Source organism: Drosophila mojavensis, unplaced genomic scaffold, assembly GCF_018153725.1.
Source record: "Drosophila mojavensis isolate 15081-1352.22 unplaced genomic scaffold, ASM1815372v1 contig_136, whole genome shotgun sequence".
Lineage (NCBI taxonomy): Eukaryota > Metazoa > Arthropoda > Insecta > Diptera > Drosophilidae > Drosophila > Drosophila mojavensis.
This window is the reverse complement of record NW_025318667.1, coordinates 4,873,163-4,945,251: the sequence shown is the minus strand read 5'-3', so window position 1 is coordinate 4,945,251 and position 72,089 is coordinate 4,873,163. Positions and strand designations below refer to the sequence as shown.

The 72,089-nt window shown below is 41.2% G+C and overlaps 2 protein-coding genes and 1 long non-coding RNA gene across 4 annotated transcripts; 2 read left to right on the top strand and 1 right to left on the bottom strand.

The window, feature by feature from the left end:
• The first annotated feature begins 24,195 nt into the window (after window positions 1-24,195).
• Window positions 24,196-43,982, top strand: LOC116804636. Of its 2 annotated transcripts, XR_006357744.1 has the most exons (4): window positions 24,196-24,276; window positions 25,257-25,526; window positions 26,780-26,899; window positions 43,943-43,972. It is a non-coding gene; the product is annotated as an uncharacterized LOC116804636 (long non-coding RNA). The 2 variants fall into 2 exon arrangements; XR_004364639.2 differs by lacking the exon at window positions 26,780-26,899 and having other exon boundaries at window positions 43,943-43,982.
• LOC6585924 (putative uncharacterized protein DDB_G0274435) lies at window positions 28,153-29,077 on the bottom strand. Its single transcript, XM_002011512.4, has 2 exons — window positions 28,847-29,077; window positions 28,153-28,738 (listed from the first exon to the last, which is right to left on the bottom strand). The coding sequence occupies exons 1-2, from the start codon at window positions 29,001-29,003 to the stop codon at window positions 28,212-28,214; spliced, it is 684 nt and encodes a 227-aa protein (XP_002011548.1). The 5' UTR covers window positions 29,004-29,077; the 3' UTR covers window positions 28,153-28,211.
• A 108-nt stretch (window positions 43,983-44,090) lies between the features above and the next one.
• Window positions 44,091-65,997, top strand: LOC6585923 (chondroadherin). The gene is made up of 3 exons (XM_002011511.4): window positions 44,091-44,476; window positions 48,078-49,352; window positions 65,797-65,997. Exons 1-2 carry the CDS (start codon window positions 44,357-44,359, stop codon window positions 49,224-49,226), a joined length of 1,269 nt encoding a protein of 422 aa, XP_002011547.1. The 5' UTR covers window positions 44,091-44,356; the 3' UTR covers window positions 49,227-49,352; window positions 65,797-65,997.
• Window positions 65,998-72,089: the final 6,092 nt, after the last annotated feature.

The window sequence follows — 72,089 nt, the reverse complement described above, 5'->3', positions numbered from 1 at the left end:
TGAAGCATAGGTACTAACGGCAACAATGCTTATTGTACTACATACATATATAGAAAGTAAGAGAGAAAGAGAAAGAAAATAAGTAAGTAAGTAAGATTATAATAGGTAAGTAAATACATACAGTCTAATCTCGATAATTTGTACTCCACTAAAAAGAAAATCGCGATAAATCGAAAAAAAAAATTCTATTCCCTTGAAAATATTCATTTTCGATAATTCTCGATAGTTTGAATTACAGTGTGAATCCTTGCCCTTTCGAGTTCTTGGGACTCGACTGTATATATGTATATATAAATATGTGTATGTACATATATACAGTTGTGTTCATAAAAATAGCAGCACTATCGAACTTTGACTTCAAAGTTGATAAATCGTATTAAAAAGATTTTAACTGCAGTTTAAGTGTCGTAACTCTCTAGGATCTATCCTAGATTCTAGATTCTGAATTCACTTCTAATTTCTTTAAATTTTCTTTTTCCCGTTTGCCTCAATTACAGTTTGATAGTGACTATATATTTGCTTTACAGTTGTAGATGCATTGTTAGAATTTCTGGTCAAAAGTCTATTGAAATTTTATCCTCCTTTATTTAAATCCAAATTCTTATCTAAATTAAAATCCAAGCTCAAGATCGATAGTCACACTGTTCATCATTATTTATTACAGTCCAGGTAGTTGATTCTTTAAAAGTAGGGTATTTATGTGCGTATATATCCGCTTAGAGTACAAACAGTTTTCTTTTTACAGTTGCCTACATATGAAGCTGAAGCCCTCACAATTTTCAGTCAATCAATCAATTGGAGTTGATAAGTAAATACATATATTTAGATCCAAGCAAGTTTATATAGATATTTGTTGATTATGTATGTAACGTATTTATCTGTGCATATATGTATATGTATATGTATATATAGCTATTACTCTAATCTTTACAGTGTATTTTACAGTCGTTTCGATTCGCTTGCAATGCTTTAGTTTCGCTTTTTTTTTGTTCGCCTGCATTGTTGTTGTTGGCCTTTTTCCACTGACTGGCATTTATATGTTTGAACAGCGATTGCTATGTGTGTGTGTGTGTGTGTGTGTGTGTGTGTGTGTGGACAGCAATTTAAAGGTTATCGCTGGCAGCCTTGACGATCTTATGCCTGACTAAACAGCTAGCCTCTAGCTGAGCCAACAGTTTGACTGGGGGCTCATCATTATCACACACAAATACACACACACACACACACACACACACACACATACAGCCTCACACATGGGGCAGCATAAGTCGCACTGTGATTGATGATATACGTATGAAGTCTGCTGTAGTGAATATAGCAATGCGGCCAGCCTGCAGTTTAGGTCGTCGGGCACGCTCTGGTCACACCTTTGACCCCTTCTCCTGGTCACACTTTGTCAATGTGTGTGTGTGTGTGTGTGTGTGTGTGTGAGGCGCCGCGAGCCTATGCAACACTTAAAGTTGAGCTGTGCATTAAACACGCAAATCAAACAATTGAAGTGAGCAATCGAGCAGCAGAGCGTCAGTACAGTGAAAACTCGCCAAGATAAACGTGATTATAGATGACTTAACTGTTGACCTATATGTTATTGTAAGTTCTGAATGTGAAGGAAGTTAATGAATATACAAATAGATATAGAGCGCGAGCTGATTGATTGATTGATTGCCTGATTGATGATTGATGCAGAGCGATAGAAATATGGTTTATTGGAATGAAATGTATATATATATAAATATATGGAATATGTATATATACAAATTAATAACTTTAAGCAAAGAATTGATTGATAGTTGATTGCTTGATTGACGACTGATGCAGAGCGATAGAAATATGGTTAAGTGAAATGAAATGGGGCTGAATGAAACTAAAAATGGAAAAACATAGTTTTTAGCATACAGACAACACTTGATTGATTGCCGGATTGATGATTGATGTGGAGCGATAGAAATATGGTTAAGTGAAATGAAATGAGCTTCTACTTTTGTGTTATACAAAGTAAACAAAACAATTGAAGCAAACATAAAAGACTTGATAGTTGATTGATTGACTGATTGATGATTTCAGCGAAGCCTCAACAATAGGGATGACTATACGTATACATCATGCATAAAATAAAATAGCAGATAAGGAACTACTATAAATAATAGTTAAGAACACAGTAGATTGAAAGCTACTTAAGTTATATAATTTCTGAAATCATATCGAATCTATACCTAGAGAATATCATCTCGAGCAATGGCAGTGCTTGAAGCATTCGCTCTTGAATGAGCTGGTTCAATAGGTGAAATGTTCAGTGTTTGCCTCGAGCGCTTGGAAAGTGACGGCTGATGGGTGTTTGGGGCGTGTTGGCTGAGCAAAATAATCGAGGAGTGTCAAAGCGCCTGAGCGCGTGTAATGAGATAACAAAGTGTAATGAGATAACAAATTGCTCTTTGCCATTCAATATTACAGAGTTTTGCTTCAATTAAGTAATTATTTGTAGGCTTTAGATGAATTAAGGCCCAATGATCGTGTTTAATGCATAATTGCACAGCTGAATGTTATGGGTTAACAGTTAGAGTCATGTTAATAATGTTGTTACCATAATAAGCAGCTGTTCACTGTTGAAGTAATGTTAATAGAGCTGTGAACAGAATATGAAGCTGTTAACTGTTGGAATTATGATAATAAAGCTTTTAACAGAACATACAGCACTTAACTGTAAGAGCTATGCTAATAGAGCTGTCCACACAACTTGCAGCTGTTAACTGTTACAGTAATGTTATTAGAGTTCTTAATAGAACACTCAGCTGTTAGCTCTTGTATCAATATTAGTATAACTGTTAACAGAACGTGCAGTTGTTAACTGTTAGAGTTATGTTAATAGAGCTGTCCACAAATTTTCAGCTATTAGCTGCTACATGAATGTGTTAGAGTTCTTAACAGAACATTAAGCTGTTAACTGTTGTGTCAATGTTAGTATATCTGTCAACAGAACGTTCAGTTGTTAACTGTTAGAGCTATGTTAATAGAGTTGTTAATATAACTAGCAGCTGTTAACTGTTAGAGCAATGTTAAGAGCGCTGTGAACAGAACATGCATCAGTTAAAAGTTGGAGTACTGTTAATATAGCTTTTAACAGGGCTGTTAACAGATCATACCGCTGTTAATAGTTAGAGTACTGTTAATAGAGCTCTTAACAGAATAGAGCTCTTAACAGTACTGTTAAAAGAGCTGTTAACAGATAATGCAACTGTTAACTCTTTTTCACATCGCAGTCCTACTCTCGGTCGCTGTTAATTATACTGACCACAAGTGAATACAGCTCTCGCTTTTCTGCAGATCACACAATGGATCTGTTGAGTTGGCTGGGGACAGAGCTCAAGGCTTTTATTTGTTTCGCGGTGCTTCTTGGCTCCAGTTAAACATTTATGTGTGTGCCCAGGCAAACAACAGCTACAGCACAAAGCAGACACTCGGACAGCCAGACAGCCAGAGAGCTGGACGGATGGACGGACAGCTGGTGGGCGATGGAAGCAAACAGGCTACAAAAACATTGGCAGCCAACGGCTGGCTGCCGACTGCAGCTGTAACTGTGACTGTAGCTGTAATTGTAGCTGTAATTGTAACTGTATACACATGGTAAGGCATACACACCCACACACACACACACATACATACAGAGCGTTGTCAGACCTTGTTCCATTTGGCAATTGTGGTTGATGCATAGAGATGAGCGTTGAGTTCGTTCAGTTTTTCAAGTAAGAATTGCCATATTGCCCAAATGGCATCAATCAATCAATCAGACAATCATCAACTTGGGTTGAATCAATAAAGATTTGTCATTGATTGAATACTTCTTTGTGTTTTAACTATGCGGTTTATCGGCTCTCTATCAATCAGCTTGTTAATGGGTGAGGCAGTCGAATAATCAGTCAGCCAATTTTTTTTGGGCAGAAGGTTTATTAATCAAACAATTTGTCAGCCAGTCAATGAGTCTGTCAATCAGCCAGTTAATCAGTCAGGCAATCAATCAGTCAGTTTCTTTATCTGTCATTTCGGCAATCGCTTGATACACTCAGTAATTTAATCCCTCAATCAATCAGCCCATCAGTCCGTCAGTATATTAATCGCCTATCAATCATATAGTCAAGCAATCAATTAGGAATTCAATCAATCAGCCAATTAGCTAATCAATCAGTCAGTCAGTCATAGAGCTGGCTATTTAGTCTCAATCAATCATTGCATCAGTCAATTAATCGCATATTAATCAGATGGTCAGCCAATTGTTTTAAAAAATTCATAAGTCAATCAATCAGTCAATAATCAATCAGTCTGTTAGTCATGGAGGCAGTCAATCAATCAGTCTATCAGTCTATGAATCGCTTATCAATCAGATGGTCAGTCAATTATTCTGATTGACTAATGAGTCATCAATTCAATCAACCGGTAAGCAATCAGTCAGTCAGTCATAGAGTCAGTCAATCAATCAGACAGTTAATCGCTTAGCAACCAGTCGATTAGTTCAATCAGTTCAGAAGTCAATCAGCTAATGATCAATCAGTCAGTCAGTCATAGAGTTGGCTATTTAGTCAGTCAATCAATCATTGCATCAGAAAACTAATCGATTATCAAGCATATGGTCAGTCTATTAGTTTAATGGATTACTCAGTCGGTCAGTCAATAATCAATCAGTCAGTCACATATTTTGCTAGTTCTGCCTACAGAAAGTACTGTTTCGTGTCACGCAACTAAACACGATTTGTGCTCAGCTCTAAGTGTTGACTGATGCGCTGAGGCTGAGGCTGAGGCTGATGCCGATGCTTATGCCGAGGCCGAAGCTGATGCTGAAGCTGAATCTGGAGCTGAGGCTGAGGCTGAGGCTGAGTCAGAGGTTGAGGCAGGAGCACGAGCGCATTGACAACGACAAGGAGTGCGACAACAACAATTCGAACAACAACAACAACAACAACAGCGATGAGAACAACGACAACGAGAACGACAACGACATTTACTGTTTACCTTGATTATTTCATCAAAGTTTGAAAATATTTACATTGGCATTCCCGAGCTCGGAACGTGATGTAGATATTTATATGTACATGTCCGACCCCTCCACTGTCTCCCCATCACCCCATCTCTGTCTCGCTCTATCGCAATACAAACTGTAAACTGAGCTGCAACTCCCAGTGCCCATCGACTGCTCCACTCGGTTTGTCTCTCTGTGCCTTTTTGTGGAGCTGGAATAAGTTTATTTTGATACACAAAATTAATACGTTGTTGGCATCGGCATCAACTCATGCGTTGACAACGGCAGCAGCGCTGGCTTGCCTTATAGCTAAGCTACACACACATACACACACACACACACACACACACACGGACGCCAATACATAAGCCCTTCGTTGCTGACAGTCAGTCAAAGTCTCAGACTTTGTCTTCAGCTCATGGCACAGCCTCCTTTCGGCAACGGCGTCTGCTGTTCCCCTCTCTCTCTCTCACGCTCGCTCTCTCTCTCTCTCTCTCTCTGCTCTCTCTCACTCTATCTCTGCCCAGGTTCAGGACCTGTCAGCGTCGCCGTCGACACTTGCCACTTGTAAACGACATTTTATTAGTAAAGTTTATTTAAATTTGTTGTGTGTGTGTGTGTCTGGCTCAGCCTCTCTTACAGCTCTACCCCCTCTTCTCTTCACTCTCTACTCTCACTCACCCTCTCCCTTTCTATTATATCTGTTTGTATTTCTGCTTGTGCTGCCATTTTGTGCTCACATTTCACATTCAGCCCAATTCTCTTAGAGCTCAAACACCATCGCCATCGCCCTCACCTCACCTCACCACCCTCACCCATACCTAGCCCACCCATACAGCCCTACACAACTTCGTGGATTTCGCATTCGTATTCAAAAGATCAACATATTGCGTTACGTGGCGTATTTTAAATTCAAAATTGACTTTCAAGCACTTACAGAAACGACGACTACGACGACGCTGACCTTATCGCATAGCCAAAAAAAAAAACACAGCCGGGGCGTGGCCAGGCATTAGAGGCAGAGAGAGAGAGAGAGAGAGAGAGAGAGAGAGAGGCAAAGAGGGAGTCGCTGACAATGCATTGTGATGTCTGCAGTCAGAGATCAGCCGTTGAAGCCTTAAAGCGCCGCACAACATGGCGTATGCGTAATCTGGCAGCATGCGCACCCGCACAGCAGATACCCTGTACAAAATGCATTTTTATGATACAGCCTGATGCTCGCTTAAATTTGTCTAAGCTGATTCACTTTTTATACCCTGAACCCAATTTCGATGGGAAATCAGGGTATAATGGTTTTGTTGAAATGTATGTAACAGGCAGAAGGAGGCGTGGCAGACCCCACAAAGTATATATATTCTTGATCAGGACGACGAGCTGAGTTGATTTAGCCCTGTCCGTCTGTCTGTCTGTCCATCTGTCAGTATGTTTGACCGCCTCGATTTCAGAAGATATAAGAGCTAGAGACCTCAATTTTTTTTAAATGTCCGTGTATACCACGCGGATATCGAGTTTTGCTTTAAAAATCGATAGCTTGCCCCGTTATTTTGTTATCGATTAAAAACATTATCGAAAACCAGTAATAAAATTATATCTGCTACATCTCTAAGGCTAGAGTCGCCAAATTTTTATTTGTAGATTCATATGCACTTTATAGAATTTCGATTTATGTCCAAATTTACCCCCCACCCCTATATTCACCCCCTCACCGACTTAAGAGCTTTCTTACTTGTTGTTTGTAATTTCGATGAAGCGATGAAGTTGCAGCTGTGGCAATATAACTGTAAATGGATATATGTATATCCACATATGTATGTGCATGTATATACCCTATAATTTCAAAGACGTAGATTGCCTCGACAAGCAGGCCAGCTGGTACAACATGAGCCCTGAGTTACGCCAGCCCCAGCATGTGCCACGCCCACTGCATATGCTCTACTCACTGCTTGAGCGAGTATGAGGAACAACAGCAAAAAAACATAATTAAATGAAACTCTAATTGAGATTAAAGTAAAAAAAAGGGATTAAAGTGGTTAAAAAGGGGCAAGTAACGGGGGAAAAGCTTGTTAATGAACTGAGCGACTAAGACCTTAAGCTGCTGCAAATGTGGCAGGAGGCGAGACGTGGCTCACTTTGATAAGCCAAAATTTGAGGCCAAAACTAATTTTGCTTCTATATGCTTCTATGCTATATGCAGATATAATTATGTATAGATGTATTCATATGATTTTTCTATATCCATCCTGATGCGTATATCTACATCTAGCCATCCGCATCTATAGCATTTGCTACGCTTTAAGCAGTTGCATCTATCAAACGCCTGAGCGAAGCTGCAAAATATTTTTTTCCTATTTTGCTTTTTGTTTCGTGCCCAAAGCGTTTTTCTGACAGTTGCAAGTTGCAACTTGCCGCGTCCAAAGCCAACAAAAACTAAGACAGACAGAGAGAGTGAGAGAGAGAGAGAGAGAGAGAGAGAGGGGGGAGGCAGGGACAGCGCTAGTTTAGCTGGCAAATCTGAAAGCTTATGCTCAACAGCAGAGCTCAAGAAGTGGCCCAGATCCAAACAGCTAAGAACTGCCAAGGCAAATCAAAGAGAGACAGACACGCAGAGAGCGAGAAAGAGAGAGCGAGAGAGAGAGAGAGAGAGATTGAGATAGTCTCGGCTGTCTTGGCTGCAATTGGAATAAATACATAACTGAATATGACACGTTCTGCTGCAAAGTAGAAAACAACAATAAGACAAAGTGTCATAAAAGTTGTATACAAAACTTCAAAGTAGCTGCAACAGCAACAGCAACAACAACAACAACAGCAACAACAACAGCAACAACAACAACAGCAACACAGGCCACAACAATTACCAACTGTAAACACAGCAGACAACAACAACAGCAACAGGAGTAATAGCAAATGGATAAATCTTTAGCTCAGCATTTGGCAAGCAGTGGATACCCTGTAAAAAAGCGCAATGTGCAAAAATATGTTTGAATTGCTTCCCACTGCAGGGTATCTACTACTGTATGCCATATAAATCACATCAAAGACAATTATTTTTTGAAAATTAAGCACGACTAGTATATACCCTGTAAAGATGCAGCTTGCAAACATTTCGAAATCATAAAAAAGTCCCTTGCATGGAATACTCGAAGAGTAACTAGACACCTTGAGCAAGCCAAGATCTGATGATAAACAGCTTTTTACAGGGTAGCTGCTAGCATATACTATAGAGTATATACACATTTATTCAATAAGTTGACTGAAGCTGCGCTTCTTTTCAAACACATATGCGTTGTAAATGACGCATTGCCTACCCACTTCACGCATTTTACAGGGTATCCAACAACAAGAATCAACTGGAAGTCGTGCACTAAGCTTTCTGGAAAATGACATAGGCAACCGAAACTATTGCAACTTTGCTTCAGCTTTCGCATCAAGTTCGTTTCTGCTCTCTTTCTCTCTCCCTCTCTCCCTCTCTCTGTCCCCATCTCTCTCGCTCGCCCTGGCTTTTGCCTCATTGTTTTTTCTTCTTGTTGCTGCAGTTACAAAAATAATAAGAAAGTGAACTTAAAATGATTACACGATAAACTTTTTGGCCCTGCAATTTGTGGCACTACGAACAACAACAACAACAATAATAATAACAACAACAAGCTTAACTTTAACTTGAACAACGACAACAACAACAGTAACTGTTGCCTGGCTTTTCAAACATTACATTTTAAAGCTGCTTCGTTTAGTCGAGAGCCCAGTCGAAAGTGCATTGCAATTGATGGACCACCTCCTCTCCCTCCCTCTCCCTCTCTCTCTTCCTCTTCCAGCAGGCCCTGCCCCCTCAGCCCACACCTCTGTATAGCTTAAGCTTATGCAACTGCCATATCGAATTGCCTGACCCATGGCTAAGGCACAGCTCGCATTGTTGAGCTCGCACACTGTTCACATATATGACTGGCAGATACCCTGTAATTAAGCTATATACAGTATATATCACATACTATTTGCTTAGCTATTTTGCTTAGCTTTTCCAAACACTCACCTCTCATACAGTTATACCTTACAGGGTATACATTAGCTGGAATTGGTAAGCTAACTAAAGGCTTGCATTATGCATTCACACAAATGTTTTGCCTCAGATTCATAAATATTTTTGCCAACTGACTGCATGGCAAATTCTTCTTGCAAATATCTTTGCGAATGGCCAAAGCAAAGACTCGAAATGATTTTACCTGCACAGCAGGTGTTGATCAATAGCTCAGGCTACCTTTCACACAAATTAGTTTATACATATCTTATAAATGAATGCATCCGAGTATGTACAATACACTATTGAAAATAGTTTTCATCAACTTTTGCTATTGTTGGGCTGTTCGACGGCTGAGTAAAAATTTCTTGTATTGTTGAGAGAATTGTCTTTAATTTATTAATCTTAATAAAAAATATATATATATATTACCAATAGCTAATATATGCTATATATATATTTACCTCATATATATATACGGATAACAAACTCAACAAATTCACAGTATAAATAGATGTATTACATTATTGAAGTGTATTAAAAATAGAAATGTAAAATTTCTCAGAGTATCAAAATATCGCAAAAGATCTCATATGGAAAATTCAACTTGTTGCTTAAAGCAAGAGTTTTTTCTATTTTTTGGAAAAGTTGAAAATAAAAGAAAGAAGATTACATAATATATTGAATATGCATGATATCTCGAAACTTAAAATATCGGCCGAATGAACTCTAGAAAGTCAAGAGAAAGCGAGAAAGAGGGGGAAACCGAGAGAGAGAGATAAAAAGTGAGCGGTAGAGATAAATAGAGATAGAGATAGAGAGAGAGAGATAGAGATAGAGATAGAGATAGAGATAGAGATAGAGATAGAGATAGAGATAGAGATAGAGATAGAGATAGAGATAGAGATTGAGATAGAGATAGAGATAGAGATAGAGATAGAGATAGAGATAGAGATAGAGATAGAGATAGAGATAGAGATAGAGATAGAGATAGAGATAGAGATAGAGATAGAGATAGAGATAGAGATAGAGATAGAGATAGAGATAGAGATAGAGATAGAGATAGAGATAGATAGAGAGAGAGATAGAGAGAGATTGAGAGAGAGAGAGAGAGAGAGATAGAGAGAGAGACGGAGAGATAGAGAGAGAGAGAGGGAGAGAGAGGGGAGAGATAGAGAGAGAGAGGGAGAGATAGAGATAGAGATAGAGATAGAGATAGAGATAGAGATAGAGATAGAGATAGAGATAGAGATAGAGATAGAGATAGAGATAGAGATAGAGATAGAGATAGAGATAGAGATAGAGATAGAGATAGAGATAGAGATAGAGATAGAGATAGAGATAGAGATAGAGAGAGAGAGATAGAGAGAGAGAGAGAGAGAGAGAGAGAGAGATAGAGATAGAGAGAGAGAGAGAGAGAGAGAGAGAGAGAGAGAGAGAGAGAGAGATAGAGATAGAGAGAGAGAGAGAGAGAGAGAGAGAGAGAGAGAGAGAAAGAGAAAGAGAATCTTATAGTTAAGTTAAAGTTAAGAACTCTAGAAAGTAAAGAGAAAACGAGATAACGAAATGGAGAGGGAAATATTGAGAGTCAGAGGCAGAGAGAAAAAGTGAGTGAAGATGTGGGAGTGAGAATTTTATAGTTAAGTTAAAGTTAAGAAGCCTAGAAAGTCAAGAGAAAACGACATAGCGAAAAAGAGAAGGACATCTTGAGAGTAAAAGAGAGATAACAAGTGAGAGAAAAATAAAGTCAGAGAGAGAGAGAGAGAGAGAGAGAGAGAGAGAGAGAGTTAGAGAGAATCTTAAAATTAAATTAATTAAATGAAACCAAGCGATAGAATGATATGATATGTGTAAATAGAGTTGTGAATCATCAAGATGACGAGCTGAGGACATTTTATGGCTGCGAGCGTTGAGCAAGAAAGAAATTAAATATTGTCAACAATACTTTACTCTTGCTGTTGTGCTTAGGGAGAAGTTTCTTGGAGCACAACCGTTGGGTATTGCGTATGTGTGTGTGTGTGTGTGTCGCTTTTGTTGTGCTCTTAAACAAAAATCAACAGAAGCGGCAGCGCTTAGCATTAGGCAATGTCAGGGGAATGCTAAAGAGAAGTTTCCACTGAGGGCGGGGCAGGAGATGGAGATTGTGGCAGGGCGCTTGGGGCTGTGGGGCAGAGGGGCAGAGGGGCGGTGCAGGTGTCAGAGAGTCGCGTGTTTGTGCATCATTTGATTAACGTAATCGAATGACACGCCATATGCCAGTCATTCAGTCAGTCACTCAGTCTAAAACTCTCACACAAAAGGAGTGAGTGTGTGGGCGTGTGTGTAGGTGTGAGTGTGTGTGTGCGTGTGTGTGTTAAAGTGCGTGTGCCTGATAAACAATTGAGACATACATATGCACAAGTGGGCCTAGGCACGGGGCATGGGGCATATGGTGTAGGGCGTGGGGCGTGGGGCGTGGGCGGAAGGGCCTGTGACACATGTCGCAAAATCAATTTTCACCTTTTCACTTGATCAATTTCTTAACAGCAATGAAAAGTTTTTTCCTTTTTCTTGGCCCTACGAGCAGCAGGCTAGGTCGGGGAAGGGGGGAAGGGGCGCAGGCACAGGCACAGGCACAGATAACATCATTTGCATTTGCACGCACACACACACACACAGACACAGAGTTGAGCAGCGCCTGAATGACGAGGCACACGCAGAGAGCAGGCAGAGAATGGGGCAAGGGACGGGGGGGCTGAGGCGGTGTGTGGGCGTGCGGATGGTAGTTGGTTACAAGTAGACGCGCACGCACGCATTTGCCATGGCACGAGCCGTTAACAGTTAGTTGGTGGCTCTGCCGCTGCCGCTGCCGCCGCTGCTGCTGCTGATGCTGCTGCAGCTTTCTCACTTTACGTCTCGTTGCGTCCCATTTAAAATGATGTTGAAAAGAAAGCAAGAAGTCAGCCTGAGAGAATGTGTGGGAGAGTGAGGACAGACAGAGACAGGGACACACACACACACACACGGACATGGCCACGGATACGGATGCGGATATGGACATGGATAGCAACACACACACACACGCACACAGCGTGTGAGCGAGAGAGAGAGAGGGGGGCAGAGTATGAGATGGAGAGACTGGGTGACGCTGCATAAAGGCCGGAAGCAGCAAATTTTCATTTTATTTATTTTGTAAAGTGCTCGGGCAAAACGCCCACAATGCTGCCACTGCTGCCACACCCACATTTGGCTGGCTGCCCATCAGAGCACAGTGGGATATGAAAAGGAAAGACTGCTGAACAAATGGGATGAAAAAGAGAGGGAAATAGAGTAAGAGGAAGAAAAGGATAGAGAGAAAGACAGACAGAAGAAAGTGAAATTTATAGATATATAGAGAGATTGAGAGGGAGAGAGATTGAGAGAGAGAGAGATTGAGAGAGAGAGAATGAGAGAGAGAGACAGACAGAGAGGAAGAGTGGGACAGAAAGAGAGCGAACGTGAGAGAGAGAGAGAGAGAGAGAGAGACAGAGAGGAAGAGAGAGAGTCAGAGAGATCAAGAGAGATCAAGAGAGAGTAAGTGAGAGTAAGAGAGAGTGAGAGAGATTAAGAGAGAGTAAGTGAGAGTAAGAGAGAGTAATAGAGAGTAAGAGTAAGAGAGAGTAAGAAGGAGAGGCAGGAATGAGAGAAAGATAATGTGATGGCGAGAGAGATAAATAACAGATGGAAAGGAGAGAGAAGTAAAGAGATGGCGATAGATATTAGAACAAGATTGGGAGAACAAGACAGGTATAGAGTAAAAGTGGGAGAGAGAGGCACAGAGAGAGAGAGAAATACAAACAAAGAAAGAGTAAGAGAAAATGGAATGGAAAGATAAGTAAGACAAAATTGGATGGAAAGATGATAAAGGGATAAATTGAATAACTAACACAGATAGCTAGAATATCTGAGATAATATAAACAGAAGACATTGGAGTGAGGGTAGGCATGAAAATAGAGGGAAAGGACAGAGACGAAGAGAAAGAATGGAATCTCCAGGATTGTTATTATTAACTTACCATTTACTATTATTTTTATTTAACATTCATATTCGCACATGAATTCCACCCGTAGCATTGCAATGCAGTGCCAATGCATGGGCACAAAGTAATTAACATAATAGATTTTACTCGCACAATTTATGCACTATCATATGGATTCGTTCCACTGTGCTGGCGCCTGGCAGTTGCTGCCAGCTGTCGACTGCCGTCTGTCGACTGTCGGCTGTCGTCTGTGCTCTGTCGGCTGGCTTGCTGAACGTGTCATGGTCGTGTCACGCGCTGCAAGTGTGTGTCGTAGTTGTTGTTGTTTTTGCAGCAGTAACAGTAGCAATGGCAGTGGCAGTGGCAGTGGCCGTGGCAATGCCTGTGGCAGTTGCCAGTTGCCACAGCCATAGTCATAGCCATAGCCATAGCTGTAGCTATAGCTGTAGCTGTAGCTGTAGCAGTAACTGTATCTGTCGCATCGCAGTTTGCTTCATTGGCTCAACATAATTGTTTCCTCTGCTCGTTGCCTGTTGCAATTTACATGCCAAGCAAGTCAAGCGGACGTCGGAGTAGTTGAGTGTCCTGGCTGCCACTGCCGCTGCCACTGCCGCTGATACCGAAGCTGATGCGACTTCCTGTTGCTGGCCTTAATCTTGGCTGGAACGTGCGTTCCACGCGGTGACAAGCGATAATGACAATGTGTTCGGCCAGCTACTAATTGATTGAGCATCCGCTGTCAATGCCACTGATTGACTGATTGATTGACCGACGGACGCAATGATTGACTGCAGCAGCATGAAATGTGCAATATCTCCGGCATATCATGTCGTGAACATAGCAACGAAAATTAGTCCATTCACTCCTTAAACTGCAATAGCTTGGCATACACACACACACACACACACACACATACACGCACGCACTTCCACATGCAGACTGAGTTAAGCGCCTTTGATGGCGCCACAAAAGCAAATTTACACAACAACAACAAAAACAACAACATCATGAACAACAACAACAACTGTGATGCTGGGTTTTAATGTGCTCGTTGCATACTTCGCGGCGCCCGCTTTGTAATGAACTGTAAAACAATTAAATGGCATTCTATGACACTGTGCAGCATGTCGAACGCCATGGCAGCCATATTGCCACCTCTGTATATACACAATATGTAATTTTCGCACACTTTCATATGTGCATATGTTTGCGTTTGTGTGTATATGCATGCATGGCGGCTCGTTGTCTATTAGAGTCTCCCTTAGTCTCCAATCAGCAGTCATTCCCATTGGGTACTTAATGCTGCCACGCAAATTGGATCGTTGCTCTACTGGCTGCGTTTCGCTTCTAGAAATACAAAATGGCGGCAGGTTAATAGAGCTCTCCAGCTCACTCTTCTTGTAACGCCTGATAATGTCTCCAAGACTTCAATTTGCTCTTTGTTCTTTTACTCTCATAGTTTCATATAAACTCTCCAAAGCTATTTCGATCAACGCACGTATTGCTGATTGGTTGGTTTCGATTCTTTACTTGCTCTATTTATACATCTCTACACTTTGCTAAAGTCTCCAAAGTGCATGCCACCCTTTCTCTCCCATAATACATAACTGTTGTGATCGCTGTTGCTCAAAAGTTTAAGCTGGAAATCGCTTCATCTCTTTTACTCTCGTAGCTGCTGCTGTTGTCGTATCCAATATGCATTTCTCTCAGAAACTCTGCAAAGCTATTGGTTGGTTTTCATTTACGGCAATTGGTATATGCGGCATATTAAAGACCTAATGTTAAATGCTCTTATCTTATTATATGCATTTATATTGAAATGAGCTTAGCGACGCTTAAGATTTTATAAATGTTAATGTGAGCTGTGAGTGCAAACTGTTAAATGCAATATGGCAAAGCTTGCCTGTGCTTGATGTGCACCTTAATTGAGTGCAAATTGCGTCTCTTTGCGGTCGGAGATGTCAATTTAAATGGTATTTAATATTAAATAGACATATTTATATGTAAATGCGGCTACAGCTCGTACGCAAAGAGTTCAAATTGAGTAAGTACGAGGTGACTAGCGTTTGGTTTGCCGTTATTAAAAACACACACACACACACACACACAGAACATAGAGAGACACAATTGAAGCCAACGAGCCGCTGGCTGTGTTTGGTTTGGCTGCCAAGATATCAAACGATGTGGGGGCATAACAAAAATGCCAGTTCGGGGCATTATTTGTCGGAGTCGGAAGTGGAATTGAAATTGGAGTCAACTGGCAAACACACTCACGTTCTCCAACGCATATACACATGCATACATACATATACACCTATATCTATATATATGTATATATCATGGATCTATGCATGCGACAGTCTGTCCGTCTGCCAGTCACTCAGCCCGCGACAGAATGGAACAAAATGAAGATGGAAATGTGAAAATGGGAATGAGTTTGGCTGAGTTGTAGACGATTTCAACGATATTCGCCATTACAAATTCAATTACATGCTTAGCTACACTTTAGAGAAATTGAATTTTTATGTGCATTTATATTTAGTATAGTATTTTTGCAACACACGCCTTCCATATCCACTTACCCTTTACGAATAACTGTTTGCCGTCCTCCCACCACATACACACACACACACACATACACACGTTGCCCGTCACTTAACCCCTTAGCAGCACACGTACTTCAAGCACACATTTTGGCTGGCAATTTTAGTATATTTTGGGGGGCTGTCAGCCATTCTCATAGTCGCAGCGCCAGGCGACAGCATAATCTACAGCAGCTAAGGAGTCGAGGCACTAGCTGGAACTGCAATTGCAGCTCCAACTGCAACTGGAACCAGTTGACTGGCAATTGAACTAGCCGAAGGCTAAACGAGCTGACTGCCTGCCTGCCTGACTGCCTGCTTGCTTGCCGAGCAGTTCTCGTGCATTTGCAGCTGACAATTCAATTCGCAAAGTGTTTTTTGGGTTGGGCCATCTTAATTATGGGCAACCACAGCGCATGCAGGTTTAAGTATCAACGCAAACAGAGTGACACCAAGGCCCACGTTGTTGCAGCCACTGCAACATGTGTGTGTCTGCCTCACACATACAGGCAACCAGCCAGCCAGCCAGGTGGCAAAGGCAGCTGTGCTGGCTGCTGTCTCTTGACAAACTAAATTAGATTTCGGTTTTGTGTATGTCAGCGCGAGCATGTCAGACATTTGCCATTAACGTAGCGCTCCAAAATACAAAAACAAAACAAAAAATAATAATAAAGAAGTCCTTACACAAGCACCAGCTCATACATCTACCCTTCTCCCACCACCATCCCATCCAGGAGGCCTGCCTTTTGGCTTCCCCCTGAGACCAGTGGAGCTCAGCTCAGCTTGCTCAAGGCTTATGGCACTCAAATGTCTCAGCGCGTCTTTAATTTAAAGACGAAAGCCTGCAACGGCAAGCAACGGCAATTGCATCTTGCATCTTGCATCGCGCAGCTTCCGACTTGACCTTCTACCCAAACCCTTGCAAGAGTTGTCTTTACACTGTTTCCTTTTCGAAGCGAAACAATGCCCCAAAATTATTGCCAGCTCTGGCAGCTTTAATTAATTCTCCACTGTGAGGCATTCCGAAAGCTGTGAGACACGCAAATATCTTGCATATCTATGCCAGCATAGGGCGTGCTTGACGTGCAGATACCCTAGGAAAAGCCCAAATTTCTATTTCTATTTCTATTTATATCTTTATCTATATCTATATCTATATCTATATCTATATCTATATCTATATCTATATCTATATCTATATCTATATCTATATCTATATCTATATCTATATCTATATCTATATCTATATCTATATCTATATCTATATCTATATCTATATCTATATCTATATCTATATCTATATCTATATCTATATCTATATCTATATCTATATCTATATCTATATCTATATCTATATCTATATCTATATCTATATCTATATCTATATCTATATCTATATCTATATCTATATCTATATCTATATCTATATCTATATCTATATCTATATCTATATCTATATCTATATCTATATCTATATCTATATCTATATCTATATCTATATCTATATCTATATCTATATCTATATCTATATCTATATCTATATCTATATCTATATCTATATCTATATCTATATCTACATCTATATCTATATCTATATCTATCTACCCTATGATTTACCATATGATAGGAAAGGGTATATCTGACGTTTTATATAGGGCATAATAATTTGCGCTCTTTTCTCACCACGCACTCGTTCTCTCTCTCTATCTCTCTGTTCCCCTTTCTCTGTCTCCTGTCCATTTGAAATTCCGAGCATTGTCTGCATGTCCGTTCGTCCTTCAACGCCGTATCAATTTGTAGCAGTTACTTTAAACAATTACCGAAACACACGAACGATTGCTGCAGTTGTTGCACCAGCCACGCCTACCAGCCCCACCTCCTAGCCGCTTGTCCACAAGCTGTCTTTTGCCTTTGAATTTTGTTTTTTCACTTTACATTTTCATTTACTTTTTCATATGGTTTTCTTTTTTATCCTTTCTTCAAATAAAATTGTATAATATGTGTGTGTGTATGTGTATGTGTGTTGCTTGTGTGTTAATCTGTATAATTTATGCGACAATTGATGCAAAAAATGAATTTGCTGGTCAAAAAGAATGAAAGATGCGCATTGCACCGCCTCCTCTTGCACCTCTCCCAACTCCAATCTACCCTCTACCATCTCCCATCTTCCTCTGGCTCTACCCATCTCCTTCTGCCTCCTTCCTTCTCCGACTGCCTACTGCCTACAGCTGTGTGCTGCGGGCACCGCTTGCTCTATCCCCGCCTTTCACAGAGCATCATCGTCTGTCTGAGCCTCCATTTTGGGCATCTCCCCGCGTCCCCTTGGCCTTCGATGTGGCATACAAATTGCACTCATTTTAGTTTCTCACGTTTGTTGCATGTTGTACATGACTGCAATGCGCACGCACACAGAGACACACACGCACACACACACACGCACACACACACACACACACACTGAAGCACACTGTCTCTATGTTTGGTAGGCCTCGGCCTCTGCCTTAGTTTCTCTAGTTTTTTGGCTAGCCTCCCTCCGATACCTTTCGAAAATACTTTTCCTCTCTGCACTCGCTGTCCCTCTCGCTCTCTGCCTGTCCCTCTCACTCCCGCCGTACTCTGCGCTGGCATGCGACAAACGGAAATGTTGCTTTTATGCTTTAAATATGGCAACTTTGTGGTGTCGTCATACATACACACACACACACATGAACACACACACACTCACAAATACACTCTGTCGCTTGCTGGCTCAATTGCAGCGAAGCCTTTTAACGGTAGGCAAAATGTAAAGTTTTGAGAAGAAATTTTGTAAGTTGGCAATATTTTATCTACTGTTAATATTAACAGCACTTATAGCAAATATATTATTATATTATATATTATTATATTATTCAGTTAAGTTGTATCTGTTAAACAGTTATAGTATTTAACATAACTTAAGATGTTTGCTTAAAAGCTATTCATCAATATGTATTGCTTAACATTGGAACAATTACATAACGATGTTAACTTACCAGCTATTCAACAGAGAGTCATGCTTAACATCATGCTGAAAATAACATGAAGATGTTAAACCATAACATAACGATGTTAACTTAACAGCTATTCATCAGAGTGTTATGCTTAACATCATGCTGAAAATAACATGAAGATGTTAAACCATAACATAACGATGTTAACTTAACAGCCATTCAACAGAGTGTTATGCTTAACATCATGCTGAAAATAACATTAAGATGTTAAACCATAACATAACAATGTTAATTTAGCAGCATGCTTAAAATAACATAAATATGTATGTTAAACCATAACATAATCTGTTAACTTAACAGCTGTTTAACACTCTGACAGCTATTTAACAGCATGCTATGATTGGCATTGAAACAATAACATAAATATGATAACTTAACAGCTGTTTAACAATCTGTCATGGTTAACATTGAAACGATAACAGACATAAACAGTAACAGAGCCCTACAGCTCCGTAATAGCATGTTACACTTGGCATTGAAACAATAACATAACAGCTGCTTAACACTCTGTAAAATTTGACATTGATACATCAACATAAAGACGTCAACTTAGCAGCTGCTTAACATTTTGTCTTGGCTAGCATTGAAACAATAACATAAAGATGTTAATCTAACAGCTGTTTAACACTCTGCCAGGCTTAACATTGAACAATGACATAAAGATGTTAACTTAGCAGCTATTTAAAAATCTGTCATGAAACGATGTTAACTTAACAGCTGTTTAACAGGCAGCCTTCCTTAACATTCCCACAATTAACAAATTCTTTATGAAAATTTTCAAATTCGCTCCACTGTGCCGTGTCGATTGCACATTCGCTGATTCTGTTGCTTCTAACTGTCTGGCTCGTTGTCTTTTGTGTGTGTGTGTAACTGTGTGTGTGTGTGTGTGTGTATGGGTATGTGTATATTTGAGCGATCGACCATGAAGCCTTCATTATTGCATTTCAATTTCATGATTTTGCGGTTCTTTATGCTTGCTCCTTCACATTCACATTCGGAACGAGGAAACGGCATGCGGCAAGCTGCATGCGGCATGCGGCATGCGGCAGCTGCTGATGCTGGTGCTGGTGCTGGTCATGCTGCCATGGCTGGCATGGCATGTGTTTTGGCCAGGCCCAAACTGTTGTCGACACTTTCACAACATCAACGAGCAGAGCAGAGCAGAGCAGAGCACAGAATGAGAGCCAGTCGAGGCAACGGAGCCCATCAGCCAAGCGTGTGAAATGGCAGAAGGAGTGAAGCAGGCAAAGTTTAGACCTCTGCTCTAGTTGAAGCCACTGCAACCAGTTGTCTCTATCTCTCTCTATCTCTCTGTCTCTCTCTCTTTCAGTGTGTCCATTCAAATTTCCAATATTTTGTGCATGTGTGTGTGTGTGGTCGTTATCACGCATTTCCTGCCATTTGCATCAGCATATCGACACATCGAACAGAGTGAGTCGCACTCGAAAATCGACTTCAATTGCTGCTTCGAGCAGCAGTTGCTTAGTGCGTGTGTGCGTGCGTGTATGCGTCTGTGCGTGTGTGAAGCCGATTGGGGCTTTCTGGTTTCCTTTTGGCTAAAGCAACCGACTTGACCAATTTGCCAGTTTTGCGGTCATATCGGATGTTGAGCGAATTATGGGGCCAAGCAGCAGCAGCAGCAGCAGCTCGTGAATGTGTCAGGCAAAGCGAAAGCCAAAGCCAAAGCCAAAGCCAAAGCCAAATGCCATCAAATGATCTTGTGCAAAAAAAAGGTGTGCGTGTGTGTGTTTGTATGTGATATGTAAGGATAAGGGCTAACAGGTGCTTGAGCCAACTCCAGCAAATGGTTTTCTTCTTTTTTTTTTTTTTTTTTTTGGGTCCCTCCTCCTTTTTAGATATAACTGAATCGACTCAAAGTTAAATGCTCAATTGAAAGCACTTCAAGCAGTTGAAGCAACAGCTAAGCTCCGCCCGCCGCCGCGCTCGCCCACACACTCAATGGCCAACCTGATTGCCACAACTAAGCCAGCTGAGAGGGCAAGCTATTTAAAGCTGATATATGCGTGAGTGAGAACTGAATTTGCGACAGTGGCCAATGGCCGGGTCAAAATTGATGCTGCTCTTGATAAGTATATTACGATCTATATCAGGCAGAGCAGTTGCTTAAGTTTTTTATCTGATATGAATCTGCTATGCGTGATATAGAGCGAAATATACTTATCAAGAGCAGCATCATGAGTATTGAAGTATTTAGTTATGATTGTGAATCAGTTTAAGTATAAAAAATTGAATATCATATGATTAATTTAAGCTACTATCGATTAATCATTAATCAAATGATTTTACATTGCTCAAAAATAGATACAGTAGAGTCCGGCTATAACGATTCTCAAGGGAGTACTCGGAGAACGCTATAGTCGAAGGGAGGTCCTTTCATAAAAGTTTGTATGAGGATCAGTAAAGACGTAAAAACGTGGAACGCAATAACCGGAAGAACGCTTTAAGCGGAGTCGTTATAGCCAGATGCTACTGCATATTGAGAGAAAATGCGCTCTGCTGGCTCTGAAGTGCCTGGTGCTTGTCCGTGGGAAAACTCTATAGATTGATGCGATTACTTTTTGGAATAATCGATTATGGTTTTAGTTAATTGCGATACAATTCACTCGCCAATGGAAGCAAAATAATCGGCTACAGTTGTCATATGATTAATAGTGCCATCACTAGTTAAGTAAGCTCAGCTATAATTATGTAATGGGAGCTACGCTTTGAACTGGCTAAATGGAGGTGCAGAAGCATTGGCTCTAAAGCCAGCAAGCAGATGGAGCTTGATATGAAGTGTGGAGTGAAGAAAAGAGTTGATATTCATATTGATTCGAGATTTCTTTGTAGTTACATATGTTGAACAGTGCGTAGCTCATCGAATCAGGAAGTAAATCTCAAATGTTTCGCTCTTGTCTTCTTCTGTTCTCTCTCCTTCTCTCCTTCTACATTCCTAGCACTATGAATGGAAGTATGTATGTCTATAAAGTACGACCACAACCTCAAAACAGTGGCAGCAGGAGGCCGTCAGCAGCATGTTTATGCTTGACCAGTATGCCCCACCGATTAGATACTCGCATTCATCTGCGATATTAGAAGCTGCAGCTCACAAGTTCCATCAATTGATGCGAATGCCCATACTTTTACCCCAGGTGCATAGCTGAACAGAATTTCTCTCTTGGCAATTGTTGTTGCCAACGTAAGACCACATGGTGTTTCACACTCTGTTCCATTCATCGTTCCACTTGCTGCTCTACAACAAATGCTCTCGCCTAGCCTTACGTGAATCCATTAAAAGTTGATCTTTTGCTAGTTTAATCTCTTAAAATGTTTCGCACCACGAGCAATTGTTGCATATCTGTCAATATATATATTTTTTTTTTCAATTATAATTATAATAATAAGTATTATGTTAAAGTAAGCAATTTGGCCACCTTCAAAATCCGCCTTATTTGCAGTGTAATACAAAACTTAAATTCTTTACAATTCAACATATTTTCCAGTTAAAATTTCTCTAAGCTATTACTAGGAGTTGAAAATAGTCTAAGGATTCTACGTAATTCAAGATTAAATCGAAACTTTGAATTGCATTTGATAGCATGCTTTGGCGAAGGAAAGAAATTGGCAACGATGAAAGAAACTAGGAAAAGAGAGAAGTTTCTTTCAAGCATCTTCAGTTGAGCTGCAATTAGCTACAGAAAATGCACAACAAATGTGTTCCTATGAAAAATTCCACGCTATTGCACTAGCGATTAGTGACTCAACAAACCTATTCTCTCGAAGATAAATATACTTTGTATGAATAATGGAAAAGCGTTGCTTGGGAACAAATTATTAAATTATTTTATTATAAATTATTTAGTCGTAAATTTATTAACAATTAGTTCTTAACGAGATCCAAATATGAACTGGGTCACATAGCCTCGCCTGGCTGTGCTATCCCCAAGACTGTTCAACTGGAGTTTACGGCCTTCCTTGGTAAGGCTATTTCATAAATGCATATATAGTATAAACAACTTAAGCAGCACATTTAGATTAATGAAATATATATAGTAACTATATTAAAATCAAGTCTATTTTGTTCTTTGGTCCTGGTATCAAATCGCTAACATTGCTGACTAAAGTCGACGGCTTTACCTCACATAAGAAAGACGGTGCTCGAATGCTCAAAGCAACTACTTGCGGAAGGCTTTATAATGGGAAATGATCAAGTATGACCATGGTAGAGGAATTCACTACTATTCCCGTTCATTAAATGCTGTAAATGGAGATAGGTAAATAGAGGACTATTCTTATAGAAGAGTTTCACTTAAAACCAAGTCAAGTGGGCTAAAAGCTTTCCGTATGCACAGACTTCCAGTTTATGAATAAAAATCCGTGAGCTAAGCATATTACACTGACTTTTTCTATATTTACATAAATCTCGCATCAATTCTTCAAGATGCCCTCGTGAATATACTATATATTTTTTGTATAATATTCAGATTGCCATGAAAACGTTCGCTTTGATCTGTTTCAGCGAAACTGCAAAAAATTGACAGAGCCAAAAGCGAGGCTTAAAGCAAGCAGCGAGAGATAAGTTAAGCCGGCTTAGACTGGTTTATTGGTTTGATTGCCGAAGAGCGCGAGCAAAAAATGGACAAACTCGATGAAGAGATAAACTGGGAGAGGTGGAGCTGACAGAGAGTGTGAGAGAGAGAGGGAGAGAGATAGAAAGATGGAAAAAGGAAAGCAGCGGACAGTCAGCTGAAGTTTGCTGTAATTAACAGTTGTTAAGCTTCAAGAAATTGTTTTACAAAAGGCTTATAAATATTATATTACACATACTTACCTCTCTATGTGTGTGTGTGTGTGTGTCGTAATAGGAAAAAAAAAAAACATATAGAATGGAAGAAGTCAAATAAATAAATGCTGCATATGCTAAAGCCAGTAAATAAAATCAAAATAAAAACTCATTTATCAGCACACACACAGACAGACACACACATACGCACACAGACAGACACTAGAGAATTGGCATCGATATGCGAAGTGGACAAATCTGTGTGTCGGCCAAGGGAAAAGGTCACAAAAGCAGGTTAAGCTGCTTTTTAAATAATACGCACAACACATTAATACACACACACACACACACACACACACACATCCACAGACAATCTCACAGGCACACACACACACATACATGCGCATGTATCATCGCCCAGCCGCTGGCACGTGCTGTCGCTGTCGCAGCCGAGCAACGACTGAGTCGCGACCGAGCCGCCGTCCTAGAGCCGAGCCCGCACCGAGCGCCAACGAAAGGCGGCACGAAGCGTGCGTCGCGGCACGACGAAGGCAGCGACAGTGCAGCGACAGCGCAACGAAGCCGAGCCGAGTGCCGACGCTGTTCGGCTGTTCGGCTGCGACGACTGCAATGACTTCGGCTGCTACTACTGCTGCTGCTGCTGCTGCTGCTGCTGTCTCTGTGCCAGTGCCTGCGTCTGTGTGTGCGTGCGTGCGTGTATGTGTGTGTCTGCCAGCAACATCGTAGCGTAATCCGTTCGCTTGGATTTTTTGAATTAGTTGCGTGTGGTAGCTTGTTGACAACAGAACCGGGCACCGGATGCGGATGCCAAAAAGAAAACTCTCTGAAACGAAACACGTGCGTGGCCAGACGAATCAGCAGCAACAGCAGCAGCGGCAGCAACAGCAGCAGCTGCAATCTAATGCAACTGCAACTGTAGTGTGATCTAGCTATAGTTGCTGTTGTCAGTGTCGCCGCAGCAGCAGCAATAATTTCTATTGAAATTGTGAATGTGGTGTAATCTAGCAGCAGCAGCAGCAATTGCAACTGCAACAGCAACAGCAACAGCAGCAGCAGCAATTGCAACTGCAACAGCAACAGCAGCAGCAGCAATATATGGTGTGATCTAACAATAATTCTTACAACAAGAGCAACAGCAGCATTAACGATTTATTTTGCCCAATGTGATCGAGCAATAGTTGCTATTGTGAATGTAGTGTGATCTAGCAATAATTGCTGTTGTGCCTGCAATGCTTGCTGCTCTGATTGCAGCAGCATTAGTGCACTTGCAGGCTGAGTCAACAACAACAGTTGCTGCTGTGCTGGCAACTGCAAGCAGAGCATGGACAAATGTTGTGCCTCATTGTTGACTGAGCTGACAGCAATAGTTGCTACTGTTGCAGTTGCTGTTGCTGTTCTGCTTAACACCTGCTTAGACTTATTTAAATATTTTGTTTGTTTGTTTGCTGTGCCACGTGGCACGTGTGTGTGTGTGTGTGTGTGTGTGCGTGTTTGTTTGACTGTTTTTTGCCAGCTGATTGGGCACTTTGTGGTGGCTGCTGCTGCTGCTGCTGATGTTGCCACTGCTGCTGCTGGTTGCGGCGGCAACAGTTGCTGCTGCACTGCGGCATCATTGTTTTTTTTTTTTGCGGTTGCCGTCGGGCTCAACGTTTAGCTAGTTTTGCGGTGCGCTTTTGCTGCGGTTGCCGGAGCTCAAACGACAACAACAACAACAACATCGACATCAACAACAACAACAACATCGAAGTGCAATCAAATAAACATCAAATTATTAAACACAAGAATTTTTTTCTGTTTTTGTTTCATGCTTTTCACAGCAATTAGCAGCAGCAGCAGCAGCAGCAGCAGCAGCAGCGAGCAACTAATTGCAACTAATTAAAAGTTTCTGATATATAAATACATATGTATATGCGAATGAAAATGGCAATGTTAATGCAAGTGTAAGCAAAACGAAGAAGTCGAAGAAGAGAAGGCGAAAAGAAAGCAAGATAGAAAGAAAGAAATAGTGTTTGTTGGTCAGTGTAAAAGTCGAGAGTGCTGCAACAACCAGTTGCAGCTGGAGCCAGACCGATGCATGTGGCGCACAGGTAAGTGCCGCGCAATGCCGCTTAACAACATGACCCAAGTGGCCAGCAAGTGGCATGCAACACTGCCAGCTCAAGGGCCGCATCCAAGTTGCCCCACTTCAAGCTAAAAAAAAAAAAATAAGTAAATAAATAAAATATATAGAAATAAGATAGAAGTTCCGCTCTCTAGCTCAATTCTCGACTCGACTCGAGTCGACTCGAGTCGACTCGACTGGAGGCAGAGACTGCTTCAAGTCCAGCCGTGAGTGCTCTCCCTGTCTACCCCCTCTCCCTCTCTCTCTCTCTCTCTCCTTCTGTCTATTTGGTTACAAAAATGATTTTCATATTCAGTTGACAACAAAAATTTGGTTACTTTTTCAATCGAAATACAAATATTGCGTATACGACCCAGATTCGAGTCGAGAGACTTGGATTGGGCTTTATTGGTGCCGAGCTTTGCTCTTTGATTTTGTCGGCCAGGCTAATGCATATGCTAGCTGTCTCTGATTTATTATTTGTTAAGTTTGATTTATTGCAAATATTTAACTGCATGAATTTGGTTTAGGCATTGATTTGCCACTCCACAAGATCCGGAGAATATTTTGTGGCCGAATTCAAGTTTATTTACGACTTGCAAAATTTAATATTGCGTATACGTAGATTAGTTATAGTGTATACATATAATATATTTTGTTCGAAAGTTTATATTATATGATATTTTTATATTTATTAAAATACGTTTTTTTTTTTTAATGTATTTTAATTAATATAAATTAAATAAAGAAATGGAGGAATATAAAAAATGATTATTATATTATATTTAGCTCCTTTCTACTGGGCAAATTGTCTGTAAAATTCAGGCACTTGTGAGAGGTTATACACGATATTAAATATTCTGAAATTATGTTAAAGTGATTGAAGAGAACATAAAATGTTACGTATTTTATATATGCACATACATATATGATGAATTTAGTATTGCTTTAATAGGTAATAATGATTAAACTCGGTATTTATTAGCGACGTATACGCAATATTTTGACTTTTATTCAATAATCATCAGTTGACACTTTTAATATGATTAATTTGCATTCTAATTAAGTCTTTTTTTTTTTTTTTTTTGCATGGCAAATTATTGATAGAAAATGTTTAAAATTTTATATATATGGCTAGAAAATGTTTAAATTTAAATTAAATTTTATTGCCAACATTTTCACGAATCTGCTGTGCTTTTTGAATTGAGTTGTCTTCTTCTACTCTCTATTAAATTCTAGTTAAGTACCGTTAACATTAGAGTCAAGTTAGTTAACTACAATGCCATCTCCTCCATTTCCTATTGGTCAACTAGAAGCGAAAATCGAATCAACAGCCGCCAGTTGCTAAGCCCGAGATTTGTGAGTCATTTATTCTATTTGCTTTCTAAACATACAAATTTGTGCTGTCTTAGCTATTTACACATTCATAAAAAATATATTACGTATACGTAATTTCTCAGAGAAACTTTCTTTAAGATATGTGTGACAATATATTTAAATTGCCTTGCAATTGCACCTAGTGGTTATGCTTTGAGGTGCTACTCAACGCTGACTCAACAATAATTATGACAATAAATAAGAAATACTAAGTATACGTAATATAAATAATATTGCTGCCTGACATAAACTTTTGTCAATTTAATAAATTTTAGTTTCAAAATTGAATTTTACTTTTAATTATATTCAAATTCTCATATATCTAAAACGCTTCTTGAACCTGGAGCGTCTGCCTTAGTGAGTACATATTACGTATACGCCCCAGAAAAATATTTGCCTAAATAAAATTTACTTTAAGCCATGCCGAACTTTCGGCAATGACATTTTAAATTTTACTTGATTTTATTTTTGAATATGAGAAACTTAATATTCATTTTTGATGCTTGGCCTTGCAAGGCTTTCTAAACTTAAACCAATGCAAATGCTTTTAAGTTTTTTTTTTTTTTTTTTTTTTTTTTTTCTTTTGTAAAGTTTTGCCATTTGCTGCAGTTGAATAGAGTGAAAAAATAATAAAAAAAGAAGAAACTTTTTCGACTCCAGCTAAGCTATACATGTTCAATGGTATCAATAAATGATTGATATGATGTGTAATATATTTATGTTCATATATTACTTCGACATTTTCCTTTTATTCTCATTGTATTTAACATATTTTATTCTGAGTGCAATGCAGCCTAAGCCCGGCTCTATGCCCAATACTTCTCCGACTCCTACGTGCTCGCATTAAATTTGAGATTTTGGGGCTAAAGAGAATTGTGCAGGTCTTGAAAACTGAGACAGACGGAGGGACGGATATGCAGAGGAATAAATGGACGATAGAATGTGCTGACTATGAAAGAGTCGGTGCTGTAGAGCAGGAGGATGTACTGTTAAATAGTCAGCTAAACCAACTATGGAACCCTTGGAGGATCAGAGGAAGAGACGGTTGGATAAGCAAATTGAAGAATGAGGATGACGAGCAGACGGACGGACTGATTACCTTGATAAGGCCAATAGGCACTATTCCTTCAATGTCAGTTAAATCAGTGTTGCATAATTGCAAGTTTTTGATAAACTCTGAGCTTTGAATTTTTGTCGAATTTCAGTTTTGGTGCAGAATTTACACTTTTTTGGGCTATGCTGAACAGTTAACCCAATCGCCTTTGCTTATGGGTTTGCTTTATTTATAATCAATTCATTTGTCCTCGTTAGATTCCAACTTTGATTCAATGGCCAATTGCGACAGCTCGTTTTGCTTGCCGAGCAGCAGCAGTGAGTCAGCCCCGCCCTTCTTCAGTGGGCACTTGAGTTGCAGTTGTTGTTGTTGTTGTTGCTGCTGCAGCTGCTGCTGCTGCTGCTGCTCTTGGTGCTGCTGCTCGAGCTCTTGATCATCGTCCTCGCTGCACATGAGCAGAGCGTAGTTGTGCTGCACGTCGGCATAGCTACTGGCGTTCTCCTCCTCCTGCTCCTCCTGCTCAGCGTCGGCCTCATCCTGCTCACTCTCGACATCTGAATCGTGATCGCAGCAGAGTATCTCGTGTGCGAGCAGCGCCACAGACTCATGGCTGGAGTCCTCCTGCTCGCTCTCCATGTCCGAGTCGCCATCGAGGCGGCTGTACTCGTATTCCACTAGCTGCTGCTCCAGTTCCTCCTCCTCCAGTTCCATCAGATCCAGCTGCTCGGCGCTGGACAAGTTAGGACAGATATCCGAATCGCTAAATACTACAGAGAAAGAGAGAATGAGTGAGAGAATGAGTGAGAGAGAGAGAGAGAGAGAGAGAGTATATGAGAGACGAGCTCAGCTGTGATCTGCTCTGAGATGTGACGCACTTTCGCTGAAATCGCTTTCGCTGCTCTCCTCATTGCTGTCAGTTTGCTCCAGTTGCTCCGATTCCGGCTCTGCCTCCGCCAGTAGATTTTCGTCATCCTCGTCAGTTTGCATAGCCGGCGATGGCAATAGCGCCGGCTTCGCCTTGTCCCCAGACATCGTTCGATTTGTGAATTGTGTGTTTGTTGTTCGATCGAGTCTCAGGCCCTACGAAACTTGAAATGTTTCTCTATGCATCCTATGTGCGTCACGTTTCACGTTTCACGCTTCGCATTGCCCCTACCCATATTTCTCATATTTTCCTCATTTCCTCCATTTCCCCAGGCGAATTAAATTTTATAGCAACTGCATTCGCATTCGCATTCGCATTCGAAGAGTCAGTCTCAGTCCCTGTCTCAGTCTCTGTCTCAGTCTGAGTCTCAGTCGCATTCGCATTCGCTTTATTCGCTTTATTCGCATTGCGCCTTTAAGAGGCGTCACCAGACGTTGGCCAAAACATGCCAATTGGCAGCTAGCACGACCGACAGACCACAGCACAGCAACAACAGTAGCTGCACGCCACGCCCCCACCCCTCCTCCTGCACTACTCACTGCACCTTTTCGTGCACACACACACACACACACACACACACACACACACACACACACGCAGAGTCGCACACCCAGCAGGCAGAGCTACATTTGGTGTAACGAGTAAATTTCTTTAGCTCTACGAAATGCAACAAATAAAACAAGTTTTATTCGAGCAGCAGAAATATCGAAATACCCTGTAACTAAGATTGCAGAAATATGTGTGTGACCTGTATATGTAGTACATTCCTCATACAATATGTACGAATTGTATATACCCTATACGCCTATACTCTCTCATAAACTTGCCAGACTTCTATATACCTCGTAATAAATTTGATAGCTGTAAAATATACAAAATATACTAATAGTCCCTGACCAACATATGCTCACAACAAAACTCTTAAAGATGGCTTTTAGCATAATGTTATCACGCTTGAGCATACCCTGTAAAAATTTTCAAAGAAACTGAATTACATTTCTAAATTATTTGACCCTGAATTACCCTAGCAAAAGCATTCGCAACGATTGCACGCACACTTTTACACACAAATACCCTGTAAAGTGCATAATACCCTATAACAAGCTATAAGCTCATTGAAATGAACAAGTACACCAGCGAGAAGGCACCATACCCTGTAGCCATGCCTGTAGGCAGCGGCACTGCTACTTTCAGAAATACAGGGTATCTGCAGCTATCAACAATAAATAGAAACTACAAATTGTTAACGTCTCTTCTTATATCATTATTTTTTTTTAGTTTCCCTTGCGTCTGCGCTGCTCATTCGACTGCGGCATTTTACAGGGTATACTAGCTAGGGTCTGCCGCATCAAGCATTCGACTGCAGCTACCGCTTATCATGGAGCACTGCGTCCACTACTTATCATTCTCATCTGGTCGACTTCTGACCCCGGGGCCGTGTTGCAGCTGCCCCTCTCTCGCACACTCTCTCTTGCTCTTGCTCTCTCGCTGTCTCGCTCATTCTGTTTGTTGCAACAGAATTTCATTTTCGGCCCGTTTAGCATTTGGCATTTTGGCATTCTTTATGCTGTCGCAATCCTTCCGCTTTTGCTTCCAGCTAACAGCTTCTGCTGCTTCTTTTCCTTTTGGTTGGTTTTTCGGTTGCAGTTGGGTTTTGCCATTGTCACCCACACACACACACGCACACATGAATACACACACGTTGTAATAAACCGTATTTCACTTTGGGCTGCAATCTCTCTCTCCCTCTCTCTCTCTCTCTGTTTCTCTTCATTTATGCCTCTATTTCTCGCTCGCTCTCGGTCTCTTCTGCTCTCCCCCCTCTCTCACTCTCTCTCACTCTCTCTCTCTCTCTCTCTTTCTCTCTAATTACACACCAAATTTACTACAAACGAGCAATAAAAATCATTCAAGCAAAATCTCTGCGCTAACCACGTAACCAGACCCCATTTCCACTTATAGCCAGCTCTCGGCTCTTCCTCACGTCTCCTGCTCCCACATTCTTTACCCCTTTTTTCGCTCACTTGGCATGCAAATGCTTTTTTTCTCACGCACACACACACACACACACACGAAAAACATTAACAACAATGACAATAAATGAAGAACATTAACGCTAAGCGTTTCTCTCAGCTCGCTTCTCTGCCTCCCTACCTCGCTCCCTCCCTGTCTCCTTCTCTTCCCGTCTCGCTCACACACCCATCTGTCTGTGTGTGCTGGCAAAAATTGTAGCTCAGCCTTTAATCAAGTGCCACGCCCACAGGCGAGCAGCCCTCGCTGTCTCGCTGTGGGCGTTCGCCATTCAATGAAATAATATTTAAACAATTAAACACTTTGTACACTGAGCGAAAACGGGGCTGTAAAATGTGACTGGGCGAAGCACGAGCCATAGCCATCAAGTGTCGCCCTAAGTAGCCCCAAGTAGTTCCCATGCTAATGAGGCAGACAGAGAGGGAGAGAGAGATGGATGAACTTCTCCCACTCTTTAGCCATATCAATTCATTTTAATTAAGGCTAAGCCAGTGGCTTGTTTGTCTCAGTGTATCTCTGGCATACTTGTGCCTAAGCTGCATGCCAACATCAAGAATGCCAGGAGATGCCAGTGCGATTAGCTAACAATGGAAACGAAGGAAGTTGCAGAGCGGAACTGAGAAGTGAGATGTGAAGGGCTCTTGAAGACATTCCACGTATTCCTCTTAAAAAAGATATACCTATTTATATATATGATGTGAGGTAAATGAGCATCTGAATACGTAGGAAAGATTTATGAAGGATCACAAGTGTAGAAGCAAGAGAAAGATGAGCCGGAAGGAGGGTGAAGCAGAAGGTGAGTGGGAGAGAAATCAGCAGCTAATAAGGGGAATAGACGAAACTGAATGGAGAGATGGAGTGAAGAGAGGGAAAATGATAAGTGAGAACGAGAAAAGATCGGAAATATAGAGAGAGAGAAACAGAGAGGGGAAGCAAAAGACAGAGAGGAGCAGAGAGTGACAGAGAGGGGGAAAGAGACCGAAAAGAGGAGAGATGAAAGGGAAAATTAGAAATGGATCGGGTTTTTTGCTAAGAAAGAGCGAGAGATTGAGAGAAAGAGAGAGAGAGAGAAACGGATAAAGATGAAAGGAAGGAATAGCGAGGGAGAAAGTGAGAACATTTGAGAGAGAATGGAGATGAAGAAGATGATAGATCGAGAGAGAGAGAGATAAAGATGCATATAGATAAGGAGATATGGTGGGAAGTGTACATATGTACACGATATATAAAGAGAGAGAGAGAGAGAGAGAGAGAGAGAGGAGGAGAGAGAGAGAGAGAGGAGGGAGAGAGAGAGAGAGGAGGAGAGAGAGAGAGAGGAGGAGAGAGAGAGAGAGAGGAGAGAGAGAGAGAGAGAGAGGAGGAGAGAGAGATAGTGAGAGAAGAATTGAGCTAGTGATACGTAGAAAACAGAGGTATAAAGATCAAAATAGACTGAAAGAACGATAAGGAATATAGAAGATGAAAATATATAAATAGAGAGATAAAGTAATACTCATACATATACAGTGTTTAACATTGAAATTCATTTTGTTTTCATATACAGATAAAGGGAGATTACATTTATCATAGGAGCCTGCCATCAGTCCACTTTCACATATTTCTAGCCTCACTTCACAGCAATGAGCGAACCATTTTAAAATATTTATACATCAAATCAACTATCCTTTTGTGTAACTGCATATTCGCACATAGCTCACTTTAAATAGCTCTACAGCTCTCCCACTTCTACTCTCTCTCTCTCTCTCTCTCTCTCTCTCTCTCTCTCTCTCCTCTGCCTGCCCACAGGCACACACATTGCAAAATATTTAATTTGAGTTTCTAGCTGCGGTCCGGCATTTGGTTTTTCCATTCGCTGCCACAAGAACTCCCTAATAAATATATGAGCATTATTATGAAGCCATTTCCGCCACTTCCTAACAGCCCACATTAACTGCCCTCCCACTTCCTGTCCCGCTCTCTCGCTGTCTCGCTCCCGCTCTGCAGCTAGCTAGCTTCCCTTTGTCCCTTCGTGCCACGTAAAAATGTAAAAATATCATTATAATGAATTTGTTTAGCTGGGGCAAAAGTCAATGTTGTGCACGTCGCAGCCCTTTGCTCTATCTCCGACTCCAACTCCAACTCCGAGTCTGACTGCGACTGTATTATTTGATGTTTTACTGTCTATCCTTTGCCACAGTCGCCCCCCCTCGCTCGCCACCATCCGCTTTTCATTTCGTCTGTCTGCCGCGCTTCAAGCTGCGGAGTTCACTTCACTTAAACTGCCGCTGCGAGTGGCGCAAATTTTACGCGACATAATCGTAATATGATTATCGTGCCACATAATCTCCCACTTGCAGTGCCCCCCACCCACACACACACACACCCACACACACGCACATAGAGAGACGGAGTCGCTTCGCATCTAATGCCTGTTGCCTGCCTTAACCCGACTCTCTCTCCCTCTCTCTCTCTCTTGCTGCGTCTGTGTGGGTATGTGTTAAATAATTTCCTTCCGTTTCCGCCGCTTGACAGTTGACAAGCAGCCGTCCTGCCGCCACCCTCCTCCTGCTTCCTGTTCATATATCCGTTTCCGCTAGAGCCAAATGACACCGCAGAAAATGTGTTCCCCAAATCTCATATCATCATTTACGCAGTCATTTTTAGGCAGCTGCCCAGGCGAGACTCGACCTCCCTCCCCTCCACTCACCCCACCCTCTCGCCCACTCACTGTCGCCCTATTCAAAGTCAGCTCGTGCCATGCCCCCGCCAGCGCCGCCGCCGCCGCCTCCTGTCTGCCCTGCCCTGCCACTTCGGTTCGCAATTGACATCATAAACAAAGCTTCCACAGCTTGCAACTCATGCGAGTCACACAACTTGCAACAACAACAACAGCAACAAGAGCAAGAGCAACACGACAGCGCGTGTGGCACGTAGCCTCTGCCCGTCCATGGCTGTTTGCTCTCAGCCACGCCCCCACTTGCCCGCTCGCCCGTTCGCCGGCTCCGGCTGCCCTTTTTGCTTTCTGCTCGGCGAGTGTCCTTATTTTAATCTCGACACAAGTTAACGGCATTGTTGGCAGCGCCGTGAGCTCTGCTTTCTGCACATCAACATATAATGTACTGTCCCCCCCCCCACCGCCCCCTCCTTCCGGAACCACCGCCTCCTGCCCCTAGTCCGTGGCCTCTCGCCCAACCACAAGCCACATCGCCCCCTCTTCATCTGCTGCTGCTGCTGCTGCTGCTGCTTCAGTTTACAGTCTCCCTCAGTCCCTCTCTCTCTCTCTCCCTCTGACACTCTCTATTTCTCTCTTCATTCATCTAACATCTACGTCTCTATTGCAGATTTCAACTGCTGCGCCCCCTTCCTCCCCACGCCTCTGCCGTTCGCCTCTTCATCATTAGCAGTTAGCAGTTAGCAGTCGTTCAGTCGCAGTCGCAGTCGCAGTCGCTGTCACAGGCTCAGCCTCAGTCTCAGTCGCTGTCGTCTGTCAGTTCAGCGTTCATAATGTTATGATGGCTAAAAGCTAATTGCGTTTGTCTGTCTCTCGCTCAGCGTGCTCACTCTCTGCCTGACTCTGGCTGTCTGTGTGTGCGAGTGTGTGTGTGTGTGTCTGTGCGTCTGTCGCGTATCATTGTCAGTGGGCGGGGAGGCGTGGCTGGGCGCATTAAGTGTCACTGAGTGCGTGATCCTTGTAAGCCGTCTAGTTACACATGTTTTTATAGCCTCTTTGCTGTTGTTGTTGTTGTTGTTGTTGTTCTTATGACTGTTGTTGCTGTTTCTGCTTCATCTTCTTCTTCTGCTTCTTTTACAACATCATAATTTCTTTGTTTTTGGTTTTGTTTGTTTGTTTGTTTATTTTTTGCCAACGTCATCGCTTCCGCTTCCCTCCCCCTCCCCCCCGTAGCGCCCACTGAATTCACCTTGAAACATTTTGCTTTTGGTTTTTCGTATTGAAATTTGATTTTTCGTGCTTGCAAATCGAATTTAATACAAAGTTAGACTAAATCCAGGGGAATTCTTATATATGTATATAGTGTCTATACTGCGGTATATATGTTTGTATACTATATAATTGATAGATGGATTGCTATACATTGTTTATTTTTCTCTTCTCTTTTCTGCTGTAACGAAGGGAAAACTGTTTGAATTCTGAACATAAATTCATCTCCGAGTGTCGAATGTCACAAAAGTTAGCACAGCTCTGTGTAAGCTGAGACCAGTTGATGATATCAAATTCATTAAGTCTTTAGCCATGCAATGGATTCAAAACTCTGGTGTCTGGTCCAGAAACGATTCCATTGAAATTGACAGTTTCCAATAGTCGTAGGTATATTTATAGAGCAGATGCACAAAAGGTGTAAATCAGAGAGGCGAAAAATGGGACAGAGAGTGACGGGTAATGAATAACAAAAGAGACAACAAATGAAGGAGAAGAGCGAGGCTGAAAGAGAGAAGACCGAGAGATGGATAGAGAAATACACAGAGAATCAGTTGCTCCAAAGCAAACAAATTCTTGGCAGCTGTTGCCTAAATACTCAGCTTAAAACAATTCAAACCAATTTATATATATATTTCATGTAAAACTGAAAAGCTTCAGCAAAGTATGCTACACTTGTGTTACGTGATAGCTCTTGAGTTTTATTTGAAATTGTGGACAGAAATGGTTTTCCGATTTCCATGCGCCACACATATGCAGCACGCATAAATGTCGCTCGATACATGCACACACACACACACACACACACACATGCCCACACATACATTAACTCAAATTGTATATTTCTGTAGGTTCATTGCTACCTTTTTGGCCAGAAACTTTTCAGTTTTGCCACAAATCGCAATTTGTTGGCAAACTAAGTTTCGGCTGGCTGACTGAACTTTTGGCAACATGTTTGCGATGTTATCCAGGTGTTATCCTGCTTATCTCCAATCAGCTAATATAAGTCCTCGTGCGAAGTTCCCCACCTGTTGTCGTCACCCTTATCAATGACAAATCACCAACTGAGCGACTCAACTAGACGCCGACCTGACAGCGAGAAGTATCATCATTAAGCAGCAAACAAGCTGTCCTCCGCCTACTTCTCCTCCTCTTGCTCCAGCTCCTGCTCCTCTTAACAACAACATTTATCAATATCAGCCAGAACAAGAAAGCAACAACAACAGCAGCAGAAGCATCAGCAACTACTTAGCCGAACAAACAACAAGGCTAGGCCAAGTGCGTGGCGTGTGTGTGATCGAAGTGGTAATACCCTGTAGGGGAATCGAGCGTATTTGCGCAGTTAATTAGCCAGCAATCAATAGTCAATCGATTGTGCGGTCATTCAGTCAATCAACAAGCTAATAAGAAAATCTATCAATCAATTATAATTAACTTTGTCTGTCAATCAATCAGTCATGGATCATTTTGCAATCAATCAATTATAAGGTCTTCGACTGTTGAGCAATCAATAGTCCAATACGTCACTCAACTGGTTAATCATTCAATCATCAACATGGTCAGTTCAGTGCCAACTTCAGTCAATCAATCAATCTATGTATTCGTACCTCCATCAGTTAGCTAAGCGAACAAAATATTGCTATTTGCATGAAAAGCTGTAAATTAGTTAAATAGCTATCAATCAGCCATTCAATCAGGCAATATGGAATTCATAAACATTGATTAAAATACATAAGACTGCATGCAAAAGTCATGCTTATCCTTATGCGGTTACAGGGTATTTTGAAGAAGCGATAAAACTGGCGAAGGCGTCGAAAACTTTGGCAAATTAAATCGCAGCATTTTTGCTGCTTGTCTATAAGAGACGCCCAACAACAACAGTCACATGAGACACACACATACATACCCGCACACACACACACACACACACACACACACACAGATTTAAGTGCTGTTTGGCTTTTGGTTTTTAGGTCTAACAATCTCTGAGCCACTCGACCGCTTGGCTCTCTACAACCGATGCCGCAGCCAAAAAAAACCCACCCCGCTCCTGGTCTGGGTCTTTGCCCATCCCCCATGTGTGTGTGTTTAGCTTGTTGCCACAAAATCAAGGCAAATCGTATTAAATAACAGTTAATTACAAATACACACGACCTACGAGTCGAGCCGAAAACGCGGCGTCGACATGAAAGTTGGCCAAATAAATTTTGCTGCCAAGCAGCTGTAGCAGCTGCCACGCCTCCAGTGCCCAGCCGCCTCCTACCCCATTGATACAACTCTGAGTGTGTGTATGTGTGTGTCTGTGTGTTTGTGCTTATGAAAGTGTTTTTTTGGGCTTATCTCCTATTTGTATCTGTGTGGTTGGATTGCCTTGTGCTCTGTCTGCTGTTGATTTCTTGAGTTCTTGGCTTCTTTTTGCTGCTCATTTAGGGACGGACTGTGTGTGTGAGTGAGTGTATGCGGCTTGTTAAGTGCTTGGCGTCTGGCTAAATGGTAGAATTAATTAATGATATGCTCGATTGATTGATCATTGGCAAGCAATTGAATGGATGATTGAATTATGCGTTTGCCCTTCATTTCATCATTTCTCTTATTTGGCATATATGTACATATAGTATATATTACACACAAACACACACACACACACACGACTCCCTTCGTTCATCTGGGGAAAATCGCCAAATAAGCAACAAACATGGCAAAGCCCTTTGAACTTTGGCCAATAACTCAGGCCGGACAGATTTGGGACATGGCTTATAAAAAGCCATAAACACAATAACCAATGCCCCGGCCTCTTCCCTATCACTGTTTCTGTCCCTGTCCCTCTCCTACTACTTCACACCGAAAAGCCAATGAAACATCGCACACACGCACTCTCGCCATCCCCCTCTCTCCCTCACTCTCACGCAGTTCTTTTCATACGCAGCATATGCAAAGCAAAGCGATGGCAAGAAGCTGCCGTGCTTTATATGCCGTTATACCCACTTCACACAGCTTTAACTCGAGCCCCGCCACTCGCCGCTTGCTTTGGCTTCTCTTCTTTATTTTCTCCCATGGTTGACATGCGACACGCGGCAGCTTCTATTAAGCTACATATAACCCCATCAGTTACACTGCAAGAAATGAAAAGATGCATATTATGAGCTCAATATTTTCATTAATTTATTCATCGGAATTTTGCTTGTGTTTCATAATAATTTAATTTCGGAAAGTGCGTATTGATTAAAATTGTACTAGTTTAACCAATTCAATACATTTTCTCTCAGTGTAAAAGTGCTGTGCTGTGCGGCCAGAGCTAGACAAAGGCAGCTTAAAGGCGACTGCACGCACTTGGGAATTGCTGATGATGAGGCAACGACGACATGGAGAAACGAGTACAAGAACAACGATGATGTCGTTGTCGTTAAAGATGGAGATGAAGCTGGAACTGGTGTCGGTGCCGCTGCCGGTGCTGGCGCTGGTGTCGGCGCTGGTGATAGAGATGATGCCTGGCAATGGTGTTGAGGCTGGCGTTACGTTGACGTTGACAGCCACAAATTTGGCAAGCCAAGGCCAGACAGCGAGACGGACAGCTGGACGGACGGACGAGCGGACAGACAGCCGAACGAATGGATGGGAAGGACAAAGAGTGATAGACAGCGTCTAAGCCTTGATGTTGGGCAGAACGCTTGTATTGCCGGTGTCTGGGGCCAAGTGTAAATCTGTAGGCCAAAGTTTAACACATGTTTTATGTATTCGGTTTTATGGAACCGTCAACAGGCGGCTGCAGCACACGCACAGCCAAACACAAACACGCAAACACACACAGACAGACATACACACATGAACTCTTAAAGATTTTGACTTTGTCCTAAGTTGCGCATCATATTAACTTTGATAGAGCACAGACGAGTGAAAACTTTTGCCAAGATACAAGTATTACAAGCAAAAGCTCACGAGACTAGCATATTTACAGGCGTTCAGGTAATTGAAGGCTGCCAGCACTAGCTGGCATATTTGAGTTGACTTGCCTTTTTGATTAACAACGCATCGCATGGCCGACTGACCAGATGAAATTTCACCTCAGCTCTTATCCCGAATATATATCAATATTGCTTAAAGCTCTTGTTGTTTGCTATTGGTTGCTTTTGTTAACAGCACATTCATAATTTGATTGCTGAGTGGGTGAGAGAGAGAGAGAGAGAGGGGGGTCTGAGAGGGGTCTTGAGTTTCGTTCTGTCACTTAACGTTGAGTAAGCCAATGCTTGTATGCACACTATTCAGCTTAACTGTATATGTAGACGGCCATCTTTAAAGGGGCTCAGCTGAATACGTGAGAGAGACAGGGCGGGAGAGAGCTGCATGTGTAGAGTTTTGATCTGCTGTCATGCATATCATGCCATCTCACTTACTCAACTGTCGATCCAATAGGATTGAATGACAGAAGAGCTGTCTTTAATATACTTCAAATGCAGACGAACATCTTCGATATGCATATTACAGAGCAACACAACACCTGCCTAGTTGTATGTTGGTTATCAATGCATGCCATAGGCCACTGACCAGGTGAATTCCGACTAGCATTCTTATCCCAATGCACATCGTCATTGCTCACAATTGTTCTGGTTGTCGTTCTCCTTGTTGTTGTTGTTCTTGTTGTTAACAAGGCTTTCATAATTTGATTAGCGACCCAGGCACAGGCATTTAACTGAAAAGATAAGCGGGCACACACACCCACAGAGAGAGACTGAGAGAAACGCACACAAATATACATACAGACATTGCAATACTGATAGCTGGCAAGTAGCCAAAATATTGTGAACTGCTGGTCCTTTGCTCGCCCACAAAGAGCAATTAAATGCATAGCTGGTCGTTGAACAGCTTCAACTGTGATCAACTGCAGCTGCAGCTGCTGATCATTAAAATGGCCAAGACCCAAGCGGCCAACGGGTCAGGCCACGTTAATGAAGTGTCGGCCACATTGCTGGCCGCTGTTGCCCGCTTTAAGAGAGCTTCAGCTCGTTTTTCAATTGCAACCACAAAACTTACTTACTTAATGTTCTCCCTCTTTCTCTCACCCTCTCTAATTTAAGCGGGACACAGCCTTCTGCATTGACTGATGGCCCAACTCTGCCTCTCCCGCCCTCTGTCCCAGTGTCTGTGTGTGCTTTGTGCTTTGTGCGGCTTTCTAAATTATCTTCATGGCAAGCGAACGCTAGTGGTCGGTCAAGCACTTGCCTCTGCCAGCTGCTGTTGCTATTGCTGCTGCTGCTGCTACTACTGCTGCAGGTGCTCCCTGCCAGCTCATATGTGCTGGAGCCCTTAGTTCGCTCGCCAGTTGGCAGCAATTGAATGTGGCCCCGGCGACTAACGACAAACGACACAAACGTCCAAATGTCCCAAGTCCAATCGTCCAATCGTCCGAGTGTATTCCGTGTCCCGTGTCCTGTGTCCTTTGTCCGTCGTGGGTCGTTTGTCGTTTTGGCCAACATCCTGACTCTGAGCTCTGGCTCTGGCGTAGCCCTGGCATGGCTCTGGCTCTGCGGTCGCCTTCTCTGTGTGCTGCGTGGCAAAAATAATTCTATTTGCTGGCTTCTTTGCTTATCTATTTAACGATATTTATTTAGCTCGTGAAACGGACATTAACTTATGAGCTCACATATCTTATAGATATTGCTTCCTTGCCTGATTATCATCGGCCGCAACGCATCTTACGTCACACAGAAAGTTGCCAAGCTTCAAGTGAAGGCAGCAGCTTCCTCCTCCACTCAATTGTCATATGGGTTAAGTTTGCTCAACTGCTTCCAAGTTCTTTACTCTGATTGCTGGCATTTGCTATTTGTGTCTAAATTGAATGCTGTCCAAGTTTAAACACTTTTCCGACTCTGGCTAAGGCAAATATACTTTTCATTAAATGTAAAATCACTTTATCCTCAAATATTAATTTAAGCCTTTAAATCCGACTATTGTCTACCAAAACTGTCAGCTGAGCTGCATTTCTGATTTTTGTTTTTTGCTCTTTTTCGTTAATTCGCCTGAGTTACGATTACACAAAGCATTTCAAAGTTGAGTCTAAACAAAAAATGATAATAAAGAGAAACATAAATTTCACAGCCTGGCAGCAGAAACTGTACAGCATGTGTGTCAGTATTTAATTACGACACAAAGGAAAATTTTTGTGAAAAATTGAATTTTCTGCTATTTGGAAATTATTGCTGCCTCCGTTGTTGATCATCAATCAGTAAGTCTGTCAACCAATCAAAGCAGACACTCGCAATGCGAGCAGAGTTTAAATGAGTTCGAGTGGGACAGCAGCAAACAGAGGCAAACATTTGCCTCTGATCAACTCTCCACTTTCCCAAGTATGCATAAATCTACAAATAAATGTGTGTACGTACTCAGTTACATGTTAGAGCGAGGTAGTCGCACAGCAAAGTGTGCAAAAATGTACACCTCACGCGCTCGAGCGAGACAGCAGCACAGCAAATTAGTTTTGTTCATTTGTATATGAATAACTGTGTGAAAAGTAAAGCAATTAAAATCGCTTTGTTGCACTCAATTATCTAACCCTTTCGCTCTAACGCACAAGCACACGTTCGCCACATAATTGTTGGTTATATAACCGAAATTGGAATATCTATCCACAATTTGTGATTGATAGAAGGCCATAATAGCATTGCATTGTGGAATGCTGAGCAATGTCTTTGCCATTAAATCTATTTACTAATTGGCTATAATGTTGGCTTAAACGATGACACGGCCAGCATAAATGATGGCTAGCCAACGGCAGGCGGTAGACAGGCATTGGCAAGAGGACAGAGAACAGAGAACAGAGGTCAGAGATGATTCTGCACTAGATATTGACCTGGACATGGGCAACGTCTGTTTCGTAAGCCGCTGTACAACTTCAACTGTGTTAATTCAATAAAATGTTGAATAAAATTGATTGATTAGCTGCGCATGCTGCCTTATTCTCTGCTCTGCTCTCTCTTGCTGCATCATTGGCGATTGCAGTGTCTGCCTTGCAGTAGGATGCTGGCTGCTGGCTGCTGGATGCTGTGCCACATATCGCATGGAGTAAGCAACTAGACTGAGCTGTTACTGTTGCTGTTCCGCTAAGCTGTTTCCTGGTGCCTGCTTTAGTTGCCACATTTGTGATTCCTTTTGCCATCGCTGCTGTTACTGCTGCTCGTGTCGTGCTGTAGCCGTTCTTCCTCTTCTTCTTCCATAGCAGCTGCTTACACAATTGTCTGTGCATTATTTGAGCTTTGTTATTTTGCTTTTATCCCTTTAGATCAGAACGTAATGCGATTGTGTGAGGTACGACAGGCGTCGAGCGTCGCGACCGTCGCGACCGTCGCGTCGTGTCGCGTCGCTTCACACACAGATTTTCGTGTGCTCATAGCTTCAGGTCCTGCAAAGGTTTTTCCCAATGCTGCCAAAATGTCACGCTGTGTGACAAAGATGGCCGCCAATGTACACCACATACCAGAATGAGCGCGTACGTTTTAAAGTTTACTTTCCTTCTCGTTCTTCCTTTTGCCACAGCTTTAAGCGATAGCAACTCAGACTTGCTATTCACTTAGTCATATGTAATTATTGTCAATGGGAGAAGTAAAACGGCACACTGCATATATGTATATATTGCCTCTTTTCACTCGCTCTACTAAGTGTCTGCAAAACTCTACACTCTCTAATCTCCAGTAAACGGCCATTGGGTATAACTGTCGTGCATACACATATATCTGTCTCTTTTGCGCTGCTTAGATCAGTTTTATACAATGCGTATAGCCTCGCTCTTCGTTCTGAAAGCTCCCTCTTCTCTCGCTCACTCTTAGCAACAGTGGCTTAATAGTCTACACTCTACTTAAATTTTCTTTCGCGTTCACACTAGCACACTTATCCTGAAGAACATGGCGGCTACTTAAAGTGTCAGCCGATCGATTCGCTGCACACGTCCAGTCCCGCTCCCACAGCCAGTTTGCTGCATTTGTGCTTTAATAATGCGTTCATTATCACTTACTCTCACTCACACTTACGCGTTGCGCCTGCAGCCATATTTGCTGGCTTTCCAATTATAATGTCACGGATTTATGCCTATGCATATTTATTGTGTCTGGCTGACACCAAACATGTTTCCCCTTTTCTCCGCATGTGGCATTGTGTGCGACATTTTGCTTAGGCCAAGTTACCCAGCATGTTCAATTAAAAGCCATACGTAGCCCAGCTCAGCTGGACATCAGGTGCTTGTTTGACTGTTTGTCTGTTTGTCATTTTGGCTGCTTGCATATTTGATTTGTGCATTTAAACATTTCAAACAGGCCCACCAACCCGCTTGCCATCAGCAGCAACGGCAGCAATAGCATCAGCAGCGACGCCTTATCGCAAATTCTCTTTAGAGCAATTTTAGTTATTATATTGCACTGGCTTTGTTGTTGCTGTTATTGCAAGCAGCTGCAAGCTGGCGTCCACCTTACATTACTTATTTATTATTGAGGATTAACAAGGAGCTATTTTGGACATGGCAGCAGGAGCTGACAGCTTGCCAGCCTGCCAGCCAACCAGCCAGCCAGAACCAAGTGCCCAGTCTCAAAGCCAACGCCAAAGCCAAAGCCAACGCCAAAGCCAAAGCCAACATCAACGTCAGCAGCAATGCGGCCTTTGCCATGACTTGCATTGCCTTGCCTTCTCATTCAGCTGCTGGAGTTTTCGGGGCAGTGGGGCTTAAGAGCTAAACACTGAGCTTGAGCACTGGCTTTGAACCGCAGCCAGGTGCCAGGTTCATGCCAACTGTCGATCTAACATTAACCCTCCTGTAGCTGTCTACAGCAACTCTAATCTGCGCATCAATTTTGCATGTTGTCTTTCTCTTCCTCATTCTCTCTCTCTCTCACTCTCCCTCAATCAATCTCTGCGTATGCTTTAAGTGTAGGCTTCTTTAGTGTTATGTATGTATAAATATAGATATAAATATGTATATATATGTAGCTGTGCCTATATTTATAGTAAGTCATAAGTTTTAAGTGTCGCATTGGAAAAGTGCAAATGAAACTCGCACAATTGTCATTTCGTTATCTTATGCTATCTCTCTCTCTCTCATTTTGTTGTTTCTTTTTGCAGCACGTGGAAGCAGCAGCAGCATAAATAAATATGATTAAGCTTAAGAATATATAAAAAGAAAGTTCAAATGAAATAACGCAATATAAAAAACATAAATAAGTAAGCAGCAGCAGCAAAGCAAGAGGAAGGACAAGCAGCACAGCAGCAGCAGCAGCAGCAGCAGCAGAGGAAGAGGAAGAAGCAGCAGCAGCAGGCCAAAACGCAACGAGGCAAAGGCAAAAGGCCAACTGGCAGCCGAGGGAGCAGCGAACGCAACAGCAGCAGTTGAATCACGCCCCTTTCCGTCCGTTCCCTCTCATTCTCTCTCTCTCTCTCTCTCCCTGTGTATGTGTGTGTGTGTGGAAGTGAGATAGTGAATCGAGCTCAATTACGCCGCCAAACTGTCGTGTCAGCAACAAGAAGAAGAAACGTGAAATGTGCAATTCCTGGCTGCTGCTCATAATTGCGCTCACTGTTGTCTGCCTGTGGAACTCGCAACAAACCGAAACATCCAAATCATGCCCAGCCGAGTGCATCTGCTTGTCCCAGACTCAAGTAAGCTTAACAATGTCTAACCATCTACCTCTAGCCCTCTCTCCCGCTTCCCCCCCCTCACTCTCACTCTCTCTCTCTCGCACTCTCTCTCATATCTTTGTAGTTGTTAGCAGGAGCATCATCATCATCATCATCATCAGCTGGTGGCCTATAGAGAGTTCGTCTGGGGGATCCTCGGCCTGGTCAACCTCTTGGCCACACACAGAGATAGATAGAGAGAGCGAGGGAGAAAGTGCCAGAGAGCGAGTAGAATTATATCGAAAATGTTGGGCAAAAATGTTCATTTCCCTTTGTTTCACAATTCACAAACTGCACAATGGACAGCCATGGAGGCAGTGGCAGGGGCAGGGGCGGGGCAGGGGCGGGGCAGCGGCGGCATTTGCTGTGGGCATGGCATATTCCACTTGTTACATTTGCTGCTCTGCGCCTCGCTACCACTTGGTATACCCTGTAGCTAGCGCCAGAAAGGGTAGATGCGACAGCCTTGGATATAAATAATACAGACAGATATGGATCTAGTTAACGGTATAACAATGCTAAGCAAGCCAATTCATTTTTCATGGATACAACTATTTATACAGGGTATACGGCCAGTCAGTCAACTCAGTGCCCCCTGCGCTTGCACTCTTTTCGTATTCAATTGTCTCCCGCGAGAATTTTTGCGGCCAGCTGCGCGAATAGTTTGGAGGATGTGAACAGAAAACACGAGAAGAGGCAGAAACAAAAAACAAAAAAAACAAAAAAACAAATGATGGCAGTAGGCACTGCCACGCCCCGCCCTTAGCCGCAACGCCGCCCTTTCGGCGGCCCACTTAGGCACGCTTAATGCGCATCCTTATTACCAATGGGGCGAGCGAGCGCTGCTGGCATCGTCATTTTTACCAAATTGAGAACTTAAGTGATTTCATTATTCCAGATTATGAACAATGAAATGATTTACTCGGCCCAGTACTCTGCCTCCTCCCGCCACAAAAACAAAAACAAAAACAAAAATGAAAATGAAAAAATTATTAATAAATGAATTGAGGTAAAAGAGCAGCGCGAGTCCTTAGAAGTGCCTCTTGCTTTGTATTCAAAAATTGTGCTTAGCCGTTGCCTACTTTTCCGCGCAGCTTCAAGTGGCCAACTTAGACTCGGCTGCTCACCCATATATCTATATATATACATATACATTTATATGTTTATCGGTGTATATATGCTGAGAGATTTTATCTTGTTGAAAATACAGTTAATTGGTTTGCTAATTGTGTTGGCTTAGGTATTTGAATAGGGTTAAGAGACCATTAGAAATGAGAACTTCAAGTTTTGGCCATGACCAAACAGGAGAGTAACCATTTTCGATAGCTACATGCAGTTGTTTAAGTTATCGATAATATTTGGATATCTAAATACTCAGTAAGATCTTCCATTTGGCTAGGAAATCATAAATATCTGCTGCAGCTGCTATCAGTTTAGAGTGTGAGCCAGAACTAGATTCAGGCCAATTAGCATCAAGGCTGCAGTAGGCAGGCATGACTGTAGACAAATTTGATCAGTAGTACAGTCTTTACACTCTAAAGAATGTTTTATATAGCTGAAGAAAATATAGCAGACATACTCATCAAGGTAACTGAAAATTACCCAGAAGGGATTCGAATTCAATTGAATTGAACATAGTGCGCCATATTATAAAGTTAGGTATTCCCATTAAATACAAGATATTGGCATGACAATAGCTTACAAATAAAACTCAAGCGCAGAGTAGTAAAAAGTTGTTGACGTTTTGCAGTTTGTTTTGCTACAGTTCAATTTAGTTCTCATAGATCTTTAGTTTTATTACTTATGAATTTCTGTTCCAATCAAATGCATACTGTTGTATATATTTCTATATATACATACACAAGTTTGCAGAGTTCATACCCTTTAAGCGCATTTACAGACTGGAATATAGAGCTTATCGAACAATAAAATGAAACGCAGCGCAACGTATTGAAATGAAACATTTGGCGGCAGTCGCATAAACAATTGTTAAACAAGAAAAATAAAATAAAATCAGAAAACACAAAAGACGAGGAAGACGAGGAAGACGAAGAAGCAGCAGAAGCAGAAGCAGCAAGAAATGAAACTTTTAATTCGTTCATTTAAGAGGTGAAGCGTATGAAAATTGTGCAAATGCGAAAGGAAGGAGGACTGTAAAAGAGCTGGACAGAGGCGGGCAGCGATGACATCAACGAAACAGCGACAAGCGATGCGACAGACAGATGGACGATGAGCAGCAGTAGAAGAAGAAGAAGCAGCAGCAGCAGCAGGAGTAGGAAATGGATGAGCAGGAGGAGTTACAGCAGATAAGGCAGAGTGTAAAGACGGAGTAGATGGAACGAGGCATGTCTAGAATGGACATTGTAGCCATACAGTGCAAGAGGGGCGGGCTGGGCGGAGGTATGCCCACAAACGCACGCATCAGCACATAATAGTTGTAAAAAATGAAAGCACAAAGAGGAGACGAGACGCGAGCAGCGAGCAGCGAGCTGCGAAAAGCGTGGCGCAAAGCAATGTCGAGGGGGTGGGGGTGGGATGGGTCAGCAAAGGGGGCGGGGGCGGAAGCAACTGCTAAGGGGGGGTTGATTAAAAAGAAACAACGAAAATAACAACGAAACGAGCAACAGAAACGCGGCGACAAAACAAAACAATGAACAAGCAAAAGAGTGCGCGACTAGGCAGATACCCTGCACTCAATTGGAGCAATGGAAATGAGCTGAGCTCAAAGTAGACTATAGATATAGATAGATATGTATATAGACAGCGTAAGAGAGTCTGATATACATGTAGATATTTATATATACAACATTATAATTTATCGAAACTATACTCGATAATTATCGATGAAAGTGCTATGGGCAAATTATCGATTTGAGTGGCTAATCTGTATTGTGTGTAATAGAATAAAACTCTATAACGTGAATAGCGGTTTTGTGTTATCGATCTTAATCGATGATATACGAAGCTAATATACCTAAGATAACTAAACCTAAACGCTGTGAGCTTTTCATCTATTGGCAATGCACTTAGCTCTAATCTCACAATCACAAGCAAGACTTTTTGCGCTTGAATAGATAAGTTAAGTTTAATAATCGATAGTTATCGATTTTAGAGTTTGCTTATAGTTAGAAATATCCGACCATCCCATGCAGCAGATTTAGTATGAGAAACTGCCCAACAGACTATTCTATACAGTCCAATCGGTAAACATATGCAGCTAACTTAAGTTTAACCGATATATATCGGCGAGTTTAGTTAAAGGAGAAGGAGCCCCAGAGATATTCGACGAACATCATATAAACTTGAAGATATGCCTTGACCATTCGCCAAAAAACGCATATACCCGTTTACAGCTTTTACAGGGTATGACAAAGAGAACAAAGAGCATAAAAAAAAATTCGATTTAATTTTATTTGGCAGCAATAAAGCCGCAAATTCAATTTTTCGCACCAACATTGACTAACATCTTGACACCTGCCCCGCCCTACCGAAGCACCTCTATGCCAGTTACTCCATCTCATTCTCACACTCTATCTATGTCGCTCTCTCTCACTCTCTCTCACTCTCTATCTTTTTCGTGCAGGTGCTGTGTAACACGGGCGGACTCGAGCAGATTCCGCTGCGCCAGCTGCCAGCGACAGTGGAGAATCTGGCATTGACGAAAAACAACTTTCCCATCATTAAGCCGGACTCGTTTGCCGGACTGCGGGCGCTGAAGAAGCTCTCGCTGGATGGCAACAACATAACACGCATCAAGCAGTTCGCATTCCGTGGCTTGCCCCGATTGCGTGAGCTATCCATACAGTATACGCCGCTGCAGATGGTGGCGCAGTTCGCCTTCGCCGGACTGCAGAATCTGTCCACCATTCTGCTGAGTCACAATCAAATTCAGCGGATCGAGGGCAACGCCTTTGCGGGCACGTCGAACATCAAGCTGATCCTGCTGAGCAACAATCCCCTGATCCGGATCGAGACATCGGCGTTCTCCAGCCTCACCAATGTGGGCCATTTGATACTGCCGTCGGGCATACGGAGCATCGAGCAGGACGCGTTCTTCGGCATGGACGCTGTCGGCCTGCTGAAGCTGGCCTACATGGATCTCAAGGAGATCTCGCCGTTTACCTTTCGCGGCCTGTCCAACGTGCTGCTGCTGACGCTGCAGGAGTCCGACTTGGGCGTCATATGCGCCGACGCCTTCACCGGTCTCACCCAGGTGGAGACGCTGCAGATACTCAACAACAAAATCGACTCGATTGAGGAGCTCAACTTCACGCACACAGCCGCCATCAAGCATCTGAAGTTCCATGGCAACCATGTGCTGGAGACGCCCGATCCGAATGCCATCATCGTGGATGGCGTCGATCACCTGCAGCTGATCAACAATCATTTCCCCTGCGGCTGCCACATACACACCCTCCTCGACGGGCCCCTCGCTGAGGGGGCGCACAATCTGAGCGACTTTCTCCAGAAGAACTACTGCATCTCGCCGCTGGAGGTGAACGGGCGCGTGATGAGCGAACTGGACATCGATGCGATCGGACGGTGCGCCGATCAGCTGACCAAAGGCAATCTGGGCAGCTCGGCTGCCACACTCGCGCTCGGCCTGAATGCCATGCTCCTGATCGCTGTCGCCAGCTGCGTCGAGTGGCGCTACGTTCGCCTGCTGGCCCATCTCTTCAGTCACAGTCACATCGCTTGGCGGCGACGTCGGAAGCGCCGGCGACCCGACTAGATCAGCCCCACTCCACTCCAGCACAGGTCCTGCACGCGCTTCCACTGAGCGGAGCGCGTGAGAGAGAGAGATAGAGAGCACTAAAACTCCGTTTGTACTTTACACTACGTATTTCCTGCTTAAGAAGTAAGTAAACAAATCCTGAAACCCTATTGAAACAAAACACCATCCACTTCATATAAATTTTGCCAAAGGTCAGCCTGAGTTGAGGCCTAAGAGTGTTTCAGAAACCCTGAAACCCTATTGAAATAAAACACCATCCACTTCATATAAATTTTGCCAAAGGTCAGTCTGAGTTGGGGCCTAAGAGTGCCTAGTCTGAGAGAGTGTTATAGACGGTTATTGATCAACTTTATTTATTTATTGCTCTTCATTTTTATTGATTTTTAAGCTCATTTCATAAACTTTGTTGTCTCTTCTATTCTTCTGATCTTTAAGCAAGTTAAGATCATTTTCGAATCCAACAAAAAGCTATAAACCGAAGCGAATCGAACTGAACCGAACCTTGAATGATTAAAAATAAAATCAAAGCAAGTCGAGCAAAAAGTAAGATGTGCTCTAGTGGGGAGCGCCTGACTATGAGGAACCCAGGATGATAATGACAAGCTCATTGAACTATCGATTTGACTAGCCACTTAAACGTGAATTTAATTTATTTTAGTCTACTATACCAACTCTTATATAAATCAAAATTGTTTGGTATATAAAAAGTACTATGGGTAAAATCTTGGTGAACGAATACACTATGATGGTGTTTAGTTTCGTATTGATCTTTATTCTTCATGTTTATTCATATGTTCATGCCTGAACACTTGGTATTACTAACGTTACTCAGAAAACCCTGATTTCCCAATTTCAAGACGTTCAGGGTAGAAAGTTAACATCGGTAGTGCTTCCAGTAGAACTTGATCTTGTTAGAGAGCAACCTGAACTGTCGAACTGATGAAGGTCGGATGAAGTGAAGGCGGTCGGAAGGGATAAGTATTAAAGACTCTTTTGAGCTATTGCCTCAAAAGAAGTAAACATACATGTATAAGTAGCAAGTTCGATAAACAAAAATAGTGATGGACAGGCGGTGCTCGTACTAACGGAGATCGGCTAGACAGAATTTGGAGGAGAGGGCTGAGAGACTGACAGAAAGGAATAGATCGAAAGACTCGCCCTAGTGCACCATGAGTAGCATACATATGCCTAATATGATCAGCCACGCCTCTAGCTATATTCAACAGATCCAATGAGCTTACGATGCTCGGTTTCGAAGCATTCAAAATTGCTTCAGCCTCACAAACCTTTCCCAGCCTTTGCTCCTTTGCTTAGTCTCAGCTTAACTTACAAGCCGAAACTCATCTCTTTCTAACTTCTAAACAGTTCCAAGCCGAAGCTTAAGCAACATATTCCCCCAGGTAAAGCCTATGCCTATTTACAGTTGGGAAGTCACTGCTTTGGCTAACTGTAATTAAGATATTGCTCCATTGAATAACTCTCCTTTCTATCTGATACTCCTTTCATTTGCATTCCGCTTTTTACGAGGTATCATTTGGCGGATAGCTTACATTGATTCCATTTGCTTTCAATTAGCTTTGGCCTTTGATCGCGCTGCTAATGGAAAGTATTTTTTGTTTCAGCTTCATTTGCGGCGCCAGCTGCTTATCGCTCTCATCAGCAGACATACACATACCCTATACACATGCCCTCCACACACACACACACACACACAAACAGACACATAGAGACTGTATACCCTATATACATTTGCTATCAACTTTTAGGTTTCGCTTCAAATGCAAATGGAAAATGTTTTCAATGCCCGCTTCATATCTCTATCTCGCCATCTAGCCCTCTCCCTCGCACACTCTACCTTTCTCTCTCTCTCTCTCTCTCTCTCTCTCTCTGTCAAACTCATATATGGAAAAAGAAGTATTCCGCACAGTTAGCCAAATCCGAATCCGTTAACATTTTTTTTATTTCTCTTGCTTTTTTCGTCAGTTTGGCTTTTGGCTCCTCCAATTGAACTGCAGCCAGCCTTAAAGGCAGCCTCGACTACCGATGTTGTTGTTGTTGTTGTTGTTGTTGCTGATGCAGCTTCAACGGTTTCATTGTGCCATGCCACATCTCACTTAAAGTGCTGCAGGCTTCACAGCCAAGGGAGGCAGCGGACGGACGGACGGACGGACGGTGTGGTAGAGGCTTGGCTCATCAAGGTGGGGAGCGGGGCGGGGCGGGTGTGGGTCTATGGGTTAGCATACAAAACGAAAACGGAAATTACAAATTCTATTCACTCGCAACGGCATTGAGGAAGAGCGCTCTCTAATTCGTTGCTCCAACTTGTCCCCCCATGCACACACACACACACACACACACACACACATACAGCTAAAAGTTCTGGCTAGGCTGAAAGGCAATGCTACAGCGGGTTCATTCTATAGACGCTTATCGCAAAGGATTTAGATTTATCTAACTTGATTATGATGCTACACACACACAAACACACAGCACACACACACACACAAACACACAGCACACACACATAGCACACACACATACTTCTGTTGTTGCTTTGGTAAAACAAATGCGCAGAGAAATCATTGAAGGAAATTAAAACTTTGTTTACTCTCAAGTCCATTTCTTGTAATGTATGCCACGCCCCTGCTTGCTCTATGCCCATAAACTTACCCTTTTTGCTGAGTGCATTATAAATCTGTGCTACTCGTTATAGCAGTGCATATTGAATTCTAAATTCTGCCTACAATTGACTTAGGACTTTGTTTGGAATCATTCAAATAATATTTTATTATTTCAAATTAAACTTCAAGATTTTGGCCTAACAGAAAGAAGCATAGGAGAAGCGAGGCATGAGTCTAGAATTGGAAATGTCGAGCAAATATTAAAGCAGAAAGGCAGGTTAGTAGATGAAAGTTAGAAAACAGAAGGAGAAGAAGAAATAGAAAAATTAGTGGAACAAAAATACCTATGGAAAGTGCTTAAATAAATGAAGACATTAGAATCAAGGATTACGAATGGTATATAAAATGATGTGGAGAAGAAGAAGAAACACTATAAAGACAGTCTCTAAGGCAGCGTTCTATAGACGATTTGCTTATCCACATGATGTTGGAAGAAGAAATAATTGGCAAAAGAGAGAAGACTAAAACTAAAACTATTTTAAAAGAAGAAGAATTTCTTTTGTGGGCATACAATCTTAATGAAACTTTCAGAGCGTAATCATATGGTAATATTGTGTGTACATTCCAAAGCACAAAAGTATCCGAAATCTGTGAATTACAAAATCTTCGTATCGATCAACTGCATATACACAGTAAGTCTGAAGTCTCTAGGCCTAAAAGTGTTCAAATTAGGCTGAAAAGACTAAATCAATTTTTCGATTATTTTCGATAAACAAGTTATGGGATGAGTTATCGAAAAAATATGATATATATAGATAACTTGTACTGCGTATGGTACACACGAGTATGCATGCCAAATTTCAGCTCTCTAGCTCTTATAACTTCTGAGATCGATGCACTCACACGGACGGACAGACGGACAGGGCTAAATCGACTCAGCTTGTCGTGCTGACCAATAATGTATATACTTTATGGGGTCTGCGATGACTCCATCTGCCCGTTACATATTTTTTCACATAACCATTATACCCTGATTTCCCATTTTCAATGGGTTCAGGGTATAAACAAGTAAGAAGGCTCCAGTCGAGACTGCTCGACTAGGAGATACCCTGAACCCTCTAAGCTGATATTCTAATCATTCTGCACTTCTTTTATGCACATGCATCCACACGCACGCATAAGCCCGTGCTCTGCTAACTGCGCAGTAAGCAGCGACTGCGCTTAGGCTGCGCTGCAATGTGGGCAATATTATGAGAATTTATTTCTTGAATAATTTCTTTTGTAGACATAAAATCTTAATGAAACTTTTAAAACGTAATCATATGGTAAATATGTGTGTACATTCCAAAGCACAAGTCTCTAGTACTTGAAATGCGTTTTTTATAAATTGGGGGGAAAGGGGGCGTGGTATCCAAAATCTGTAAATGACAAAATCTTTGTATCGATTAACTTTATATACAACGCAAATTTGAAGACTCCAGGTCTAAAAGTGTTCAAATTAGGCTAAAAAAACAAAATCAATTTTTCGATTATTCTCGATAAAAAAGTTATCGGACGATTTATCGGAAAAATAAAGCAAACTCGTACTGCGTATAGTACACACGAGTATGTATGCCAAATTTCAGCTCTCTAGCTCTTATAACTTCTGAGATCGACGCACTCATACGGACGGACGGACGGACGGACGGACGGACGGACGGACGGACGGACGGACAGACGGACAGGGCTATATCGACTCAGCTCATCGCGCTGATCAAGAATATATATACTTTGTGGGGTCTGCCACGCCTTCTTCTGCCCGTTACATACTTTTTCACAAAACCATTATACCCTGATTTCCCATTTTCAATGGGTTCAGGGTATAAAAAGTATAAATAAAGAAAGTATAGCTCTAGTTCTAATACAAATTATCTTTTAAGCAGATGTCTTCAAGGAGTCTTAGAGTTTTTTAAAAATTATGGTGTCAAATAAGAAATATTGAAACAGAATCTCTCAAGATAAAGTTGAAATCAAAAAAGAATTTTTGAAAAAATAAGTTTTAAGTTAAGTTTGGAAAAATGTGTTTTAAATAGAAAATTTGTGAAATAAAATTTTTAAAGATCAAAGTCTGCTTACTTAGCTATAGGACTCGACCGGCTATATTCGATAGCTCTTATAGAAATGATATAGCTCAACAATTTGATCTTGTGTCTTGTTTCAATTGTGAATGAATTTTGATTGCTGCTTGCCTATTGTCTTGCTGCAGCTGTGACATTTTTGCATTTGCTGAACTGCCACCCGACCACCTAGCCAGGCCCCTCGATCCGCTTGAGCACACATAATATTGGCAATTGATTTAATCAATTTGGCTGTTGGGCTAATTGAAAGAAAAAATGCCAAGTTGGCCCGAACTTAAAGCTTTAACAATCCAACAGTGGGACCAACCTGTGGGCGAGTGGGCGTCTGGCAGTGTTGGCTTAAATGGGCGTGCCTATGCGTTAGCTACAAAACACGTTCGCGCATTTTCAACCCCCCCCTCCCCACGCACGTGGCCCCTGCCGATGGTGGAGCATTTGGCACACGATTTCTGTCACTTGGCGCCCGCTCATGTCCGCAGATCGTTAACTTAATTGTTCCGCTTGAAATCCGAAAACTCTGTTCGACGCCATTGCCATTGTTGCGAGTGATAGTTGAGGCCCCGCATTCAGTCCACTGGCGCTGCCACTGCCGCCCCTTCCCCCACCCAGATGGCGGCCTCTAGGCCCTCTGGCCGTGTCAGCAGTGCAATAAAATTGGCGTGACTAACTGTTGTGGGCGGCCATGGCCATGGACGGTGGGGACTCGCGCTGGTCACTCGCCCAGATGGCAGCGAGTGGGGCAGGGGGGCGGTAGGGGGGGTGGCCGTGCGTGCCGCTGCCAACGTCGCTGCTGACACGTCAGCGAGTGCGTCATGCAATCAGCAAATGGTCGACCGCAGCAAAAGTCGCGTAATTAACGGCGAGCAACGCTTCAGCTGAACTAAACCTAAACCGAAGCTCAGATGCTGCTGCTGCTGCTGCTGCTGCTGCTCCTGCTACTCCCCCTTCCTCCTCCCCTCCTCTGTCAGCAAGTCAAATTAAAACTTGTCCTATCCCCCATTTCCCACATGTGCAGCAGCTCGTCGTGCCCCTTTTTATAGCATCGATAAAGTTGCACAGAAAATCGCGACGAAAACCAAATTTAATGCTCGCACACACAAAGCTCGACTAACGCATACCCTTTAAAGTCAGCAGCAGCTAAATTTGCCGCTAAATCTGAGCACTTCATGTGAAATATAGCATATTTCAGCTATATAAGTCACAGGCTAGATTTTCAGTAACCTTGTACGACTCAAAAATAAATAAATGCAAATGATGTAATCTGTAAATACCCTACAAATTGTACAGATGCGGCACTCATGATACCCTATGTGATTCCCTTCAAGACTATGCCAAGAACATGAAAAAAACAAGTAAGAAAACTCTAGTCGAGACTGCTCGACTAGGAGATACCCTAAACCCTCCAAGCTGATATTCTAATCATTCTGGACTTCTTTTATGCTCACATACATATACATGCACTTATGAGTACGCACTCTGCTAATTGCGCAGTAAGCAGCGATTGCGCTTGGGCTGCGATAAAGTGTGGGCAATATTATTACAATTTATTTGTCGAATAATTTCTTTTGTAGACATACGATCTTAATGAAACTTTCAGAGCGTACTCATATGGTGAATATGTGTGTATATTCCAAAGCGTGGCGTGGTATCCAAAATCTGTAAATTACAAAATCATTGTATCCATTAACTTTATATACAACGCAAATTTGAAGTCTCTAGGCTTAAAAGTGTTCAAATTAGGCTGAAAAAACAATGTCGATTTTTCGATTATTCTCGATAAAAAGTTATTGGATGAGTTATCGAAAAAATAAGATAAACTTGTACTGCCTATGGTATACACGAGTATGCATGCCAAATTTCAGCTCTCTAGATCTTATATCTTCTGAGATCCTTTAGCTCATACGGACGGACAGACGGACAGGGCTATATTGACTCAGCTCGTCATCCTGATCAATAATATATATACTTTATGGGGTATGCGATGATTCCTTCTGCCTGTTACATACTTTTCACAAAACCATTATACCCTGATTTCCCATTTTCAATGGGTTCAGGGTATAACAAACATATTACCATATCCTGATCACAATTGAAACTCTAATGAAAAACAGGGTCTTAGTGTCTATTATACCCTTGCGCATTCTAATTCCACGGTATTGCGAACACATTTTGCAAATTACTTGCAAGAAGCGACTAAAAACGTGAAATTTTCCCGAAAGTAAAGTAAATTAATCATGACAAAAATTTGCACGAAGCAAAGCACGACGTAAAGATACCCTGCAGCAATATTTTCAAGCGATGAATGCTATACTCGTAGAATATGAAATTTCCTTGTGAGCTTTCTGTATTGACCAGAAGTTGTGCATTGTAGATGTTTACTTTGTTGGTCCAGCATGCCCAGTTGCAGCGAAGACTACAGGGTAGTTGAAGCGCAAAGAAAGTGAATTGCATTTAAATAAAAACAGCACCAAAAAATGAAAGTCTATTGAAAAATGCAATGCAATGAAATCGAAAAGACCAAGACTTAATGGAGCTGAAAGAGATGAAGCAAGCAACGAAGGAAAAGAAGTCGAAGCAGCTGAAATAGAAGATGCAAATGGAGCAGTTGAAGGGGAAGAGAAGTCAAAGGAGCTGCAAAATAGAAGATGCAGATGAAATAGATGGAGATGAAAGGGAAGTCGTGTGGAATGAAGGGTAGAGATTTAGGGAAAGATGAGGGAAGAAAAGTGAAGGCAGATAAGGGAAGATAAGTTATAGGAGGAAAAGTCCCAGGAGAGAAGTCGAGAAAGATGAAGATAAGTTAGAGAAGACGACGATACGAGATCGAGAATAGGATGAGTGAAGAGAAGTCAAATATAAGAGGCGAAGATAAGTGAGGAAAATATGTAGGTGGAGTGGTCAGAGATAAAGAGAAGAACAGAATGGAATTGAGAATGGGAAACAGATCAGAGAAAGGAAAAATGTGTTTCAGCAGACGAATGACAGAGACTAAAAGAAGAGAAAGGGCGATAAGACGAAGCAGATTACTAAAAAGTAAATAGAGATGAAGAAGAGTCAAGTCGTAAGGTATAAAACCCATGAGATTAAAGGAAAGGGAACTACTGTGACAACTACTACTTGCAAGAGGGAAGAAGAGAGAGGAAAATAAAAAAAAATAAAATAAAAAAACATTTCAAGTAGACGGGAGGCAATTGCTCCAACGACACTTCGCTAGGTCAAGGTGAACGAGGCGTTGCTCGGCTGCTGCTCATTGTTCATTGTTCATTGTTCATCGGCCGTAGCACATTGCTCATTGTCATCATCATAGCCGTGGCAGTCCGTTTGGCAATTAACAAGCGCCATCAATTAGCTCCGCGAATCTCAGCCTCAAATATGACAACGGACAAAGAGGAAAAGGACTGAGCGAAAGGACTAAGCGTTGTCCATTTGCGTGTCGCTGCGCATTTATTTGCCTCTTCCTTTTTTTTTTTAGCCCCAGCAGCTCCCGCCATTCCGTATATATACATTTCTTTTTTTTTTTTTTTTTTGTCCCGTCTGCCATTTGGCATTGCAAATTTATTGAGCTAATACAAAATTTAATCAGGCTGGGCCGAGCCTTTGGGCTTGGGCCTCGTAGAATTATCAGGCGCGCGCCGCCCATAAATAACTGTGGGCGAGGCCGAGCGGAGTGGGCAGGGGTCGTGGCTTAGGGTCCAAACAGCTGGCGGCAAAGGCTCGCCGGACTTGGATTTGTGCCTATGCGAATCGGTTCGGGGTTTTGGATGCTATTTATGCTTTTTATATTCGGGCTCGGCTCGCAGTGCTTACACTTCATTTAAAGTCAAGGAGTCGCACATAAATTTCCATGCACATAATTAAACGGCCAAAATGACAAAGCAAAATCGTTAAATCGAGGTCAAAAGCGGCTGCCATGAGTGCGAGCCCTTCTGACCCTAGCCATAAACAGCTGTGCCAAAGCGGGCCAAAACTACAAAAGTAATTAAATATGCGGCTAGCTGACCTCCCACACACACACACACACACACACACACAAGCGCGCACAATATGCATGTAAGTGTGTGTGTGTGTGTGTGTTGTCTCATAACAAAAATTATGAAAATCTATGTGGGCCGCCTGTCAATTAACGTGGCCAAATCGACGAGCCGCAAGCGAAAGCTGTGGCCAACGTTGCGTATGAGTTATATGCGGGCAGCTGCTGCCAGAGCAACGCCCCTCACACAGACACACACACACACGCACACACACACACCCACATGAGCCGCCCACAATTAAGCTCGAATCATTAACATTTTAAAAGATGCGCCCACACACACGCACAACAGACACAGACAGCACACACACACACACACACGCAGGCATAACAAAGCACCCACACACTCTTTGCTTAACTAAAAACTGAGATTGAAACTGACATCGACAGCGCGTGGAGGCTGTCAGAAGTTCAGCACGTCGCACAGTGGGGTAAACACTGTCAAATTTATGTTGATCTAATGTAATAGCATATCGAATATCGATAACATTGATAGCTGATAGCTGATTTGTGTATATCGGTAAAAGCCATCAATTGATACAATACCTATATTGATGCACCTAAATGAATCGTGCATTGTATTGCAAAGATATTTATAAATAAATAAATATATGTATATCGATAACAGACCTCAATAGATAAAGGATACAAGCGATCAATCTAAATCGTATATCAAGATATAGATTAATCGGTTACGGTAATACGTAGAAATGCTATACTTTATAGATACGAGCAAGCGATATGACAAATATATTATCAAGGAAAATAAAGCTCATTAAATAAATTAATATAAATAAAATAATTATATATTAAAATAAAAAAAATAAAGTATTACTGATAGAGGCAATTAATAGAAGCAATCGATATAGCATGTACTATCGATAAATGAAATTGATATTACATGATCCATACAAAAAATCTTATAAGTAATATTGATAGAAGCAATGGATAGTGTATGTATCGATAATACAGTGCTTATCATAATTATAGCCCACTTTTAATCCACTTAAACGAATCGGCTGAAAATTTTTCCCAAATGGAATATTTCCTCAAAATCTTCAAAAATGAGTAGTTCAATATTTCAATTATGAATGGCAAAAAACTTTTTCACTTAAAATTCACGATTTAATAACGATTTCTTAAAAAGAAGTAAAAAACAAGGAAAAACAGCACCATTTTCTGTATCAAAATTATAGCCCATATTCATATTTTTGTAAAAAAAATCCGAATTCGTTGCGGATTAATGGAAAAACTAATGTTAATACTTAGTCCGGCCTCCATTTGTCTTAGTTAACTCAAAAATTCTCTTCCTCATTGAAACCACTAAATTTAATAAAAGGTCCTTTTCGAAACTTTGTTATTTAGTCATTGTCGTTTAGAATTTGCGTTTTAAGATATCCAACTGTTTCCAACTGGCGATTTTTGGCATACACACGTCTTGCAAGATTACCCCAGACATTTTTATCGGGTTGAGATCCCCAAAACATGCTGGCCAGTCAAGGACATCAACATGACATTCCTCCAAACACTCTTTTGTACGTCTGCTCACATGGATTCTGGCATTATCCTGTTGGAAAACCATTGGTTTCTCACGTAATTCTCTTGAATATGGAATGAGAATACTATCCAGAGCCTGAATATACTCTTCACTGTTCATTCGGTTCGTTACAAACTTCAATTCCCAGGTACCAAATAAAAAAAATGGACCCCAAATCATGACGGAGCTACCTCCAAAGTTTGTCCTTGAAAAAAACATAGGATCCTTCCTCAAATCATGCTAATAAGTATCAAACCCATCAGGACCATCCAGGTTAAACTTCTTCCCATCAGAAAATACGACCTGTTAGGGTAAAAATTTATAAATATACTGTAAGCCAAAAGACGATGATTCAAACGCGCGTATGTCAGATCGGTCGCAGTATGTCCATCGGCAAAACCAAGTCGAGCAACCTTGTGGCGACTTAGCAACATGGATGCTTTGGTCAGTTTAGACCTATTTATGATTCCTGAGCTCTTAAGTACTCGCCAAACAGTCATCGCTGACATAGATTCGGCCACATGTGCGGCCAAAGCTATACAAGCGGCTGGGTTGTTGCTGGCTTTCTTAATAATTTTGCGTTTATCGTGCGCAATTAGTAACGGTTTTCACCCAGTACGTCTTCTTGATCCTTATTCTTCGGGGTTATCCAAAAAAATTTTAATTACACTTTGACTTTTTTTTCAAAATTCGTAAAATACTCGAAATAGACTCTCCTGACTCGAAAAGTGAGAAAATACGGTCCTTTTCATAATAAGATAATTGTTTTCCAAGCGGCATCTCTTAAAAACTATCGAAATTTACTTAATTACAATGTCTGTAAAGCCAAAAGTCTGTTCCGCACTTAATAAATTCAAATTTGCGACAGTGGGCTATAATTATGATACACAAAAATGCAAGCAAAAATGCTAGCACAGAGCAAAAGTTAACGGTTCTTTCTTAGTTTTCCATAAATTGAACTAAAATTTTGATAAAATCTACTGAACATGCTCCAGTCTATAATGTGCTGTAAAATTTATTTTTAAAAAACCTTAAAAATTTTGTTACAACGGGCTCAAAGTTTAAGTTGCAGGGTGGGCTATAATTATGATAAGCACTGTAGCAATTGCTATACAATTTTACATGTCATATCATACATACGCTACTTCACATATATATTTTCATGCATGTATATATACATATACATATAAGTATATCGACAACAGTAATCGATATGCCATAGACTTATCAGGTGTTGCACTCAGTCCTGAGCAAATGTTTATCGATTTATCGATAACAGAAATGATTGCTAATCATATTGCTAATCACTATAACAAATATTACTCGATATTAGCTATTAATGTTAATATCAATATGCATATCGATCACTCAAATCGATATTTGGAAAAAGTATGCATACAGATAAAATTTGAAATGTAATGTGTATCATTTTATCGATTTATCGATAACATAAATCGTTTCTAATCATATATTACTAATCACTATTATACAAATTTTTCGACATTATCAATTTATGTTTTTATCGATATGCATATCGATTACTCAAATCGATATTTGGAAAGAGTAAAGAAATTAAATGTATATCTCAATGTTATCGATTTATCGTTAACAGAAATCGTTTCTAATCATATATTGCTAATCACTATAACAAATATTAGTCGATATTAGCTGTTCAAGCTAATATCGATATGCATATCGATATCGACTCAAATCTGTATTTGAAAATTGTATGAATGCAAATCAAATTTGAAATCAAATGTGAAATTCGACTTTTTCAATGGCTCGACCCACTGTGCCTTAGGTTGGAAGTGCAAAAAGCCAGCACGCAAAAATACTTAAGTGAGCTTAGTGTGCCTGTGAGTTGCAGAGCCCACACGCACGCCCCTAGCCCTGACCCGGCCGGGGGGCATGGGTAGAGGGGCGGTGGGCACACCCACACACACTCACATAAAACATTTCTACACATGTGCTCGTCCGTTAGGCTGGCTTTTTACTCTTGGCTTGCAACAATTTAAAAGTGAAAAACTTTGTTGCTGTGCTTAAAGCCTTTAAGTATTTTAATTATGTAGGATTTGCGCTGAAGGCTAAAACAGCTGCCGACACAGTCAAACACAGTGAGCGGGAGGGTGACAACGAGTGAGAGAGGGGGTGTGCGGGAGTGTGGGAGAGAGCGATGGCTAGAGGGCAGGGAGCGCTGTTGGCCAAAGCCCAGCAAATTTGTTGCCAGCGGCAGCAGCAGCCAACTAATTGAAAAATCGCCTATGCCAAAGGCTACGAGGCAGAGACAACTGCCTGCCGCACACACACACAAGCACGTGCGTGTAGATGCGTGTGTGTGTACGTGTGCGTGTGCGTGTTGGCATGTGTTGTTTTGTGATGTCACCAAAGCTGATGTGACACATGCAAATGAGCTGAGAGCTGGAAGCTGAGAGAAGAAGGCCAAGAAGTCGACGGCAGCTAAAGTGCTGCGCCTGTCAATCAGTCAAGCAGTCAGTCAAGAAGGCAATCAGTCAGCTAGTCAGTTAGTCAGTCTCTGTTCAACTCTGATCTCTGATCTGCTGTTGAGAACTGAAGCAAACTCAATTAGCGCCTAGTGAGAAGTCGCAGGGAAATACTTAGTTCGCTGGGAATTCTCGAAGCCCTTCCTAATTACTTAAAAAGACGAAAGGTTGAAAGCATTTATAAGGGAAAGAAAGTAAAAGAATGAGGATTAGTTTGATGGAAAGTAAAACCTTGCAGTCAGCTGAGCAGCGCTGAGTGCTTAGTCTAGTTGGGGAAGGTTTGCAGGCTGACAAGAAAGACCTAGCGAGGACTTCAATGGATGCTAATCGAAAACAGACACACTGAAAAAGTTGTCAGCGAAACCTAAGCTGAACTATTGCATATATAGAATATATATGGGATATATAGCATATACATATATGATATATGTAAGATATATGAGAAATATAAGATATATAAAATATATGAGATATATAAGCCTGTTTTTGTCTGTAGATTAAAGCAGAGAGCTACAAGGAAAAGATATACAAATATGATATATAAGATATGTAAGATATATGAGATATATAAGATATTTTAAGATAAATGAGATATATAAGATATATGAGATATATACGCCTGTTTTTGTTTGTATATTAGAGCAGAGACCTAGATTCCTAAAGGAAAAGATATATATGATATATAAGATATTTAAGCTATATGAGATATGTAAAATATATAAACTATATAAGACTGCTTTAGTGTGCAGATTAGAGCAGAGAGCTAGCTCATATATAAAGTATGTAAGATATATGAGATATATAAGATATATGATATATAAGACATATAAGATATATAAGATACAGTAGAATCCGGTTATAGCGACACTCAAGGGACGGTCGTTATACCCGGAAGGCGCTATAACCGTATAAGTTTGCTCATAAAATTTTGTCTGGGGACCAGAATAATCGTACAGATGCTATACGCGGAGTCGTTATAGCTGGGTTTTACTGTATATGAGATTTGTCTGCAGATTAGAGCAGAGAGCTAGATTCCTAGAGGGAAAGCCTAAGCAGTATTCGTTCAACTATAGATGCTCAGAGTTTTGACTTTGAAGAGAAAACTGAACTCTCATCTTAATCAACTCGATTAGCCTTTAGCTGAAACTCAATCTAAATCTAGGCTTAATTGTTACGCATCTGAAAAGCTCCATAAGAGCAGAGCTCTTGACATTACTTCAATGGTGAACCCCAGTAAAGCATAAGAGCCAGATGCTAAAGGCCTTAAAGCCGAAATGCTTCCGTTGAGTTTAAAAATTCAAGTCCGATTCGAGCCAGAAACAGTCAGCTCAAGGCCTAAGCAGAAAATGTGTGGCCAGAGGCCTGGGGAGGCAATAAGTAGAAGTCAGAAGGCTAAAGCCTCCAGCTAAAGTGCACTTTAGAGTCTGAAACGGTAGCTAAAGACGAGAGCTGTGAAGTTGTCTAAGCTGCAGTGAAATGATGAGCTCCACTTGGCAATGCGTAGGCAAAACAAGACCGAAACTCGAATAATTAAAGCCATAAGCTATACAGGTCTATGGGAGGTCGCGTATAACTCGAACTGCAGCTGGATGCCCCATTGAAGTGCCTATCTGAAGGACTATGGGAAACATTTAATGCCGTAGCTGAAATTAAAGTTGTAGCTTTGTTGAAGTGCTTAGCCGTCGTTTCCTTCAGATACCCCGGCCTGGCCGGGTAAGCCGTTCAAGTCCAAAGCGAAGTCCAAGTTCGAGAGTCCTTTAGCGATCGCTACTCGTAAAATCGAATCAAAAATAAGTACAAACAAATCGTGAGTGTGTTTGGTGTCTGCAAACAGCCAGCGCACAATTCAAGCAGATTGCCGGAACTGAAACGAGGCAGAGGCAGAGGCAGAGTGAGGGGCCGAGTGAGAGAGTGCATGAGTGAAAGAGAGAGAGCAGGACTGCATAGAGTGCTCAACGTGCACATAAATCAGAGCGGGGCACAAGGCTTGGGATTGGGGTCTCGGCTGAAGGAGCTGCGGTATGTCATGGCAACAGCTTCATATATGTTACTATCTCTCAGTATGCATGTGTGTGTGTATATGTGTGTGTGTGTGTGTGTGTGTGTGTGTGTACGTGTGTGTGTAGCTATGTGAAGTGTGCTCGCATAGGCATTCAAGTGCACTCGAATATCCTTTCTCTAGTCTCTCTCTCCCTCCATTTCACTCTCTGTATCTCTCTCTCGTTCACTCGCTAGCTATCTCTCGCCCAGCATCAGCATCCTGTCCTGTCTGCACATCAATCTGCCAGCACGATGAACATTCCAAGCTATGACAACGATGCATTTTATTGTTGTTAACAAACTCCTTGCCACACAAATACTATAAGCATACGGAATATGCACTCGACCCTTGAATACCCTGTAATGGCACACTTAGCAAGAGTGTTTAGATTAGCTATGCCTGCTTACATACATACATCCATATGTATATGTACATGCCCATGTACTTTGATGCATACATGTAGAGTCCAATAGATTTCATGCATACATACTTACATGTGCATACATACCTGTGAATGTAGTACATATCATTTCATTTCATCATTTCATATATGTATACATGCACATGCTTATAGATCGTATACTTGAGTAAATCAATACATATTTCATACAAGCATACGTATACCTTATACCTATATACACCCCAAACCTGACAACATACATACATATCATACATATCACTATATCACTATCATATATATTATACATATAATACATGCATATCATATATATCATACATATTATACATGTCATACATATCATACATACATATCACACATATCATACATATCATACATATCAGACATATCATACATATTATACATGTCATACATATTATACATGTCATACATATCATACATACATATCACACATATCATACATATCATACATATCAGACATATCATACATATTATACATGTCATACATATAATACATATTATACATGTCATACATATCATACATACATATTACATATATCATACATATCTCACATATCATACATACATATCACATATATCATACATATCTCACATATCATACATATCATACATATCAGACATATCACATATATCACACATACATACATATATACTTACAACCCTAAATATCGTTATACATTCTTGTGTACATATGGTTACATGAATCAGTTCCATGTACTCATTATAGTTCTATGGTTCTCATTCGGAACCAGTTGGTTCATTTATAGGAATCTGTTGTATGATATAGCTAGGCTAGGCTGTGAGTCGTAACTTTCTTCCCTAATGCTTGCTTTGGTTTGTCTTGATGATGGACTAAGCCGCGTAGTTCCATTTACGAACTGGTTCGGTTCATATTGGTATTTCGTAATGGCTTTCGGCTTATCATTTACGTTTATTTAACTTTTAATTTGTATAACAAATGAAGCCTAGAGCACTCATTACGCTCTCTCTAGCAGGCCCTATATATACTCGAAATTTCTGGAAGAATATTTCAGAAAAGCTCACTGAACTAACTCAGCAAAGAACTTAAGCTATGACTATTATACATACATATAGCCAGATATAGAGCATCTCACACAGCTCAATCAAAATGGCGGCATTCTGCCTTCAGTAGTCCAGCATACCCCACCAACATAAAAGAATACAGAGCATGGCGCATGGCCACAAATTTGTCAAATGCAAAAAACACTGCAGTTTTATATCAGAGCTTATTTTATCCATGTTTATTTTATGTTTATGCAGCAAATGCCAAACTCCAGGCTAATCCTGCAACGGCAGCGCCAGCGGCAGCAGGAGAAGGAGAAGGAGGAGAAGGAGTCGATGGAGTCGATGGGGCTCTTGTTGCACACAATCGCTGCGATTGACTCGTAAATTATTGTATCTAACGAATTTGAATCTAATGTGTAAATCATAAATTCCAAACTAAAACTGAAAATCGAAAAATCGAAAAATCGAAAAACAAAAATAGCAACAACAACAAAAACTAAGAAAAACAAACAACAATTAAAAATGTATTTAAGCATATGTATCCAGATATATATACATATATCTCTATCTATATATATATATATGTATATGTATATGTAGGGTATTTTTTTTTTAAGAGAAGCAATTTTTTTTTTAAATGTCCTAGCCTAGTAGTTCATAAATAACACATGAAGCGGAAGGGTGAAAAGAAGTGAAGGATGAAGGGAGGGTGAAAGAGAGAGATATATATATATATATATGCATATATATACATTTTATTGGGCAATTAATAAAGAGCAAAATTTATAAGCAAACAAAACAAAAGTCAACAAATAACAATATCTTAATTACCCTAGACGAAAATTATGCATAAACACAAAAACACACACAAACAGGCAGACAAACACACACAGACACATGTTAGTTGAATACACACACACACACGCACACACACACAGAGAAAGAGTCTAGTCAATTAAAGCCAATGAAATTGTATCTTGTATCTTGTATCTTTGTATCTACAACAAATAGCTAATCTAAACCTAAATAATGAAGCGAGAATGAAGTGAATATGAAGCAGAAACAAACTAATCCAAAAGAGGAAAAACAAAACATCCCAATTTGTACTTATTTTATAAAACTGCATAGAAAATACTAAACAAATGAAAAATATACTAAATACTGATAAAAAAAAAAGTCAAGCATGCTGCAGTCGGGCGCTTTCGACTGACCAATACTCGTTCACGCTACATGCAAATATCTAAATTTCTTATAAATATCAAAAATGTCCTGCCCAATGGAGAATTCTCATCTGTAGATGAAGTCAAGCGTAACTCCATTGCATGAACTTAATGATCTCTTGAACTGTTTAGGAATATCTGTCGTAAGTTACGACCTATATACGACTCGTAACTGAGAGGGAGAGAGAGAGAGAGAAGATATAAACAGAAGTATATATCTAAATTTAAAGTCTTTGGTCAAAAAAAAAAAAAAAACAGACAAAAGATGAAATGAGCTGACGGAGAAGAGCACAGACACACGGAGAAAGGACGGACGGACGGACAAGCAAGTTGAGCTATAGACATATGGGACATACTAGGAAGAAAGAGGAGGACAGAGACGAACAGAGAAGGACGCAGAAAGTCAGGCAGACAACCGGACAAACAGCTGGATGGGACGGAGCTATGGACATACGGACAGATAGATGTAGGGAAGTACAGGCCGGCTGACAAACGTCGTGGAGGATACGATGACAAGACGAATAGACACAGAGACAGATACTGCCAGAGAGAGAGAGACAGAGAGACCGTCATAAAGAGGATCAAATGGACAGCGCTCGCACCCATCTATACTCCTTTCCTATCGCCTCGTGAACGAGTATTGGCATTAAAAATTACTGCATATTATACCAATATAAATAAATAATGTGATAAAAAATCAATTTGCATTCAACTAAGAGCTAACATAACCTAAAAATAAAAAAGAATAAGAAAAGAAACCAAAAAAAAAAAAGACATTCCCTAACCAAACTCTCGTAAAGCTCCTTTCAATTGCAGACTGTACATATCATAAAGCAAATAGAGAAAAAAAGAACATATTATCAAAATAATAAAAAATAATAATAATAAAATCGCATACATGTTTTTTTTTTTTTTTTTAATATTTATATTATTATACGCTAAAATCAAGAATTGTGTTAAAATGTTTAGTCGAATTGAAATATAAAGTAAAGGTAAATAAAAGAAACCTAAATGGAAAACTTACACTAATCGCAGCCTAAACGATATGTAAGCCTACTTGTTGCAAACTACTTGAGTGTAAAATAGCATAATTAATACGACATACCCTATATGAGACATACCTATATATATATATATATATATATGTATGTATAACTAATTTAAGCAACAAGAAAACCCATAGAAGGAAAACTCTGTGTCTAAGCAAAGGACGAAAGGCAAAGCTCAATAACTGAATCGAATATGTTTTCCAAATATGCAAATTTTCTAAAATTAATTTCCAAACAAATTATAGGGTATCTTGGCAGGGATACCAATTCGAATTGATTGAAAAACACGTATATATATATATACAACTATATGACTTAAATAAATTATAGATTAACCGTTAAATAGTTATTTGTAAAGAATATAATTCTCTTAAGTTTCTAGACGTCTTTCAAACCAAAAAATAAATTATAATATTAATAATAATAAGAAGAAGAAGAAGAATAAGAAAATGTAATGTATTTCCTACTGGTTATTGAGCTGCTTCATAGATAAATGTTTAATTGGAGCCTGATATAGTGTATGTCATATATATATGCATACCAAGACGATAACGATAACGATAACGATACATAGCTACCAGAACTTGCATACATAATAAAGCCCCTAAATAAAACTATCGATAACAACACAAACAAAATGCGCTAAAAGAAAGCAAGAGAAAACAAAACACAAAAAAAAAAACATAATAAATTCAAAAGCGAAAACCAACAAAGTTTTTTTATTTCCATTTTGTTCCACATAAAGTGGGCGTGGCTGGTGCCGCGGGCCGCACTGTGCCGTGGCTCAATAAATCAAGTATTGCTCGCATCATCAGACGTCTGGCCTCAAAGCCGAAAAAAAAGGACCCATTGTAGTAGCCGGAGAAGTCGAGGACTCCGGCGTCGCAGTCCGCTGCCATTGTCGCCGGCATCATTGCCTCATCTTCGGCATCCGCCGTCAGCCCATTGTCGTCTACCCTGGCATGGGGTATATCGATTTGTTGCCGAGCCAAGCACAGCTCCAACTGAGCAGCAGACCGCCTCAAAGGGTATACATATACATACAATACTCACTGTTTGTGGATTTTGATGTGAAATTTATAGAGCGTAAGTCTGATTCTTGAAGCTCACCAATGCATACCCTGTAATTGCGGTACATCGATTCGAAGTATCAGTTTGGACAACGAGCAGAGTGGGAAATAAATCTGATTGTTGATGATCTGCTATGTATACCCTGTAATTATGCTATATCAGGCGTAAGGATTGCCTGTTGTCTATAAAACGTTTGATAGATCTTAAGTAAAATCAGTCAACTCTATACGCTGCATACCCTGTAATGGCTAGTGCAGCTGAGTTGATCCTATATCGCAGATTTACATGAGGGAGTTGAGTCATCAAAGGTAAGTTCAGAGAGATCTTAGGTATACCTCGATCGTATCTCAAGTTGCTATTATGAAATTATTCCTTGTTCAAGGCTATGAATAATAATATATCTAAGCTCATCCCTCGATGGGGGACTACTTATGTTTGCTTATCTATTGTACAAAGTTTACGCTTTCAGAGGAATTTAAAGAATTTATCATTAATATTAGAATGGTTTTTTCTTCCTCTTCTTTTAGTTAGTCTAGTTCAAACTACATATATTTTAAGTTTATTCTTTTCAATAGTGGCTTACTACATGTTGCTATTAGCAATCATTGAAATATTTTGTACCTACTAAAATCGCATAATTCCCTCTTATAAGCTACTTTATAAAACCTATAGAAGCTAGTCTTTCACTTCTGCTGGGAGCCATTGTTATTATATTGGTATCTATTTTTATTGATGGCGAAAAAATCGAGTATATTGGCTGATCATATCAATATATTTATTTACCTCATATATCATTTGTGAGAAATATACATAGATATCTATCTCTTTCACATGGGAATTTTCTTTATAATTTATATACTATTTATTTCGCTGACTGCTTATATACTAACTATATAGCATATACACTGTCAATATGCTATATATATATATATATATATATATATACTATATACAGTAATATATATATTTTGTTGCCACGCACTAATGTATGCTATGGTATTTTTTAATACTCCTGATATTTGCAGAAAAGTGTGTATAGAGACACTCTCTCTCTCTCTCTCTCTCTCTCTGTCTGTCTCTCTCACACACACATACTCACTCTATTTCTGTCTAGCTCGTTTCACGAAAATCTTTTGGTAAGTCTTGCTGTAAGCGTATTTAAACTTTTTCATGTTGTAAACAGACGCTTTTGCTTTGCTGTTGCTGTTGCTGTTGCTGCTGTTGCTGCTGCTTGTTCCGCTTTGCTAGTTGCTTTATATATACAATATATACATATATATTATATTATATTTATATACATATATATGTATATACAATTTTTTCGGTTGATGTTGCGCTTTTTTTCTCATTTTGTTTTTTTATTTATATGACGCAAAAGCTTTAAATGCGTCAGCAGCAGCAGCAACAACTGTGAAGCAACAGCAGCAGCAGCAACAACAGCAACAGCAGCTGCAGCAGTTGGAGCCGAAGGCTAAGGCGCACTTGCTGCAGCGAACATTGGGGATACACACAGGCACACACACAGCCGCACACACACACACACACAGACACAGTGCAATTTCAGTAACAATAATAAATATCGCGAGTCAACCGCAGCAGCACAGCAACAAAATAAAGCGAAGAAAAAATGAAAACAAAACACACAGTGGGAGGGAGAGCGTGAAGGAGAGAGAGAGAGAGAGGGAGATAGAGAGTGAGAGAGTGAGAGAAAGGGAGAGGGTACATGTAAGTATCTCCGTATGCATAAGTCGCCATAGCAGCGGCAGCAGCTACCTAATCCCGCCCCTGCCACTGCCACGCCTCCTTTCGCACTTGCCACACATCTGCAGTGGCAGGCTGCGGGCAACTAGCAACCAAAGCATTTCGCAGCACACAACACACTTTGCCACACACACACACACATACCGAAACAGAGGAGGCAATTGGCAACAATTGACAGAAGTGCCACGCCTCTAAGTTGGTGGGCGTATGAAAGCTAGTATTAAGTCAATTCAAGTCGAAAGCTGAAACCATAAGCAATTACTCTAACACCTGCAGCAGCGAACAGCAACAGCAACAGCAACAACAACAACAACAACAACAGCAACAGCAACAGTAGCTATAGAGTGAACAGCAACAGCAGCTGCATCGATAAGACTTGCACACAGTAGCAACGGCAACAGCAACAGCAACAGCAGTAGAAATGGTAGCAATGGCAACAGCAGCAACATAAGCAACGGCAGCAGCAAAATGAGCAACAGAAGCAGAAGCAGCTACAGCAAGATTATTAACAGCAGCAATATAGACAGCAACAGCAACAACAGCAGCAAAAGCAACAGCAATAGTAGCTATAGAATAAACAGTAGCAGCAGCAGCATCGATAGGAATTGCACACAGTAGTAGCAGCAGCTGCAACATCAACAGTGCCAACAACAATTGCTGGAACAGTATCCACGAAATCAGCAACACCAGAAGTAGCATCAGCAACAGTAGCAGCAACAACAGCAGCAGCAACTGCAACAGCAACTGCAACATCACAACCAAGAACTGCAACAATAGAGTCCGCAGCAGCAAGAGGAGCAGCAATTGTAGAAAACGCAACTGCAAGAAGCCTCACAGCAATAACCTGACCAATGGCAACAACAGCAACAGCAAGTGCAACAGCAAAAAGAGCAGCATCAACAAGACCAATAGCAAAAATATTTGCAACAGCAACAGCAAAGCAAAGAGTACGAAATATGCACTAGATAAGCAACATGAATAAAGACAGCAACTGTAGCAGCAGCAGCAGCAGCAGTAGCAGCAGCAGGCAGCAGCAGCAGCAGCAGAGCAGCAGCAGCAGCAGCAGCAGCAGCAGCAGCAGCAGCAGCAGCAGCAGCAGCAACTGTAGCAGGAGCAGCAGGAGCAGCAGCAGCAGCAGCAGCTGCAGCAGGAACAGCAGCAGCAGCAGGAGCAGCAGCAGCAGCAGCAGCAGCAGCAGCAGCAGCAGTAGCAGCAGCAGCAGCAGCAGCAACTGTAGCAGCAGCAGCAATCGTAGCAACAGCAACTATAGCAGCAACAACAATAGCAACTGCAACAGCAACAAGCTGCAATAACAGCAGCAACATATACAATAGCAACTACAACAGCAACAGCAACAACTACAACACCAACAACAACAGCAATGGACATTCTTCCCCCATTTCGTGTTGTTGCTTTCGTGAAAAATATGAGCGACATTAAAAATTAG

Excerpts from the sequence above, each read along its gene's own strand:
- LOC6585924 (XM_002011512.4), bottom strand. The coding sequence starts at position 29,003 with ATGTCTGGGGACAAGGCGAAGCCGGCGCTATTGCCATCGCCGGCTATG. Across the intron at positions 28,739-28,846 it reads CGAAAGCGATTTCAGCGAAA|TATTTAGCGATTCGGATATC; the intron begins GTGCGTCACATC and ends CTTTCTCTGTAG.
- LOC6585923 (XM_002011511.4), top strand. The coding sequence starts at position 44,357 with ATGTGCAATTCCTGGCTGCTGCTCATAATTGCGCTCACTGTTGTCTGC. Across the intron at positions 44,477-48,077 it reads TCTGCTTGTCCCAGACTCAA|GTGCTGTGTAACACGGGCGG; the intron begins GTAAGCTTAACA and ends TTTTTCGTGCAG.